Source organism: Leptinotarsa decemlineata, unplaced genomic scaffold, assembly GCF_025532065.1.
Source record: "Leptinotarsa decemlineata unplaced genomic scaffold, Ldec_3_MD MMD2_tig00078422_RagTag_RagTag, whole genome shotgun sequence".
In the NCBI taxonomy this organism is placed as follows: domain Eukaryota; kingdom Metazoa; phylum Arthropoda; class Insecta; order Coleoptera; family Chrysomelidae; genus Leptinotarsa; species Leptinotarsa decemlineata.
In genome coordinates, this window is record NW_027412747.1 from 3439730 (window position 1) to 3511818 (window position 72089).

Below are 72089 nucleotides of genomic sequence, written 5' to 3' on the forward strand. Positions count from 1 at the left end.
TTGAAAATTTTGTGCTATACTGAAACGCATCAAACTTTAATATCTGAAAACTCTCTACACTTGCGTGATTATTATTTGATAAGTAGCTATTGTCGTTCTTCAATGAAGTGTGGTGGAGTAGCTATATGGGCCAAAAATTGTATAAATACCAAATCTCTAAATCTATACCAATATTGTGAAGAAAAACACTTTGAAGTCTGTGCAGTTATGATGACAGAAAATAATATAAATTCAATAATTTTATTATGTTATAGATCTCTCTCCGGGAATATTGAATTATTTTCACAACGAATAGTAGATGTGTTGAATGCAATTAGCCATTATAAAGCAAACATTATTTAACTGAGGATATGAACATAGACTCTTATAACAGATCCAATGATTTTCAAGATCTTTCAAGACTGTTGAAATGTTTCAGTATGAAAAGCCTTGTTAAATGGTCCACAAGAGTTACAGAAACAACCATTAAAACTGTTAACCATATTTTTATCAATTTTGATATAAATGAGATTCCAATTGTCATAGATAATAATATATCTGATCATCGCATTATTTTATACCGATTGGGCATTTAAAACGATTTCAAACCTCCGACAACAACTATCAGGAGGAGTTATGATGATAGATCAATTCAAAATTTTCTGAGTGAACTTTCAAATGAAAACTGGGAAGATGTTTTTTCTGTAAATGATGTAGATGATGCATTTTCGAATTTTCACGTTGTTTTTTCTCACTAATTCAATGTTTTCCCCCTTACGCAGTTATTGCTCAAATAACTCAACAAAAAAACACTAGATAGGTGATAACATCAAATTATCAAATATCATTTAAAACATCTATACTCTTTGCGAGAATTTTTACGTGATTATGACAATATTTATAAAGAAGCCAAGAAGCAACATGTGAATTCATAAATAATACAAAAAAGGCCTATTACCAAAATTCTATAACAAACTCTAACAACAAAACCCGAACAGCATGGAGAATAATATCAGAGGTCACAAATAAGATCAAAGCAAAGACTGATAATATTGAAATTATCAAAAATGATGTTGTTCATGTAGACCTCCAGCAAATCGCGGATATTTTCAACGTCTTTTTCACTTCAGCACCTCTGGAATTGATCAATAAAATCCCTCCTACGAGCTCCCACGAGACAGAAAAGATAATTTTCAATAGATATACACTATACTTGGAGCCCTTTTCACCAGAGGAATTACAAATCCTTCTACATAACAAAATTAAAAATAAAAAATCAGCTGGGTCGGACGATATCACGAAATTTCTAATAAAGTTATCACTACCTCATATTATCCTCCCGATGACTTATTTGGTAAATTTGTCATTCGAAACAGGACGCTTTCCACAAATGTTAAAATTATCCCAATTCACAAAAGGAATGGTATTCGACAGCTCAGTAATTATCGACCAGTTACTGTTCCAAGTAGCTTTTCCAAAATATTAGAATATGTATTGAAGGGGTTATTTTTTTTTTGGGAAAGAAAGTTTTTGGCTTTCTACTACTCCATCTTGAATTCCATTGAATTGAAATATTCCATTAGAATATGCTTTTCTTAATAGATTAGAGAACTTCTTAAACAAATTTAAAATTGTAAGCGAACAACAACATGATTTCCGCCCTGGTATGTCTACCAACATAAGCTATACAGTCTTTTTATTCAGAAATATTGAAATTCATTGAGGCCGGCGAGTGCCCGGTGGGTATTTTTTGTGATCTTCGTTCGACTGTGTCGATCATAAAAATCTACTAGATAAACTGCATTCTTACGGATTAAGGGGTGTTTCTCTAGATTGAATACAATCATTTTTGAGAAATCGTGTGCAATATGTGAGCATAAAGTATAAAAAATCATAATAAAGTAGAAAATGTATCATCTTCAAACTCAAAAGTTAATGTAGGTGTCCCGCAAGGCTCTATTTTAGGCCCTATACTATTTCTTCTCTACATTAATGAAATCGGTACAATATTTCCTAGGATACAATTCACATTATATGCTGGTGAGATATCATTGATTATTTCTAACAAATCCAACAATATCTTACAAAATGAATGCAAATCTATATTAGAGTCTTTGATGAAGTGGTTTGGGTCAAATAAATTATCATTCAATCCAGGCAAAACAACTATCGTAAAATTTCAGACAGCCCAACAACACAATGAGGAGTTCAAAATTAAACTATCTAGTCAAGAAATTGTAACCAGTGATACTGTGAAATTCCTAGGTATTGAACTAGACAAAAATCTCAAGTTCAAGACACATTGCGAATCATTGATATCTAACCTTAACTCAGTAAGAAATTGTACTAGGGAAATAGAATTTAAAAAAAGAACTCAAAATATTTTTATTGGACAAAGTTTTTTATGTTACCGAATTTTTGTGTATGTAATGGGCTCATTACGTACACAATTTAGATTTATATTGAAAATTATATATTATAAAAGTAAATCATCTCCCAAGTATCCCACAAACTTTTCCGGTTTTTATGTCAATTAACAACTGAGCAAAGAGCAATTCAAAATGTGAGATCGCCCGCGATACATTTTGACGTCACACCAACCAACGAGCTTCGAGCGGTGGCAACCGGGCCTGTAGTTGGAGATTATAAATCGCTGCCATCGCCGCCAGCACTCCCTTGTCGCCGAGTCGACTGATGTGACGTCAAGCTTGACCACATTCAACTATTAATTTGAGGGGGAAGATAAAGAGTGAAATTTCAGATTTTTTGCAGATGTACTATTTGAAACATAAACTTTCAAATGATGAAATTAAAAAAAAAGTTAAATGGGCCCATTTACTTATTTGTAATATACACTCATTAGTTTGTAAGTTTTATAGTTATGTAGTATCTGTGCCTATCCCTATACAATGTATGTTGTCAATTATGGGAAATAAATGATTGATTGATTGAAACTCACTATAGCTGCTGCTTCCCATAGTTTATTACGATAATTGCGAACGAAAACTATACAAACTTAAAAAAATCGAAATGTCAACTAATTTCATGTCATAAAACTGTCAGTCGCTGTGATAATCAAAAACTGCATTTATCAAAACCATACCTACCAAGATTTTCATATTTACAATGACAAGAACAATGTGATTCTTCCCGGCCTAGTTCGGAAAAATGCTTTCTCAAAGAAAAAGCATCCGAGAGGTGGATACTTCCTGGACGGTTACCAAAAAAGATATTTTTTCCTAACTAGTTTAGAGAGAAAATCGCTGCTATAAAGAACACTAAATATATCTTTCATATGTCTACAGAGAGTTACAAATAAAAGACTTCCTTCAAATTGTGGAATTTTCAAATATGTTTCACAATATTCATTCACATCGACTATATTTGCACTAAAGGTTTACACAGCGAGCTTCACCTTCATTTTTTCATTTTGATAATGTAGTCTTCCACTTTGTATTTGAGTAGCGGAGTACCATGTAACGGAACGGTAATAGGAACAGTAGGGACTGTATACCGTTATGATACTTAACAAAATGTTAAAGTAAATCCCTCAAAGACGACTTACCTTGAGTGGATTGCGGTTTTCTCATCAGAGCCCTGAGAGTGGTACCAGTTTTTGGAATCGAAGCTAATCCGTATATCAAGAAGCACGATATTAAGCGGTGTGATAAACATAAATATTATTAGCAAAAAACGAATAATTCACAGTTGAACTGGGCAGTCGAGAATGGCGGACAATCAACCACATAGAAAAACAATGCAACAACAACAATGTTCGTCCCTTTTTCTCGCTCCAACACACCACAGAGGGCGCAATCATATTGAAGTCGTTTTGAGGGTACAGGGTGAGGCAAAATTAAGAAAATAAAAATGAGTATGTTAGCCATTCCGCAACAAGCTGCATGAGTCCAGCTCCATCTTGTAACTTCACCAATTTGACAAAATTGTCCTAATCTATCACACCTTTTTGTGCATTGTAAAAAAAAACAGTCGCCGAGAGTATTTCTGGATAGCTTTATCAAATGGTAGGCATCTTGAATTATACAGATTTTTTCATTCGTAACTGAGTGAAAAATGAAGCTTGTTGTTAGGAAAGGAAAACACAGATTTCTCCACTCCAAGGATGCTAGACATGGATATTTTTGATGTGATTGCATCAAACGTCAAGCTTTTGATAATGATTTCTGTGCTTTTCAATTGAAATAGGCATCCTTTAACCAAGTTAACCTTCTCCTTAGGAGATTCCATTATTAATATATCCTGTATGTCTAAAATCTCTTCTTTGAGGAGTATTTCATCCAATACTAGGCCTGCTACAAGTGTGGTTTCCTTTCACATTTTTTTACCTTTGTTATAATTTCTACAGCTCTTATAGCTTCAGCAGTAAAACCAGGAGAAACATCCACCAAACTACACCATTTCAACAAGGTGCTTAAGAGTGGCATAGCATTCTTTCCAAATGTTTTCTAACATACTTATATGCTGAAGAGGAATAAAAAGTTGAAAAATTAACATGATTTGAATAAGAAAACAGTGGAAAATCTTCAAAATTATCAATGTTTCTGCAGAAATTTTGTTTCTTCTCCAAACTGTCAAGATGAGAGGTGACTTAAGTAATTTTTATTATACCCCTTCAGTCTTATATGTTCGTTTGGATTTTTGAACTGTTTGTTGGGAAAAATTCCAATATTGGTGACGTTTTCTTGAACTTCCAAGATTAGTTTCTTTGAAATCTCCGATATATACAGAAACCGTTTTTTTTTTCTATAATTTTCAAAGATTTCATGCTAACCACACTTAATACCTGCCTCTTCCTAATACTGTCACTAGAAATGGATGGAGTAGGTTCTCTAGGGAATACAGTTGATTTTTTCTAAAACTTTACAGAAAGATATACGTACGTTATCAATATTTGATTTCATCATTTTTGTTTATACTGGTAGCACTAATTCCTTTATAACTAGTCCAACGCATTCAGTTGGCCACATCTCTCCAGGCTCATGATTGTCCGATTAAAATTCTTGTAAGTATCATATTGGATTCATGTATATTTATCTCTACTGATGAATCTTGTCATCTTTTGTGTTCCTTCGATTTATTATTTCCAAAGCCAATCACTAAACTTCTTGCAGCTCTGAATTCATGAAGTAAGTGATGCTAGAATGACAATTTCATTGCAAACTTCGATTTTAAATTGTGGGGGTGGAAATTGCCAATGAACTGAATTCAGTTGTTGGCATTCTGTGTGAATTTCTTGATGTCAGAACATTTCTCTCATATAGAAAAATAATTGTTAAAAGGTTTGAAATGAATACCCCCTAGTGCACTTGGACTATAGAGGTGTTGTCATATTTTTCTATTTCAAATCCTCCAAATCCCTTCAAGCATGTTAATTTTTTGGTAAAAAAAAATTGGAATATCTACCAAGATTTTTTGAAATTTATGTGATGTGAGAATTCATAATATTGAATAACGTTCCTTCATTACCAACCAAATCATGTGATAAAAACACTTTGCAGTGTGAAATTCACCATCTGCGTATTATAGATATGTAAATCAACATTAAAGGTGATGAATCTCCCCCTAGGAAAATAGGGATCGACAGAAGACTCAATTCTCGAATATCATAATAAACAAGGTGGTCAGTTGCAAAGCCAAGCTTCGACATCGATCACAAACGAGATTCGTCTTCTGTCTTTTACTGCAATGCAGCTAGATGAACTTGTTATCAAACACCAGGCGTCTTGCGATGTAATTGTAGTTACAGTTTGATTGTCACTTACTCTAGATTTTTTATTTTCTAAATATCCGAGTAAAGGTAAAGATGCCTGTCTCTTATTCATATTTTTCTGAAAGATACGAAATATGCTTATCATTTTCAATTACTAATTATTTTTAGTTTAGGTTATATTAACTTTCAGTACTTTTTCTCACTCTTTACTTCACAAATTCACTTAACTGTTATTTCAACAAAAAAACATAATCCAAGGAAAACACTACTATTTTTGTGTAGTAAAATGTTCGCATCTGAGATGGGATTGGAACTTAATGATTAGTTAAGCAACCTCAATTGATTATTAGCTTGTCCAATCCAGACAGTAGTCTCGACGAGATTCAGATTATATCATCGGTCATCGAGTTGCTACGGGCGCCGCCTTGCACACATCCCGTATCCGGGGGATACGAGATCTGTTGAATACCAAATTCATAACGAGGACCAACTCAGGGACCAATTCAGGGACCACATCCAGAGCCCACTCCAAATCCAAAGACTTGTTTCTCCAGGGTCAAATAGCATGTCCATCTTTGTATTTTCTTCAGTATATCACCTGTTATCAGTCATTCGTACTTTTTCCCACCATCAACCACACCCAACTCATTTCCCACCAGCTCAATCATTCTATATATGATAATAATCATTCAATTTTCACATAATTTTATTTAAGACATGTTTCACTACACGATAGCTTCATCAGTTTTACTGGTACACTAGACACTGTGAAGCGTAAAGCGTCCTAAATGAAATTGTATGATTATTATAATGAAGTGTTATTGCCTAATGTCTACATTTTATTGTGTTAATTTCGATGTGTCTAATCAAAGCAAATTTTCATCTCAATAACTTTTTAATATGCCAAATGCAATACATACAAAATCAACGAGTACAATAAAAAAGTTCAAACAGCAACACAAATCAGACAGCTTTGTACAAAGTATTCACAGTATTCTCCTCCTCCTTAAAACATGTTTCTTCACCACCAATAACTTCCGTGGAATGTGGTTTATCATTTTGCACAACTTCCAAAGTATTCAAATTATTTTTACTTGAAATCTCATCTGCCTCTGGTACAGAATCACTTGTATTCACTTCTGCACCACCATCCTCATTGTATTCAGCTTCAACTGGTTTTGAATTTACTGCAACCTGGATATCAAGTGTTTTCTCACTATCAGGTATGCTATCTTTCACCACATTATCAACTGTGGAGTCAAATCTTGAAGAGGAAGTTTCATTTTCACTCGATTCCAACTTCTCCTGTAGGGTTTCATGTTTTTCAATATCGGGGTTGGTATTTTCTAGCTCCCCAGCAGTTTCAATCATGTTAGCCATGTGAGCCATATCTGTTCCGGTTTCGAGTATTTCTGCTTTAGAAACATCTTCTGAATGTTCAACCGTACCAGGAACTTCTGAAGGTTTCACTAGCTCCATTCCTGAATCCATACTCACTACAGTTTCGACTTCACCCACATCCAATTCTTCCGCCATGCTAGTGTCCATAGCAGTCTCCATGATTTCCACAACACCTTCATCTACGATCACCATATCATTAACATCCACAGTCTCAGTTTTAATGTCGTTGCCAGACACACTTGCTAATGACTCGTTCACCTCAGTGCTAATCTCTACTTCTTCGTTTACTTGGAGGACGTTGATCTCGTCCATAGATTCGTCGCTCTGCATTGCCTTTGCTTCTTCCAGTGCGTACGAGTCCTGCTTGAAGGTGAAGTCATTGGAGGATTCGTTTGGGCTCCTGGTGTACTCTTCGAAGAGCATAGATGGCAGCTTTTCCATCTTGGGTATTTCTGGTGGGATGTCGTAGTGCATGAATTCAGTCTTCACGTTCTCTGAGAGGTGCGAGTAGTTCAAGTGAGCGTCCGAAGTATCTTCGATGTCAGACTCGGAATCTTTCTGAAAAATTAAATAAGGAAGAATCCAGTTAGCTCCGCTAACGCTTTCAATTACCCTTTTCAAATAGAAATTTCCCCAAAATCCTATCTATACATCAGTCTCAAGTAGCTCCGCTAACACTTTCAATTATCCCTATTTTAAATTGAAATTTCTCCAAAAATTCTATCTATCCAACAGTCTCAAGTAGCTTCGTTAACCTTATCAATGACACCTACTTTATATCTATTCAGCAATCAAATAGCCACTAATACTTTCATCTATCTTTTTAATAGAAATTCACCACCAAAATCACAATTTATAACCATTTTTTTAACATTGAAATTATTTTAAATGAAAAATTTTTAATGAATTGAAAATTTCTAATTTTTTTTTAATTTTACATTTTTTGCAAAAAAACTCTATCCAAGTCTCAAGTAGCTCTGCTAACATTTTCAATTATACCTATTTTAAATAAAGATTTCCACACAATTCTATGTATTCAACAATCTCAAATAGCTCCACTAATGCTTTCAATTATCCTCATTTTAAATAGAAATTACCCCAAAATTCTATCTATTCAATAATTTCAAATAGCTCCACTAATGCTTTCAATTATCCTCATTTTAAAAAGAAATTTCCCCAGAATTGTATCCAACAATCTCATATAGCTTCATTGATGCTTTCAGTTATCCCCATTTTAAATATAAATTTCCCTAAAATTATATCTATTCAGCAATCAAATAGCCACTAATACTTTCATCTATCTTTTTAATAGAAATTCACCACCAAAATCACAATTTATAACCATTTTTTTAACATTGAAATTATTTTAAATGAAAAATTTTTAATGAATTGAAAATTTCTATTTTTTTTTAATTTACATTTTTTGCAAAAAAACTCTATCCAAGTCTCAAGTAGCTCTGCTAACATTTTCAATTATACCTATTTTAAATATAGAGATTTCCACACAATTCTATGTATTCAACAATCTCAAATAAGCCCAAAATTATATCTATTCAATAATCTCTTCACTGATGCTTTCAATTATCCCCATTTTAAATACAAATTTTCCCAAAATTCTATCTATTCAACAATCAAATAAGTAGCCAGTAATAATTTCATCTATCTTTTTAATAGAAATTCACCCCCAAAATCCTATTTTATGACCATATTTTTAACCTCGAAATTATTTTAAATGAAAAATTTTCAATAGATTGAAAATTACTAATATTTTTTTAATTTTACATTTTTTGCCCAAAAAAATGTTTGCACAAATTTCGAAACATTTTAGCCCATTACAAAAATTCTATGAAACCATGTCAAATTTTTGCCATTTTTTAAAGGCACGGGGGACTACAAAATTCAGTTTGAGTAGAGCCTTTATGATGATAGCACGACCAGCTGTCGAAAGCGCTCGCATATAATTAAATAGGAGTTATAAAGCTTCAAATCCTTTTTGTAACAGATATTAATATTAAAATACTGAAAATAACGGAAAATTAGTTGCATCATTCATATATGTGTGTGTGTTCGGATAGGTTTCTGCGGTCAGTAATTTGATATACCGCGTCTGTTGAACCGCGTCTGTAATTTTCATCTTTTCGACGTTTCGGCTCCTGCTTTGGAGCCATTTTCAAGAATCATTTGGAATGAATTTTACTTACATGACTAGAGGACGAGGTTGTAATCTCTTTTTTGATTCTACTTTTCATACATTGATTTTTGATGTAACGAATTATAATTAATATATCTCAATGAACTTGTTGGTTTAATACACCAATCTGTTATTAATGAATTGTCATCTTTGCAATTCTTTTTGTATCTAAAAAAAGAATAGTATTGTTATCTTCCAGTTCTTTAGTGAATTGTAATTTGCGGTTATAACTGTTTACTTATTCAAGTATTTCTTGTGATTTATCCTTCGGGATAATACAAATATCAACTTTGAAACTATGTTGAAGAAGTTCTTCAATAAATAATAATGTATCCATAACGTATTGTGCAAGTATTGGTGAAATTATTGCAACCATTGGTGTACCTAATATCTGATGATAATTTCCTTCAAATGAAAAGTAACTTGAATTGAAAATTAATTTAGTTATTTCAAGAAATTTGTTTTGGGTAATTTGACATTTTTTTTTTTCTATATCATTCCATCTTTTTAATATTCCTTCTTAAACCAGTTCTATAGGTGTGTTTGAAAAGAGCTACCACTTCAAGATTTAATAAATTATATCCTATTGGGATAGATTTTTCACTGATGAAAGAAGCAAATTCAAACGAATCTTACAGAGTCAACAACAGAAGCCAGCCCCCAAATTATCATCTACATCGAATATTGGACCCGGATGTCACACATGTAGCTTGTGAAATCTCTAACACGAGATGACCTGACCACAATGTGCGGCTGGTTTCTATTGATGAATTAGCTTACTCTCAAGTATTTCCAAGATTTTTGAACTAAATTTAAAAAATCAATTAATGTCTTTCTTCACAACAAATAACCTTTTTTCAGAAAACCAACACGGTTTCACAAAGAACAAAAGTACAGAAACAGCACTTTATGAGTTCAATGAGCATGTGGTTAATGCACTTGATGGTAAATTCCATATTTGCGGATTGTTCATAGACTTCTCCAGAGCTTTCGATTGCGTTAATCATGACCTGCTATTAGGGAAATTGGAAAGATATGGTGTAAGAGGAGTTGCCCTAGATTTAATGAAATCCTACCTGGAAAATAGAGGGCAACGTGTCAGTGTTGGAAACACTCTCAGTCAGTTGGCAACCATTAGGCAGGGTGTCCCACAGGGATCAATCCTTGGACCTATACTATTTTTGATATATGCAAATGACCTGATGAAATATTTTCAAGGATTGTCAACTATTCACACAGTAGCGTATGCAGATGACACAAATTTCATAGTGAAGGAAATTGATGTAACGACCCTACAGGAAAGAACCCAGGATGTACATAAACAAGTAAACATATGGGCAGAAAAAAACACCTAACACTCAATACATACTGTGATGATGAAGTTCACAATTAGTAAGTGGCCCGAACATTTTGTTATCCATGAAAATGGGGATCTGCCAATTGAATCTTGTACTTCTACAAAAATGTTAGGCGTCACCTTGGACTACAAACTCACATGGACTCCTCATATTGAGACCCTCTGTATTAAATTGAGAAAAAACTGCTATGCTCTGAGATTCATGGCTAATTTTTGTAGTAAAGAGATTTTACTGAGCTTATACTATGCGACCATAAACTGCCACTTAAGATATGGAATTTTGAATTGGGGTACCGGATCTGCTGCTGAAAGAATATTTATTTTGCAAAAATATGCAGTAAGAATCATTGCCGGTATTGGTTGGAGAGAATCATGTAGAAATGCTTTTAAAAATTTCAAGATACTAACTGTTGCTGGTCTCTATATTTATGAATTGTGTATATACGTTTATAGAAACAAGCATAATACACCTTTCCAACAACATAATTATCCAACTCGTTCTAGAGGCAAACTAATGCCCAATATTCATAGAACAACTCTTTATCAGAAAAGTTTTCTTTATCTTGGACCAAATATGTTCAATAAATTAGAAGAATCAATTAAAATATCACCAAATCTTAACATTTTCAAATCAAGACTGAAAAAGGCACTTATTGAAAAAAATTGCTACACACTTGACGAATTTAAAACTGTTTTTTTATATTTTAATGACAAAATATCACAACTATGTGATAAAATTGACTTTCATTTATTTATAGTTATTTTTTTACATAATCTAAGCCAAACAAATAATTATATGTATATACCTATATGTATCATATTTTTAGATTATTGATTACTACAAACATTATACTCTGTAACGTGTCCTACCCTCAGACGTTTTCCTTGTCACTGTACGTATAACAATGTACTTTTTAACAAGGAAATAATAAAAAAATATTATTATTATTATTATGACTCCATGCATTTGTGTTGTTTCTGCAACTAAGTGTTGCCTAACCTTGCACTCGGCTATACCGGCTATGACAGCTAATGAGCTACAAACAGGTGTCTGCGGTTTGCTTATTATTTTTTGAGTGCTTCAGGTGTGCTACTTGCACACTCATTTATGATGAAAGTTATTTTTTTAGTAAAAACTTACAGCTACTTTGAAACAATATGGATACGTTAAAATGATTAAAAAAAAAACTTTATGTCATTTCGCGAATGTATTAATTCCATATTTCCTTTATGTTCTACGTTCAACTTATCAAAATTGAGTAGTGTGCTTTTATTATTGGCAAATGGAATGAAATTTTTTTTTTCAAAAAATATTTTTTGACTGAACCAACTGAATATGATTTTCAGATCCGCTTCTACTTTGTTTTTCAATGTCCCATGTTTGATCTGTATGATAGCAGTGTCGCCGGCGAAGCTGATAATGTTTCCTGTTGACATGTTTGACAATAATAAGTAATTTATATAAATGAAGAAGAGTATCGGTCCTAAAACTGTACCTTGGGGTACGCCGTAGTTGATTACCCCTTCTTCACTTAGTACATTTTTAATTTTCACTACTTGTCTTCCATCAGAAAGGTAACTAGTGAGTAGTCTGTTCGGTTCTCCTCGTAATCCTCTATCGTCCAAAGTTTATAACAACTGCTCATGGCTAACCGTGTCAAAAGCCTTGGCAAAATTCAGGAACACGCACAAATTGGGCTGACTCTTATCTAAGGACGTGGATACTTCTTTGGTTAGGTAGGCAATTGCATCGTTTGTTGACATTTTCTCTCGAAAGCCAAATTGTTCATCAGATATTATTTTATATTTGTTTAAAAAGTCATTTATTCTGTTTTTAAGTGGTTTTTCGAATATTTTTGCAAGAGAGGTAATTACTGATATGGGTCTGTAATTTGATAATAATGTTTCATCTCCCTTTTTGTAGATTGGTGTGATTACGGCTTTCTTGAAACATATAAATATGTTATTTATAAGGTGCATAAGAAGTGACAGAATTTCATTTGAGATTTCTTGCTTATATATAGCACTTTTGTGCTATATATAAGAAAGTTATTACATCTAGCCTACATAAAAGGACAAAACAAAACATTTTGGTTTTTATGTCTTCATTGGGATATATAAGCATTTGTTGAATCTACGTTTAATACACATCAACTTCTACACCCCTTTGTCATACTACAATATCAAAAAATGCTTGCTTATTTACTTTCACTTATCAGAAATCAAGCCAATGTGGCATTACAGAGCAAAACTTACCCTCAGTACACTATACGAACGTAAAGGTGGAATATCTAGATGCAAAGGGCACGTTGAATCGTCGAAAACTGCCGCGATTGGGGTTGGACAGGTCATATCCCCGGTGAGTTTTCCACAAGCTCTAAACAAGACCTGTGTGTGATCCTGCAAACAATTGTTAGTAATTTTTTTATGAAAAATTTGTCGAAGATTCATAGCAATGAGTGTATGCTCAATGTTACATTTTTGTGGTGTTTAATAATAATAATAATAATAATAATACCATTTTTCACACCAGATGCATGTTCAGCATATGCAGTCTTAGCCTATATCCATAGACATAACACGGATCTGAGAGTGTTCTATTACCACCTACGGCACTTCTACAGTATTGACGAGACACGGGTGTTACCTTATATTACGAAAGATATTGAATCCGTTGTGGAGAATGAGAAGAGTAAATTTATTGGAACTATTCATTCCCTATCCTGAGGTGATACAAGTTAATAAGCCTCATGTGGTTTTTCCCAAACATCACAGTAAGACGATAATCGTCTTGGGAGTTTTTAGTTTCGAATGAGACAAGTGTTATCCGAAAAGGGTAAGAAAAACAATGAAATATTGAGATTTTTTCTTCGAACCCCTCAAACTCTATCCAGACTACTCTGTTGAAATAGAAGTTCTTATTGTTGGAGCTGTTAATGAAATTATGCAGAAATTTTAACCGAACAAATGCAATAGTCATTCTTGGCTCATTGCATATCTTAGGGCACACAATTCTCAAATCCAATTATCTTACTTCATTCCTTTGAATTGGGATGGATTCCTGAGAAGCGGTATAATCTCGACGTGAAGATCCGAAATTTACGTCTATAGGAATTTTCTCAAATCATTCATTTAATGATTGTTATACTTCCCTCAACAATAGGGTGTGTTATATATTATATTATTATACTTTTTATGACAACTAGATAGTATTAGCATTAGAAACAGTCATGTTTGTTGTTAGTTACTAAAAGACAGAGTTGAATGATTAGCTGTTGAAGTTATTATTTCTTCAATGAAATGAATAAAAACACTTTTGTGTAATTTCCACTAGTTATTTTATTTTAATGACCGGGTTTTATCCCATTATCAAGTATAAATACTAAATAATTAGTCGATCGTAAAAATAAAATAACTAGTGAAAATTAGGCAAAGTGTTTTCTTTCATTTCATAAAAGTGATCATGAATTTCCACAAAATAAACAAGTCATCAATTACACAAAAAAGTTTAAATTGAAAGGGTATATTTTTAGGAGAGATTAATTTTTGGGAGGATATTTACATTTTAGGACATGAATATTGTGATAACAAATTGTCACTAACCTCTAATATATGTTTCTGGCAAAATTTGGATAGAGGTATACTCCTTTCGGTGCATTTGACCCCTCCTTCACTGAATGAACATTTCGTGTGCATGTGAATTTTAGGGGTAATACCTTCAGAGACCTATAAAAAAATATAAACAATTTTTGAAACTTGTTTTCCAAAAAGGGACAGATATATTCTTATACCCAGATATATTCTTATACCTTCATTCTGAGATCCTTCAGTCTCTTGTTCAATATCGCATCAGTACCATGGCACTTGTGATAACTGTTGAGAGCTTTCAATTTTTTATATAACCTTTGTTCTTTAGGATTATCACGTACTTGATTATAAATATTACCTGAAATAAAGCACAATAATTACGGATAGGAGTGAGAATAATCAGTACACATCATATTCATAAAATGGAAGCTAAATTGACTCTCTGTTTCGCTACTGTTTTCAAACCTACGTATTATGATGTAAGGTAATATTTAAGCAGCATTACGCTGAAACTATCGGTTTGTTCCCATTTCAAAACTGAAGAAGCTATTGCATAGCGAAACGTGTTGCATTTTTGAAAAACTGTTTAGTGAAAATCTAAAAAACCATATCATCACTCCTCACTAGAGAAATGAATCCTAAATTAATGCAGAACATTAAAAAAACACTGTCGAAATTACTCATTGAACTTGAATCATACTGTGTTACGGAATATATACATAATACTCCTAATAAGGAATTGTGAATACAATAACCTAATACTTGCTGAAAATTAATAACACTATAGTATATTTCAAGAATGAGGTAGAGTAAATTCTCACCAATTTCCGAAAACTACGTTAATGTGAATAAATGTTTTTGTAATTTGTTAGTATTTGAAAATATAGAATTATAGGTTTCTACCGTTATTTACAAGTTTTGATATTTCTAAAACAACCTACCTCAAATTTAATATATACGTAAGTTTAATATAGAGTTCAAAAATCCGCACAACTACACTAAAACAAAAAATATCATTTATTTTATTAAAAAACCATATAAACAATATTAATTGGAGAAAATGTAAAATAATCTTCTGAGTTACAGTTTATGCTTCCTCATATTCTGTTTCAGATGGTTCGTCATCAGCTGCAAGAGAGATTATTATAGGATTTATTTTGTTGTCAATATGATGAAGCTTCCATTTATTTTTCTAAATTTCCATAACATGATTAATACATTTTTACCAATTTTCGGTAGTTACTTCAGATATTGATTAATGGAAAAGATTAGTCAGAGCCCATTCAAATCAATCAGATTAAGCTCATAATGATGGAGTGGTAGGCAAAGTATTTCAATTCCTCATTTTTTGACTATCTCCTCAACAACAGATTTTTTATAATTTTGTTTATGAATGTTGACCGTGGATAATAATTCTGCTTTTGTCATTGTATCTTTAGAGATAAATTTCTCGGAAATTAACCAAGTTGCAATTTAATTTTTCTTCCATTGAGTAGTTGATAAACGTTCAACTGATCAGGAGTGATAACTTGTATTTTCCATCACAATAACTACATTTTTGGGTATGAATTCAATCATTTGTCCGAAATATTCTTCAAACACGTGTTCGTTCATCTCTTTGTGACAATCACAGGCTTTTTTGATTCAAACAAAAGTAGACCTTTCTCGATAAATCTATTTACACTACCAATCTGTCGTCGACCCTTACCTGTTGGTTCCTTGAGACCAGTTGAACATACTTGTAGAAACGCTTCTGTTTTTGTCTTAACCAACTCTTTCTTCAGAATTTTCTTAATTAACCCACGTTTTATCTAAATAATAAACGTTCTTGTTTTCTGTCCTATTTCTTTCATTTTTCTTAGATAGTCTCGTCTCCAACATACAATATCTTCGGAAACAACAAGCATTGATTGTCTGCCAAATTTTTCATATTTGAAGTTCAATTTATGTAAAACTTTCCAAATCAGGATCATCATGTTGGTATTTGCTTGGTAAAAAAATGGATGGACTATCCTAAGAACTGCATTTTTGAAAAAACATCCAGCTTCACTTTTGATAATTTTAGTTCCCTTGGTGTCGGTTTGGATGAGGTTATACCAGCCAATTTTTGTTTTTTTTTTAATGTTATACGTAGTTGATTTTCCATATCCCATAACTGTATTTGATATTTCAACTATACTGTCAATAGAATTAGAAAGATTCTGTTGCTTAAAACAATTGTAGACATTATCACAGTATACACTATCACAGAAATCACAATTATGTCAGATTTCTTCACTCGTCCATAATCGACTGTACAAAACTATTCTTATAATACTGAAGGAACCCAAAAAAATAATGTAATTCCAGGAAGTACACCTATAACTGACTAGATACTTGGTAGCCTGAATAATAATAATAATAAATGTCATTTATTGGTGAATACAAAAGGGCCATCGACCGAAGTCCTTCAGCCAGCGTACAATTTTTTAAATATTTGCAGTGATTTTAACATATGCTTACATAATAGATACATAATATATATAATAGATACATAATACATTATATTTTTGACAAAAAAATAATAAATTATGACAGTGATTTGATGTTTTCCCAAATAGTTTTTTCCGGGTATTTGAATTTGGATGTATTTCACTAGTTCGGACTTCCATTGTCTACTATATAAAATGATTTGAAATCCCTTAAACAACTAAAAAAGAAGAATTGAAAATGAATAGCTGAAAATAACAATTATATTAACCAAAATAAACCTGAAATGAAATAATAGTGAAAATAAAATACAAGTAAAAATAGAACAATTGAATAAATAAAAATAAAGAAATGAAAAACGAAAATAAAAATAAAAAGTGGAGAGATTCCAAGTCACGTTAGTTCACGACGTTTCGATTGTTAGTATCTACAATCGTCTTCGGGTGATGACTGGACTGATTCCTCCGAGAGATGACTATTTATAGGTCGTTCGAGTACTTTCACTTATCCCCGCTTTTCATTTTTCCGCTTCACTGGTTCCGTGGGAGATGACCGTTTTGGCGGGAGTTGGCCATTTTTCGCTTGATGATGGGTTTCCATATGTTGCGTATTTCTACGCTGGCTTGGCTGAATACGTTGTTGGACAACATGTATGCGGCTTCTTTGAATTTTCTCCTAAACCAATGTTCCTCTCTGTGCAAGATCTCAGCTTGGGACCACTCGATGTTGTGTTGATGGGTCCAAACATGGTCTGCTATTCTTGATTTGCTGGTTTCCCCTCGCTGTGTGTGTTTCTTGTGCTCGGCAATGCGAACATTCAATGGCCTCTTAGTTTCATCAATATAGGATTTTCCGCACTCACAGGGCATCCGGTAAATGCAATTCTTGGAATGGCATGCAATTCTTGGAATGGCCATTGAAGAAGCCCACAAGAAACCTCGAGTCTGGTTGAGATATGTTGACGACACCTTCATAATATGGAACCATGGGAATACTGAACTAGACGCCTTCCTGAAACACATCAACAGCGTGAGACCTTCCATCAATTTCACAATGGAGAAGGAAATCCACAATGAATTGCCATTCTTAGACGTTTTGGTGAAGAGGACCGACACTAAGTGGGAAACATCTGTATACCGAAAACCCACTCATACGGGACAGTATCTGAACCACGAATCCAACCACCATCAATCGACTAAAAGAGGAATCATCAAGACTCTATTAGACCGTGCTTTTGGGCTTTGTAATACGAAGGAAGGTCTCGAGAAGGAACTAGACATCATCAAAAATGATCTTCAACGGAATGGCTGCTTTAAAGCGATGGTAGAAAAGACTTTTGCTAGAAGACAGCAGGAGCCTCGCAAGGAAGAGAAGCCGTCACAACCAGTGCTTGCACTTCCCTACATCAGAGGATTATCGGAGAAGATAAGAAGAATTCGTTCCAAGTACAACATCAGAACCTGCTTCAGATCCGGTAACACTATCCGTAGCAGCCTCACGAAAACCAGTCCACCAAACGCGGACTGCGATTCCAAGAATTGCATTTACCGGATACCCTGTGAGTGCGGAAAATCCTATATTGGTGAAACTAAGAGGCCATTGAATGTTCGCATTGCCGAGCACAAGAAACACACACAGCGAGGGGAAACCAGCAAATCAGGAATAGCAGACCATGTTTGGACCCATCAACACAACATCGAGTGGTCCCAAGCTGAGATCTTGCACAGAGAGGAACAGTGGTTTAGGAGAAAATTCAAAGAAGCCGCATACATGTTGTCCAACAACGTATTCAGCCAAGCCAGCGTAGAAATACGCAACATATGGAAACCCATCATCAAGCGAAAAATGGCCAACTCCCGCCAAAACGGTCATCTCCCACGGAACCAGTGAAGCGGAAAAATGAAAAGCGGGGATAAGTGAAAGTACTCGAACGACCTATAAATAGTCATCTCTCGGAGGAATCAGTCCAGTCATCACCCGAAGACGATTGTAGATACTAACAATCGAAACGTCGTGAACTAACGTGACTTGGAATCTCTCCACTTTTTATTTTTATTTTCGTTTTTCATTTCTTTATTTTTATTTATTCAATTGTTCTATTTTTACTTGTATTTTATTTTCAGTTATTTCATTTCAGGTTTATTTTGCTTAATATAATTGTTATTTTCAGCTATTCATTTTCAATTCTTCTTTTTTAGTTGTTTCAAGGATTTCAAATCATTTTATATAATAAACAATGGAAGTCCGAACTAGTGAAATTCATCATGAAACATTGTCAATCACCTTCAAACAAACGTTGAATTTGGATGGTTGTCCTTCAGTTCTTTCCCTACATAATGCCTGTAGAGTCTCCAAGTTAGTTTCATTTTTGGCAAAGCGGTTTCCTAGGTCTGATAGTCTCTCCTTCATAGGTTTCACTTTTGTAGTTCTATAAAGCAGTGCGTTTGAGAGATTGTGTAATATGTTCTGAGGGTGACACATTTTGGTAATACTCCTTAGTGTAGATGTTTCAGCTGTTTGGAGATTTTTTAATGCAGGATTACGACAACTTGAATAGATTACATGTGCATATTCGAGAAGTGGACGACAGATAATTTTATATATTTTAGCTGCAGTTTCAGTGTTGATTCCTCGTTTTTTAAATGTCACACTTCGAAAGTGCTATTGATGCATTTCTTTTTAATCATTTTTGTATGGCTGTTCAAGTTGATTTTGTGGTCAATGTTAACTCCCAAGTATTTTACTGATTGCCTGCTCCTTACTTTATTGATGGTAGCATCTCTGAAGGGTTGTAATGAAAAATGATGAATTGTGATTTTTCCGGGTTTGGTCTCAGTCTCCATTTATTGAACCAGAGCGTTGTCCTGTCGACGAGATTTTGCAGTTTCTCTATTGTGAGTGCTAGCATGCGGTTGTGTGAAACTAAGGCAGTGTCATCTGCATACTGTAAGATGTGAAGGTTTTCATTAAATTCATTCTTGTCTTCCAAGTTGTAATTGTATATATCATGGCAGTATATATTATAGAGAATTGGAGATAACGGAGAGCTTTGCGGAACTCCTTGTTGGATGACTTTCTGACTCTGACGGTTCTATTCTCAAAATATTGTTTTATTATACAGAGAAGATAGGGGTGTCTTGGTAGCCTATTTTTCTAACAATATCAAGTAAATACATTTCATGATAATCTGGGTGATGTACAAAATGTTATGTCTCAATAGTGGAAAACAATGTAAATCAAGCTGAAATATTGCGATAAGCACGCATACCAGAATATGCACAACAAATTAGTTTGTTTTCTGAGAATTAACTCTACGTTATTCTTGAAATATACCATATCCATGATAATAATTGGATAGGTGAAGTCCAACTGATGAATATTACTGGAGTTTTTTCCCAACACCAAACCGTTATTTTAACACCTCGACACGTGTTTCGATCACAAGTGATCATGTTCAAAAGGAAGATTAAACTAAATATACTTACAACGTTATACTTATTTATACCATAGATACCTCTTCTAGGTACCTACGTCTTAATCGTCTTAAATTAATTTCACAATATTGCCTCATCTACTAGTCTTAAATAAATTTTACAATGTATCCTTATGAAATAGTCAGGTGAAGCTAATAATTAAAATATTATTTTAAAAAGCTACTGAGTATAGTATTAGGTATTGGTCCACCATCGTTATTCATTATATTATTATGTTTACTTATTTCTACACTCTCATAGGCATCTAGATGCCTGTTTTTGTTAACTTGTCTAATCTTAATGAATTCTATGGAACGGTTTTGTTGCAAAATATGATGGGCGACTGCTAATTTTTCTGGTCTTTCATATTTTAGGTGTGCTAAGTGTTCCTTATATCTTATTTTAATATATCTTTTTGTCTGTCCATGATATTTTGCATCGTAGTCCTTACATTTAATTTCGTAAATTCCAGACTTTACAGAATTCTCGATTTCGAAAATAGTATACTATATAGCTTTTTAAAATAATATTTTAATCATTAGATTCACCCGACTATTTCATAAGGACACATTGTAAAATCAATTTAAGACTAGTAGATAAGGCAATATTGTGAAATTAACTTAAGACGCAGGTACCTAGAAGAGGTATCTATGGTATAAATAAGGATAACATTGTAAGTATATTTAATTTAATCTTCCTATTGGAGATGAACACTTGGTGATCGAAATACGTGTCGAGGTGTTAAAATAACGGTTTGATATTGGGAGAAAACTCCAGTAATATTCATTACTACACCAAAGGTTACAGACAGTGCATCACAAGTCCAACTGATGAAGCTATCGTGAGACGCGTATTAGGAACAGAAAGTCAATGGGATTCCAAAATAACCAATTATCAAATTGAATTTCGATCCCAACCTCTACCAGATATTTTTTTCAAAAAAATTCATCTAGTTGAAATTGAGATGATTCTGCAACGTTTCATGGCTGACGGGCTACGGAAATATGATTTAAAATGAAACCAGATAGCCTTTAAAATCCTTCGCTAAATCAATTATCGAACCTTGTGGATTTTTGGGAATATAGACATTCAGTATAACTCGTTTACAGTCACAGAATCGGTTCTATGAAAACTTTGGCTATCTGCAAGTGCCCAAGAAACAGAAGGAAATAGAAATTTCAATTTTTTCTGGATATTGTCTGTACTATTGAAATATCGGAAAAATTGATGTGACTGTTCTGTATATATGTACGTTCTATATCATTTTTTGATAAGTGCAGTAGTTTTGGATTTATGTTCTTTCGAATTTTGTTAATATTTGAGGTTAGGAAACCAAACTTGTTCAGGTTTTGACTTTTGGGTTCTGGCTCATGTAAATACCGTAAAAGCTGAAAGATTGTCTAAATATAGTATAGCTTCTGATATATAACTTCTTTTTGGGAGATTGTGTCGAAAATTCGATTTTTTACCTAATTATTGATAACTACAAAACTATATGAGAGATACATTCATAATTCATTTTGGTTGTATTTCCATGGGCCTGTTCTCTGTGACAAAATTCGCGTCTGTGTCCAATTTAAATCCAAAAAGTTGTTTCGTTCGGTTTTTATTAAAGACAAAAATGTGACAGACAGAAACTGATAACCTTAGAATTACAACACTGAAGTCGTTTTAATAATAAGTAACACTTACAGCATGTTTCTTTTTCTCTTTTCAGCGAATGAAGGTATTTCCTCCTCTTTTCTTTTAACAAATACTGCAAATGACGATACTGCTCGATGTACAATGCATGCAACCTTACCAATTTGTCTCTAGTCATCCTAGTAATCTCCTCAGCCGTGTACACATTGGCATGCCTGAAATTCATTCCGAAAACGGTAGTTTTTTAGCTATTGCTATCTTCAAAACAATAAGGCCTAAATTAGACAAAAGTTGCATTTCATTAGTTCGGAATTCCATTGTCTAATCCCTACTAATATTATAAATGCGAATATAAGTTTGTTTGTTACGGTTTCACGCGAAAACTACTCAACCGATCATCATGAAATTTTGTACAAATGTTCTTGGAGGTATTAGAAGTAACATTATTTTTAAATATATTTCTCATATTGATTCATTTCTATTGTACTGACACTTATTTAATGGCATAAATGCGAGCGAAGCCGCGGGTAAAAGCTAGTATGATATAAATTGATTTGAAATCCCTGAAAGAATCTATAAAAAAATCAAAAAGATTAGCTGAAAAAATAACGATTATATTAAGCAATAAATTTAAATTACAATGAAATAAAATACAAGCAACAACCAAAAAATAAAAAAATTGAAATATTAACGCGAGATGAAAATTAAAAAAATTACTAACTAGAAATCAAAATTAAAAGATTTCAAGCCAAGTTACTTCATGACGTTTCGATTGTTAGTATCCACAATCGTCTTTGGGTGATAACGATGACGATTGTGGATACTAACAATCGAAACGTCGTGAAGTAACTTGGCTTGGAATCTTTCAATTTTTATAATTTTCATTTCTTGTTAATAAGTTTTTTGATTTTCATCTCGCTTAATATTTAAATTTTTTAAATTTTTGGTTGTTGCTTGTAATTATTTCATTGTAATTTCAGGTCCTTTGCTTGATATAATTGTTATTTTTCAGCTAATCTTTTTAATTTTTTACAGATTCTTTCAGGGATTTCAAATCAATTTATATCATATTAGACAGTGGAAGTCCAAACTAATGAAATACACCACGAAACATTGACAACCAACTTCAAATAGACAAAAGTTCCCTATTTTGGGGAACTAGAATAATCTCTTTTCAGGTGGAAAATATCAGATTTCATCATCAACTTATTTTTTTTAATACAGAACTCTAGTTTTTTCATCGATTTTTGTAGCCACTATAAAAACAAATTCAGCTATGTATTATAATACAACATGTGTTTCCGACGTTTGTCTCTGAAAAAACATCATCAATATTTGTGTAGTCTCAAAAAGATAGAAACCAATATATTAGATCTGTTCAAAAGAACACATTTATGGAACATAAATGTGTTCTTCTGTTTTTTGGCAAATAAAAAAAGTAGAGAAAAATGTATGAGAGTACTGAAATGAATGGATTTGTTTAATGTGAGCCATGAATTAACAGAATATGTATAATTGTCAAATTTACTGTCAAGTACGTAAATAATAATTAGATTCGTGTGAATTTGTGAGGGGAAAACCATGAATTTTTCTAATGACGAGAAAGTTGATAAGCTTTTTGTATATAAGATCTGCAGCTTTGTATGGGGAATTGTACCCTGAGAGACGTCAGTCATACAAAATATATTTTCAATGCATTGAGAGGAATTTACGATATCATGGTTCATTTGAAAAATCCTTACGTAAGAGTTGTACAGTAACTAAAAGAGGGTACGATACTGAAATTGGCGTTTTGGGTAAGTTCAGAAGGCATTATCAGTAATAATAAAATGATATTTATTTGATTCAAGACTTGTGTAATGCCGAAAAATTGAAAACAAAGAAGTATCATTGAGAAAGATTGCACATTATAGCATATTGCACATAGACCTTAGTTCGAAACATTTTGGGAAGAAATAAATTTAGACCTTACAAAGTCAAAAATCCACCTTCTGCGTTTATTGGACTATGATAGGAGAAACATTTGCAAATGGCTTCTCAGACAACATCGTCAGGATAATGAAATCTGTAATAAAATAACGGATGGTGTATCAGAAATATTTATTACCATTGGCGACAAGAAAATTCCTTCCTACATAGAGAGAGATTTCGAGTTAATGTTTGATTTGGTGTGCTAGATATCAAGATTATAGGTCCCTACTTTTTTGAGACATCTTCGACTGGGGAATTTGGAATTATTTTCGGAGACCCTGGGTGAGTTGTTGGAAGATTTGCCATTTTATATTCTGAGAAAATATAAGTATTTCCAAAATGATGGAGCTCCGCCATATCGCAGAACTATTTTCAGATTTTCTATATATCTATACCAGGACGATGGATAGGACACAATGGTCCTATAAAATGGCCAACACGTTCACCAGACCTGACCTGACCCTTCTGAACTTTTCATTGTGGGGCTTCATTAAAGACAAGATATTCGACTCAACTTTTGGCAATATTGACGAATTTGAAGAAACGATAAGGGGGCTTGACGAATTTGAAGAAACAATAAGGGGGCTTGTATGGTTATAACTCCACGAATGCTGGAAAATCATCATAAAATACTATTGAAAGAGCGAATTTGTGATACAGGAACGATGGCCGGCAATACGAACATTAAATGAGTGAACGTGAACTACATAGATGGTTAGAAGTATTTTTTTTGTTTGTTATTTGATATATTACATGTTCTTTCGATATGTGGAGTTTATGTATAGCTTTGAGTTCTAGACCCATAAAAATATTTTGGTTCCTACTTTTTTGAGGTAGCTTTGACCTGGAATTGTATGACCATACAGTGATGATGAGAAAAACGCCAGGAAACACATGTATTGTAATACAAAGCTGAATTTGCAATAACAATGGCTACAAAAATCGAAAAAAAAAACTAGAGGACTGTATTAGAAAAAATAAAGTGATGAAATCCATTGAATTTGCCGCATTGCAATTTGGTTTAAATCAGATTGTAACAAACACGAAACAGTATTGAAAGTTCCTCTAATTTTTTGTATATTAGGAAATGGAGGCGGTAGATTTTTGCCACTTTTTTCAGAAGTAAATGTAACTAATTCTTGCTTTCTTGGTCATGAATTTGTGAACCAGTAGTATTGTTATTGATACTCTTCTGGGTAAGTAATATAACTGTCCATTATATAGTTAGAAGCAATTGTTAGTATTCCCATTTCAATGGGAATACAATAGCTGGTTTTCTACAGATTTCTATTTGGTGTATCATCTGCATAGAGAAACAGGTTTGATAGATTCCCGAATTCCTTTGAATCCTTTGATTTCTCAGAGAAAATTAAAAAACAGCACAAGCTAAACTTAGCCTTTCATCGAACGTTTTATTGTGTTTAATTCGATTAATATAGCCGATTATTATTATTAGGTGAATTTGAAAAAATATGAAAGCATTAATAATGATGAAATCATTATTATCAGGTCACTAAAAGAGTTCATAAGGGATCAATACAATACTGGGAATCGCACGTTGAGGTAAGACCCCGTTAATCCTTAGCTCGCACAAGTTTCTACTTCTGAGAGTTTTCATTCGTAAAGGGCCGACAACTGATTAACGGAAAAAACGGATTTTTACTGCCAAAAGCTTTGAAAAGTCCGTAAAGTATTTCGTGTAGAAACAAATCAGCATCTCTATTCTCTACTATTTCGTGAACAATTTGTTATGACTAAATTAGTAAATCCTAAAGTCTTACAACCATATTAGGGATCATCTAGATCTAGACATTTTGAATTTTCTTAGAAACTGAATTCAATAAATTGAAAGGGTATATTTTTAGGAGATATTAATTTTTGGGAAAGAAAATATTTGGCCTTCTACTTTTCCATCTTGATACAAAAAATGTGGGAATCTTCAAATGAAAGGAATTTAAAAAAAACAACTCTATACAAAGATGTGTAGATCATGCAAAGAAGTAACTTTCAGACACAAACTGGAAGAAAAAGAAAAAACACTCTCGAAAAAAAGTCCTAATTTTGAACGAATTGAGTGTTTTTCTGATGTTATCCGTATTTGCTACTGAGGAGCCGATAAGGCAAGTGTTTTACGGCGAAACATTGGATGTCTAGCCGTGAGGAGGACAGTGTTCCATCAAGTGAAATTGTACTTCTTTTATCAATTATATTGTGAATAATATCTGATTTGATTCCATTACGAATGTTTGGAATACAAATGGAATAGAGAAAAGTGTTTTTTGTACAACTGTCATTAAAAGTGACATTTTTAATGGTTGTTAAGAGTATTGAAAGGTGATGTTTACAAAGTAGCGCGTTAAAAATATTTTTAACACTAGTGTTAAAGTATTTTTAACACGATTTTTTTCGACCAAATAGCAATAAACAAAATGTAATGATTCAATTTTCAAGAAAGTTTTATTATGAACAATAGATATAGATACAATTAAATTCTGTTACAAATATATTATGTACATTAATTACATTATTATTTATGAACATTAATATGAAAAGTACAATTAAAACTGCTGGTATTGATACCTTGCAATGTTGAAGAGCCGTGTAGTATATTTGAACTGAGTTGACAATTTCATGAGCATAAACATTTAATTCTTGAAGTGAAGAGACTTTTTATAAGAAATTGATCGATGTAACCCTCAGCTACTGTTGTAGACTTCCATACTCCGTGCTTCTTAATATCCGTTATATTTGCTCCTGATTCTGATAGCAAAGAAGCAGAAGACCTTCTGAAACAGTGACCTGTATATTCCTTTGGTCCGGGAGGTTCAGAAACTCAGCAACTGGGTTAGCACTGCATATATAATTTGAGTATTTCAGAAAAAATATTTGATGATTGATAACAGAAGAGCGTAATGCAACATATTTATTAAAATGCAAAAAGAACGACCTATTTTCGTTTTTGTATTTGGAATTTGAACAATCAATGATTTATCCATTAATTCGATGTCTTCTATTAATAAATGGCACAGCTCTTCGCGCTGGCAGGCTCCATATATTCCGAAAATAGTAGCAAATTTTATCATCAAATATTTTTCATCTGGCGCCTTATTTATAAACCTCTGGACTTGTTCAAACGTAAGACTTTTTGATTTTTTGGGCCTATAACTTTCATTTTTCCGCTTTAAGAATGCTATTACCTTGAAATATTTGCTTGTATTAACACCATTTTTAACGAACGCACTCGACTTTATTATTGAAAACTTGCTCCACAAAGTTGACGAGTTCCATATTCTTTATTTCTCTTCTAGATAAGCTAAGAAGACGGTTTTAGGTCTACACCAGCTAAGAAAATTAGAATATGTGATGTCGTACTGCTGAGCCGATTTTTTTTTGGTATCAATTCAATTGAAGCTCTTTTTGCAGCCTCTTCAATATCGTCAGGAACACACAATTTCTCACTATTGTTCTTCACTATGCAAGACATTAAACACCAGCAAGAACTTTGAATGTGACTTTAAATAAAACGCGTGAGCTGTAAACAATACTGTTTGGTGGTAACCAGGTGATTCGGCGTCACCTGACACGGCCACTTCACAGCAAATGTAATAACATGAAAATAGTTAACTGACAAGAGATGTCAAAATGTGTTTTCATAGAAATATTAAATTTATCTATTTTATTATGGAAACAGAACAGTTATACAAAAAACTGTATGATATTTGTGTTGAAAGTAAGTTTTATTTTGTTCGTGAAATTGCTCAACTCGCTATCTTCGTTTTGCAAACTTTTTCACTCACAAAATTAAACCTTACTTTTAACACTCATATCATAAATACCTATTTCGTATAATTCGGCATTCATATAAAAATATTTCTTTCGAAATTATTTTTCTTTCAGGTAATTCATTGTATATATGAAAATACCTGTTTCGAGAGGGTTTCTTCTTCAAGTTGGTGTTGAAAGTTACTTCTTTGCATGATCTACACATCTTTGTATAGAGTTAATTTTTTAAATTGATTTCTTTGGAAGATTCACACATTTTTGTATCAAGATGGAGAAGTGGGAAGCCCAAAAACCTTTCTTTCCCCAAAAAAATATAGACTATTTACAAAATTATTTTTTCGTTAGTTTTGAATACATTTTTCCTAGAAATTATATTTGATATTTGCAGATAGGTACTTTAAACGTATATGAATCTGCTAATTACTCAGGAACAGCTGATCCAATTTCAAAAAAAGAAACTGTTGAATAAAGAATTGAAATACCTCTTGAACGAGGTATCACAAGACCCCCTCTCCATTTGAAAAAATTAAATTATAAAGAAATTATTTTTAATATTTGCAGATACTTTAAACGTATATAAATCTGCTAATCACTCAAGGATAATTGATCCGATTGAAAAAATAAAATTTTTGAATGATGAATTAAAATATCTCTTAAACGAAGTATCAGAAGACCCTCCGTCTCCATTTGAAAAAATTAAGTTGGTAGGGCACTCTCGGCGACGAGAGATGCATCACTACTGCCTTCATCATCAAAAAGTACTAAAAATGGCACTTTTTCATGTAAATTCTGTCCGACCTTTATATTTTGTCCTATTCTACACTGTATATGTTGATCAATGACATTTCTGTCATTTGTATTATGATACTTTGGTGATTTCAAATGTGTTCTTACTGTTTCAGCTTGACGACATAAGTGTGTTCATCATTATTATTTATTTGCATGAGCAGCTCAATTGGAAAACTCTAGTAGAGTTGACTGCATCTCCATTTCTATATAAAGTGTACATATAGTATAGTATAGTGAAAGCAATTGATAATCACCGACGGATCGAAGGGGGGGGGCAAAGGGGGCAAGTGCCCCCCCGAGAAAAAAATTCCCTCAGGGATGTGTGCTTAAGAATTGCAAACTTTTTTTGAAGCGTCAACCTTTCAAAAAAAATTAATTAATTTGATGTACGTTCTAATTTTATTTTAATTTTGGCGGTGGTAGTGGCAGCAGAAATTTGCAACCTTGTGACAAAACCATTTCGATAATCGCCATTGCAATTTTTTATTGTTGCTTTCTCGTGTAATCGCTTTTTATTTATTTTTCGCCATTGTTTTTGTTTGCCCAGCAAAACTTGAAGCTGTAATGGATAACGGATAGATTATATTAGAATGTGTGTGCCACAGTGTACACAAACCATCAAACCAAAACACAGGCACCCCGTGCACGAGCCGTACTCTTATTGACGAACACATTCCCGCGCTTGTCGATTGTTCTGGAACCTATGCTTCGCTTATGGACCGAATCTTCCAGAACGTTACCGTGCGTTCTAGTGCATTAGCGAGTATGCCAGTAATTTCTAATTTATAAATTATATTTATAATTTATAAATTGATAAGTTATAAATTAAAACCAAACAAAATAGCTAAACATGTAAAAACATTATGCCTCCGCTGTTACGCTAAATTGTAAGCTTAACAGAAATACATTTTTCTGTGGATATTTTTGTATATTTTGGTCAACCAGTGATCCACTGAAAGTGGTTTAGTTTCTCTCAATTGTAAATTCTACTATAAGTAAAAACTTTTCTTTGGCTATTCTCTTTTGTTTGAATGTTTCTTCTTGTTCAACGTATGAATGTGTATATGTATTGTAAATTGGTCATACTTCTCCTTCTCCTATAATTATGTGTGTTGAAAATGTATTTAAATATGCATATAATTCATTTTAATTTTTGTATTTATTGTATTTATTTGTGTACAATAGTTATTCATGTGTGTTATGTATTTTATGTTTTGTGTACATCAAACAATTTTCTTTGAGAAGTCCAACAAACTCGTATACATTTTTTATATTTGTATAGGGGCTTTCAGTGACGAATAAATTGTTTTTGACTTTGACAAGTAAATAAATAAACTTCCCATACTACATGGTAGAATATAATAAAACATATTTTCCTATATGAATCAAAACGTAGGGTAGACCTACAGGTAAGGTATTTATCTATAACTTGGTGGTTTTAGGGGTGAACTAAGAAATCTCGATTGCCCCCCCCCCCCCGAAATCATGGTCTGGATCCGTCACTGTTGATAATTATTCAATATTAATTATTATAATTACCATGAGCAAATATATTTGGAGAGCACTATTTGTACTTAAATTATTTAATCCTGAAAAAGCTATTGATTTTATTTTTTTCAATATTAAACTATCTAAAATATGTTTTTTAAGCATTCATGTCCAATGACACAAAAATAAATAAATATAATTTTCACAAGGATTTCAATTATATTGGATCTAATTCAGAAAAATAATCTTTACAAATGAAAAGGAACCTACTTCAAAACATCCTCTTGTTCAGAGTCGATGCTCTCATCTCCTGAGCTATCAGCCTGGGCATCATGCCATACTGAGGAGTACGTGGAGGCTTCTATATCACTTTCAGATTCGCTGCAGAAATCCAAGATCTGGCTGCAGCGATCATTGTATATGCTGCAAGCATCTAAGTCAACTGTAAAATCAAACTTATTTACTAGCTATTCACTATCAAGATTGATATGGTCGATTGGCAAAATATGTTATTCGATTAGTCACGATGAAAAATGAAATATGACAAATACTGAACAGTTTTTTGGGAAGTGCATAAATTTCTCTGCTTTTTATTATAGAATGGTGAGCAGTTATAACCACAAAGAGTATTGCATTTCATTTTATAAATACAACTGCCTCCAAAATGGCACAATTTTTACATATGAAACATTTAAAATTTATCACTCTTGAATTAAAGTTATTTGCATAAAAAAAAAGATTGTATAAAATGTACGTAATTTACAAATTAAAGGATTACATAAAAACATTTATCAAAGAAACTTTACTTTATGTTTATAATATTCATAAAACAATTTTTTTTGTTTTTTTTTTAATAATAAAGATATCTCACAGCAGGTGCATTGCCATATTCAATTTACGTAATCAATAATAATAAAAATAATGTTAATTTGCCCCTTTCAGAATACAGATTTGGCAATTCATAAAAAATTATCTAATTTGTAAACAAACATAAAAACCCATAGAAACTCGTGGTTGTTCATGGGGTTAAAACAGCGGTAAGTATACATACATTGATTTAATAAAGCAAAGGAATACGTGTTATACGTTATAAGAAAAAAAAGGTTAAAAATGAAAGTTACTTGCGCAATATTACAAGGAAGGGACAATTATAATATGTTATTATATGTTACGTAGTAAGATACATGTGTATACAAAATAATGAGTAATGGTAATTGGTATCATGCATTTAAAAAACAATAGATATCATTTTTGTGCATGGTATGGACCCAAAATCGTATTTTCTTTCTTATGAGACTGACTGAGTTAGTAATTATTATTTCTCTTTTTAGTTTCTCTGGTACTTTATTGAAAAGTTTCTTACATAAGTAAATATGATTTCTCTGTCCAATATTTTTGGTGCATTTATTTTTGTATAAAGTATGTTATTGAATTCTTGTTTCAACAAGAGTAAAGGACAAGATCCTCAGATGATTCATTCTTGAAATATCAGAAAAATATCTTAATCAGATGATTCATTCTCGAAATATCAGAAAAATATCTGAAACTGAGGGTATTGTCTGCATTTCTTATATGTTCATACCACTTGAGGTGTCAATTGTTGCACCTAAATATTTTATTTTAAAAATCTCTTAATCATTTGTGTATTAAACGAACAAGGTGTCAAAATCAGGAAGTTTTTTTATAGCAAGTAGAAGGCATAAAATTAGTTTTATTAAAGTTAATTGTTAGTTCCAGTGAGCTGAACCAGTTTATAATTTGAATAAAATATTTTGAGATATAGCTATCGAGTTTTCCGATTAGAAGCTCTATAAAATACGGCAGTATCATCCGCAAAGCTTGTAATTTTTCCATTTGAGATGTTCGTTCAAATATATTGTAAATAAGATTGTACCGAGTACTGTATCATAAGAAATTCCATCCAGAAATTCCTTCTCATTACTATATGGTTCACAGACTTGTACAATATGTTTTCTGTTTGAAAAATAGCTTGAGAGGAGTCTTTGAGAAGCTCTCTCCAAGGAATCCAAGTGAAGAATATAGTCCACCTTGTCGAAGGCCTTGGAGAGATCAAGAAAAATGGACAGTACTGAAATCCTCTCATCAATTGCTTCATAAATATTATTTATTTGGTGGCTAAAAGCTTCAGTGTTGATCTCCCATGTTTGTTTATAGGAATGTAACTTTGATTTGGTTAAGTATAAATCTAATGAGCATTACATTTTCGAATATTTTTGTTGGACTTAAGATCAAAGAATATAACTGATAGGTTAAATTTTATAACTTGTTTGTAAAGAGCTTTGACTACTGCTAATTTGAATTTCCAAGGAATGCATTTTATTTCTTTTGCATATAAATTTACCTTCCCAAAATATTTCGTATATTAAAAAATACACATTTTTCATTAGTTTCAAGTACACTAAATGTAATACGAGTTGAAAAATTGACCCTATACAGTTACAAGAAAATCAGACAGTCTCAAAGAAACTTGATATTAAACAGATAGTTCTCATACGCCTTGTAATTGTTATATAATATATGGTGGGCTGTTGAAGCTTCCACCCACTCCGGAAGCCAGTCGACTGCTTCTCATACAACATCAATACCATCTGTTCGACACCCAAAACCACCTAGGATAGAAAGTGACTCTGCAAGTGAATGGAAAATGTGGTTACATTTTGAATGGTTTGAACTTGCAATCAATCTTTCATTGAAAATTAATACATGATTATTATCACAAATTGGTTTTAGTTGAATAATAATATAATTAATCTCCAGAGAAGAAGTCAACACTGGTGGAGTTCAAAACATCTTTTGCAGGGTATTTTACTCATGAAATCATCTCAGCCTGATACTTGATATTAAAAATTTAGTTCTTAGTATGTCTTGTACTTATTATATAATATATCTATATATTACAAAAAGCATATGGAATCACATGACACACAAAATCAAACTATTTTGACAATCGCCCATATGAGGATTGAAAATGAGTGAGTGGTCAGTTTTTAGAAGAAAATCAGTTTGCTTTCTACTTCCTTATCATTACTTATATAAAAAATGGAAAATGTATGAAGAAAGGAAAACAATTAAATGCGTCAATAAAAACTCTTCACAAAGATGTGTACATAGATCATGCACAGAAGTTTCTTTCACATGCAAACTGAAAGAAAATATCCATCCAAAACAAATACTTTTAATTAGAAACATTTAATTACATCGAAATCATGTTTTCATTCATTTGGATACCAAACATTTGTAGTAGAATAGGAACCTTGAAAACACTTTTTCCACACCAGAACAAGGTAGTGCAACATAAATTCGATGAATTCCGATAATAGAAATTTCGTTTACACGGTTGGTTACCTCGTTCACAGGCAGATGGGGCGATGACAAACATGTTGTTTGTTGTTCGCTTCAGTCTAGTTCGAGGAATAATACTCTGAAGGAATTCAATTTTCGATTATCGGAAGTCATCGAATTTATGTTGATGATAGACACTACCTTGCACTGAAGAGTGGCCAAACAGCCCGAAACCAGTTTGCAAGTGTGTTCCAATAATTGAAAATTGATTGCGGCAGTTGTATCGCCAACAGCATATGCAGGAATAACTTCAGTGAAGAATTCTGCACTGACACCAGTAGGATATAATCCAACGCCCTTCGTGGTATTAGCTAGGGGAGTAGTTGTTTTCTGATAGGTGTCAGTCCATTAACCTACAGTGTAGGTAATTTGAGACTGGCCAGAACGAATCGTTCTTTTAGATAATTACATTTTTAGTTTTTGTGTAACTACTTTATGTGACATATGCATAAACACTTCTGTATCTATCTATCTTTTTTTTTTAAGGAGGAGTGGAAATCTTCATAGACTCTGTGCCGGATTCCTACCGACTAAAACCCCTCCCCCGTTGCTCAGCAATACGTACCGGAAACCGCTCTCGCTTTACTTTGATACGTATGCCCTAGGCAGTGTTTGTGCGAAACACTAAAAGTAAATCAGTTATTATCACGAACTTTTGGCATCACATTTTGTCATCGATTTGTGCTCCGACTGATCTCAAGTTTCCTTGAGCTTATTTCTCGTCACCTGCTCTTCGCCACGTAAGAGACTTTCCATCATATTTTCGGCATTGAATATGGTGTTTGTTTCACGTGCATACAGTAGTCTCGCATTTTCCCATCTTATACAAACAAAAAGGGTGTGTTCTACGACGTAGTCTGCATTGCAGTAAAGACAATCTGGAGATTCTGCTCTTCTACGGTTATATAGGTACCTACGGAAACAACCGTGCCCCGATAGTGCCTGGGTGAGGTAATAGTCCACCTCTCCGTAGGTTCGATTCAACCAACTCTCTATCGCAAGTACTAATCGGTGTGTCCACCGATAATCTATCTATCTATCTACATATATCTATCAACAGGAAATGACTAAAAATAAATCTTATGAAGAGCTTTTATATACGTTAGGGTTAACCTTCATCTTTGATAATAAGGGTCATCAAATGAAAGTGATAAGATGAGTGTCATTAATAAATGCTCAGTATTAGTAATTGTAATATTTTGTTATTGAATTCTAATTCCTATTTATGTGATAATGACTACCTATTATGATTCCTAATATTCGCCTGATTTCTATCTGTAATTATTATGTAAAAGAGTAAATAAAATGCTGTTTGCAATGTAATCTTTGTCATTGTTCATAGATGTCATTTCATATTTTTCGAATTCACATCTTTGGAAGACATCTGAAAACTTATTGCCAACTCTTCAAGTTCCATCATTCCTCACTTATTCTGCGGTCGTTTTTCAAAACATGTTGAGCAACACTAAACTTTTCAGGCATATGAAACGGAATATGTGAAAAATGTTCCTTGTAGCTTGCTATTATAGTCCACTCAGTTTGATCAGAATTCTTTTAATAACGATCCTCACAGCTCATTTCATAAATTCCAGATTTTTATGGGAACACCTTTCACATATTCGGTTTCACAGACCAGAGGAGTCTAGTATCGCTCAACAGGTCTTGAAGGACGGCCACAGTATAATGGGAAATGCTTGAAATTGTTGATACTGGTACATGACACCATGTTTTTAGATGCCTTTGAAAGTTTATGAATCAAAAAAATCAGCTAAACTTCATGTATCATAACAGGTAGTCATTATTATGTGAATAGGTCGTAAAATTCAATGACAAAATAACAATACTAAGAATTCATTAATGACACTCATGTGATTACCTTCGTTTTTCACCCTCGTTATGAAAAGTGCTGGTTCAACCAGATGTATATGGATACACTGACTTAGTTGTAAGATTCAGTTTTAGTCATCACCTGATGATGTTAACTTGGTTAGCGAAACACGCGTTGAGTGACAGTATTTTTATTCTGATGTGGAAAATTTTTTTTTAAGATCACACCATGTGAAAAAGTACTGATATAAAATTTCCCTTACATGGGTAACTCTCAATATCCAGGTGTACTTATAGACATTTCTGTGAAATACTGGTCGATATCCTAAAAAAAAATTCTGATAGAGAGTTGAAAACTGGCGTTTTCACCCGAAACTTCAAGAAGTACACCTGAAGATACAACGTTTAAGATGTGTGTGAATTATATTACGTTGTATTTCTGTGTATGATATCTGTCCATCCAACTGAAAATCTTTGGAGCAAAAACTGAACAAGAATAAATGAATTGCAAAAAAACATTTCCAAGTGCAAGCTTTTATTTTTTAACTCTAAAAAGAAGAAAATAAACTTCAAATTAAATCAAACTCATCCATTTATTACTTTACACAACTTATGTGACATAAATAAGTAATGAAGACAGGAGAATTGAAACTTTCTATGTTTTTTACCACTTTTATTTGTAACTAACTTTACTGCAGTTTCGTCCTATATGGACATTTTCAAACTTATACATAAAACTCATAAATTTGAAAATGTTCTTATAAGACGAAACTGCAGTAACGTTAGTTACAAATAAAACTGGTGAAAAACATTCTCTTTTCCTTTATTATGATTTCCTACCATGTAGTAATGGCTACATCCATCAATTTATACCTAAATAAGTAAATCTCGCATGTCGCGAGATTTACTATTTACTATTTACTTTTTACTATTTACTATTAGTAAATCTCGCATGTCGCGAGATTTACTAATCTGAAAAAATATATAATTTTTTGTTCATAATTACTTAGGTCAAGATCAAGTTAGATATTATATTCCTGTTTCTATATAGTTGAATCTCGCAACAAACTTTTATATCAAATAAATTGTGTAATGTAATCGGTTGATGGGATTGATTTAATTCAAAGTATATATATATATATATATATATATATATATATATATACTAATCACTTTTTTTTTGTTATGCTGTTCATTTCATTTAATGTGTCTTTATTGCATAGTCGGACACTACAATATTAATTCGAGCACCACAAAAATATTCCTAATCTTTGGTGTGGCGGTCATCTTGATTTACGCCATTTTTATTTTTTCCCTGAACTTGAACATTTGATACCCCTACATACAAAACTAATCCGCCATCTTGGAAGATCCGCCATATTCTATTTAGATTGTTTGTTTTCGTGTCAGCAAACCTTTTCGTTTGAAACCCATATTATGGGGATGCTTAAAAAAATTAGTCCACCCTGTAATTTTTGTATTCTTTTCAGAAAACATTTGATACTCAAATCATAGAGACTATTTGGCCAGTCCACCATAATATATGTTGACTTGCGTCACATGCATTGTTATCCAAACTAAAAGTGTATGAATGTCACTAAAAGTGTATGCTAAATTTCAGTTCAATCGGTTGATAACTGCTTCAAATTCAGTTGCACGATTTAACCTGAACTAACAAGTTAAATAGAAGCTTGTAAAAAGTGATTTCCGTATAATTCAATGATCATATTTGAAAGTAGTTTCTTTATGGATTTTTTTTCAGTTTGTACCTGAAAAAAACTTCCGCGTGTGATCTGCACATCTATATAAAGATTTTTTTACTGTTGTATTCAATGTTGTCTTCATTCCTATGAAAATTTTTCATTTTCTTTATATTGATATTGAAGTAGTAAGGCAAAAGTTTTTTCTCAAAGAGATATGATTCAATTCAAAAGTTCTAACCAAATGGATCTTGAGACCTGGACACCTTTAGGTCGCCTTCATCTGCCGAAAATCTCTCCCCATCATCCGAATGTTGGGTACTTGATGAATTGCTTCTTTTTCGAGGTTTTTTGACATAGTGCGATAGTGATAATAAGAGTGCTTCTGCAGATTTAGGAGGAGGATACTTCGAACCATGCTTATTCCTAGTCAAAGTATTTTTCAAGGCATGCTCACTGCAATATCTAAAATATAATAATATTGGACTTCATTGATAAAAATGAAAAAATAACAAAACAATAATAGAAGGGTTCTTGTTTTCAAGATATTTGTTGTTCATATTCTTTGAGTTCATTAAGATTGAGTTCTATAATAATTACCCGCTTATATGACGTATTCTAAAAACACTTTATTGTGTGATTTTCACTAGACAGTTTTACAAAAACACGCGTTTAGTTAAGTTTAAATAACTTGATATTTTGCCTTAATTAGGTTATTGAGGATGTTTTGACGAATTGTGGAAAATATTTATTAAATGGTCCTTCAACTCCGAATATCAGATTTTTGGAGACATGAGTTTCATTTGGAGAAGCAAGAGATCCACCTAAGGCAATCCACCGAGAAGATATGTAGACAAAAGCGCTGCACTTCTGCAGACTACTTGGATTGATGTTGGTGATGATGCCACAAATCACGTAAGTAATGCATTGCAAATCACGTAAGTAATGCATTGTCCCATATTTCTCATTAAAAGTTACTCGGAAATGACATCAAGCTCACGAAGACGACATATAGAAATTGAGCTTGAAGCAGAAAACCGAAATTAGCCGGAGACAGCTGAAGGTTCGAACATTCTGAAAATTTAAAGGATGTAACTTGTTCGATTGATGATCTATTAACTTTGTAGAAATTCATTTTGAATTTAGGATGAAGAAAATACTTTTGTCCAATTTCTGATGAGTTTATTATTTGTGACGACCGGTTACCTGTTACCTGAATTATCAATACCAATACTACAACAACAACTAATTATCTTCTATAATATATCACGATTACCAACTATTGATCCCCAAAAACTTACTCGTGGATTTTTCCAGCTACTGATGAATCCCAAACTAGTTGTCAAAGGATGTCATTGAAAGAAAAGATTTATAGCTTGGAATTATTTGAATAAGGTGTGTTTCACAATAGTTTTATCAAAATGAATGAATACCCAAAAGTTCTGTAAAAGATTCTAGAACATTTGCATATAATTTACACAATTCTGGCAGGGAGAAATCAAAGTAACTTTTTTACAACTAAAATTAATCGTCTCATAAACTCTGATAACCGTGTATGCCTTCAAAGGTGTCTGGGGTGAAGCAAATGATGCTGTTTATCAACGTTCAATTTCTGCCAATAACTTAAAAAAATTAGTGAAACTTTGAAGTTCACTTCCGTTCACTCCTCATTTGTGAAGTGATACGAAAACTTTTTCCATATCTGGTAGCCAGGCGGTTAGACATGGGTGCTTTGTTCACTCTGTCAATTGTCTGTCTGTCGATGGTTCAAGCCGCAGGCTGAACGATCGATTTTCACTCGATTTCCAACCCGTGTTAGAAATCACACGTTAAAAGGTAAGACCTCGTTAATCCTTAGATCACAAAAGTTTCGACTTCTGAGGGTTGTCGTTCGTAGGGGTGCGATGATTTGCCTACCAATGGCCACCCTGGCATTGACAATGAATGCATGAGCTAAGGAATAGCCTTATGCATTGCTACGTGAGTAGTGAGGCCGCGCGAAAAGTGTGGCGGGTCTATATAGATTCTCCCCAATCTTCTATGCGTGGTCCGCGACCATGACAGAGCAGAAGTTGGAGCATTTCTCTTTAAGGCAGCTGCTCGAGCAGCTGGTGAACTTGGTTCAGTTTTCGACACTGAACGAAGGGATCATAACTCTGTTAACGAGTTGGAACCTGTCCAGCAAAAGGCCTATATAAAACCCGCAGAGATCACTTCACTCCTGCATCCACACAAGGATAAAACAATGCATGGGGTCTTCTTCCACAACATTGAAGAACTCGGCTTATCAATAATGATAATAAATTTATAATTCCCGAGAAACATTACATGTTTATAGTAGGGACAATGTAACACACTTATTTAAAAAAACATACTGAGAATGATACAACAAATAAAAATACTCAAAACTACAAAACTGTCAATCTACTTCAAAATATATTGTTTCAGTTGTGTCTTCAATTCAGTTGTGTCTGCGTGTAATTCAATTTTTTATATTGTTAGGGATATTTCATCTGTTCGGACTTCCATTGTTTAATATGATATAAATTGATTTGAAATCCCTGAAAGCAAGCAAAAAATTTAAAACGAAGAAGCTACAGATGCAAATATCTTCCAAAGTTGCTTAGTTCCTCTACAACTAGTTTGTTATAGGGCAAGAACCATCTGGACCCCGTCATCACCCCGATTTTGCCGTCCCATAAGAATAATATTTGTCAAAGAATCAACAGATATAACAAATCAGGAAATTAATTATACATCATCAACATATATAACATCAAAAACTGATAATTTACAAAACACCCAATTCACACAGGAAGTTCTGATAGCACACAATGAAACTAACTGTGGTAGATGCTAAGGTGTGCAATGCTGCTACTCAAACTTATATATGTGGGGCAACCTCAACGCACTTCAATGACTTAAATGGATGTTGATGAAAATGCGTTGACTTTTAGTCTGTCTGTTTAGCATGCCAGAATTCGTATATTCCAAAGTGTTTTGCACCTTTCCTATAAATTGCCCATTAGGAAGTGGGAGTTAGGTCCGAAGCAAACAAAACTATTGTCAAAGAAAGGAAAGAGTACATACAACAAAAATTCAGGATGGAAACTGGGTTAATAGTAGATGTTCCAAAAGCCGGGTTCGGAAACACTTATGATGGCAACACAAGCAGATTTTTTGCAGATCCACAAAAAGCTAGTGAAATAACAGGTGTGGACTTTGATCTCATCTATAGATTGAAAATTATTTTAGAAGTGATTTCAAGTGGCCATAAAGTCGATGTAAACAATTTTGGAAATTACTGTTCAGAAACAGCTAAACTCTATATTTCGTTATATCCTTGGCATCCCATGACACCAACAATGCATACGATTTTGATCCATGGCGCAACAGTCATAGATAAAGCAGTATTACCAATTGACTTGCTTTCAGAATAAGCTGCTGAAGCCAGGAATAAAAATTTTAGAATGTTTCGCTATAATTTTGCGAGAAAGTTTTCCAGGACAAACTGCAACTTTGATGTTCTGTATCGGTTATTGTTTTCTTCTGATCCGTTGTTATCGAGTCTTATGCCAAAACCTACCAAAAAATCGCAGCCAAGCAGAAGAACATGAAGAATCCAATGAAGAACCCTGGCACTTGTCATCATTTGATTAATGCAAGTTATACTATCAGATATAATATAACACTTAAAAGATAAAGACAAGTGTAGATAATATATAAACTGATATAAGATAATTGAAATGAATCTAGGGTACAACAAAAGTACGAATTACGAAGAATTATGAAGTGCGATTGGATTTACGTAAAAATAGAACATATTCAAACAAGTCATACACTACAGAGCCTTTTAGGAAATCTAAAGGACAATGTACGAGAATTTGGAGAAGTCTCGAATTTACTAAATTAAATGCTAGGACTGCGATGCAAAATATTATGGACAGACAAAAAGATCTATTTAAATAAGATATATGAAAAACTTAGCACACCTAAAATATAGAAGACCAGCAAAATCAGCAGTTGCCCATATAAATAAAGTCCAATCCATGACTCTTCTATGGAACCGTAGGGTTCCACGTAACACCATTTAGGAATCTAGGTTAACTACAGAATTTTGAAGCACACTTCAATTCACAGAGATAAAGAATTTTGGCCCAGTATGCCAGCTTGACACTACTTCATCTTTGAATATTGCTGCGCCTCTAAAAGGAGTAATGGGAAATGAAGACATAAATATTTGAAAGCTGGCAAGTTCCTCATGGCTCTCACTGGGGGAGATTGCTATTGATATATTTGCTTGTTTATGTTTTTTAGTTGATTCAGATTGAGTTTTATAATCATTATTAGCTATAAGGAGGATCACTAAAAGTTTAGCCTTATATCAGTATCCCGCTTTAAAAACCATATTCTTCACTTAATCATCTAATACTCTCTGCTTGTGTTGTATTGTGTCTAGTGTTACTTGCCTGTAAGAATTATATTAGTTCATTTTGTTATACATTTTAATTTTTTCTTAATAATTTATTTGCTATATTACTTTGAAATTGTATCATTATTATAACTTACTTTTAATCCACTGTATTGTATCAAGTACTACATAGCACTGTACTACATCTGAATTGGGCTTGCCCATGTATATATATAAATAAATAAGGTTATTGAAGTATTGACAAAAACTGTGGAAAATATTCATTACAGTCCTATTACATAGCAAATTATCTATTGAAGCCCTTCATTAACATTTATCATCTCTTACCCGTAATCCTTTCGATCACCTCTCGGCGCAGGCAAATGGCACCTTTTGCCGTTGCTATTGTAAATAAAAGAACATTGTTTGAAAGGGGCATTTTTGTCCTGCAGAATATGCTTGGAACAATACTTGAATCCATCCAAGCACAGTTGAGTGCATTCATAAGATTGGTAGGTGCATTGTTTTTTGTTTTTTAGCTCTAATTCGAGCTCGGCTCTCAATGCTGCTGCTGCTGCCGCTGCATCTAATTGTTTAGTTGCGGGAAATTGTGGGTTCAAACTCGACTGTTTTTCATGTTGCATTTTTGAATTCACAAAATAATGGAAAGATTATTTTATGTGTTTGAATGTTTTCCTTTTATTTAAAAAGAAGAGAGGTTAATGTTTGACAATTGACACCTACAGTCACAGAATATTACGTAGCATTCTCTCTCTCTCTATGATAATGGCTTTTGCTACCATTGCCATTGAGGTGCATTAAGCCATGTCGATCGTGGGACTACAACGTTGTCTGGTATGCACCATGCTGTAATCCGAGTTATTTTTCCATCTATTTGCGTTTGTCTTCTTTATCTAGTAACAGTATATTGTGCTATAATTAGTTAGTAGGTAAAAGTTTAGCATGCAAGAGGTAGGGTTGTGAATGATATAGGAATATGTATAGGGGTATTAAAGAAGATACTAGTTATATCAGGTCATCTCTGCGTTAGTTTTAATTACAATTTAAGACTGTTGTAATCAATGTATTTAATAAGTAATTTTAGAATTTTTATATTAAGATTGCTTAGAACAATTTGAATGGTTAGTGGAGCTTGGACTCTATTTTTCCACATTCACAATATGGATTATCGATACAGTTGAGTTTGTATAGATGTTCTCTCGTGGTACAATGTCCTGTTTTTATTGTAATTATTGTAGTAATATGTCGTCTATCCATTTTTGGAAATTTTAAATACCATACTTCATTAGGATATTCAGAGTGAATTTTTTGGTAATTTTTTCCTTTAAGTACAATGTCTTTTGCCCATTGTTTTCTAAATGAATTCCAGATATTATTTTTAAAAATGGGTAATAGAGAATGTTTATCTAATTTGATATTCAGGGGAACATTAAGAATCGTGCCAACTTTAGCCAACTTATCAGCTTTCTCATTTTCGTCAATGTTTGAATGCCCTGGAATCCACGCAAACTCGAATTCAGTGTCATTCAATCCGGCCAACTGCCTAGTTTGTTTAATTTTAATTGTGATGTAATCTGTTTTTGCACTTAGTTTCATGTTACCGATTCTTTCCAGTGCACTTTTAGAGTCACTTAAGATAAGGTTTTTTTTTAAATCATTTTCTAGACACATCATCATTCCTGTATGTATTGCAATAAGTTCTGCGTCACATATAGTAGCTTGATCAGCTACTCTCGCTGAGAAGTTAAAGTTTGTCGGGCAATATATGCCAATACCAGCTTTTCCGTTTTGCTTAGAAGCGTCTGTATAAATGAAGTTATATTCGTTACTGTATTTTTCTGTGGACGACATGAAATTTTGTCTTGTAATTGGGTCTTGTTTTCTCAAATTAAGGTCCTGAATTTTGATGTCTTGAGTATATACTTCGAAATCATGTTTAAAACATGAGATAATATCCGTTTTGTGTAATTGCCCATTATATATTGAAACGTTTTCCAAAGCTTCTACTAAGTAAGGAGTTTTCCTAGTTTTCCAGTATCCTTGTTTATTCCTGCAAATTTCGCTTAATTTTTCAAGTATATCTAATACTGGGGGTTCATAGTCAATCCTATTTATTATGAATTTGGAAGCTAACCATTGTCGTCTTTATTCAAGTTTCATTTCTCCGGTTTCAGCCAAAATAGCATTAATTGGAGTTGATTATATACTCCCGAATTCTAGATGAGACTTTACAATTCCATTGAATGCCATAAGCATACTTTTAGGATCTGCACCCCACCAGGTTTTGCAGAAACTTTTATTGATGTTTAGTCCTTCTTGTGCTCTCTTGATGATGTAATCAATGTGTAAATCCCATTTTAGATTCTGTGCGAGTATTATTCCCAGATATTTTATTACATTTTTGTTTATTAGTTTTTCTCCTGCGATAGTTACATTCAAAGAAGCTTCCGTTTTTTTATTTGGGTGAAATAGAATAGTTTCGCATTTGGATATTGCTAGTTCAAGTCCATGTACTTCCATCCACTCTTTTACTTTGCCCAGGATGTGGTTAATTTTATTTTCAATGTCTTTAGTGTATTGCCCTTTAACTAAAATCACTATATCGTCGGCATATGTTAGAATTTGGCTATTAAGGGGTAGTGTGATGTCGAATATAGATTTAGTATATATATTAAATAAAGTAGGACTAAGTGGAGATCCCTGTGGTAATCCTTTAGTAGCCATCATAGGTCCATTTATTTGTTCATTATTATCCGATACATAGTTATTCCTGTTATTCAGTATACCAAAAATAAAGTTAGCTAGATGTATTGGGATTCTATATTGTAATAGGTATTTATATAGTTTATATATGTTTACGTTATCGTAAGCTCCTTTAATATCCAGAAATACTGCCCCGACAATTTCTTTCATACCGAATGCAACCTGTATGTAGGATACAAGGTAGGTTATACTATCCATTATCCCTTTTCCCTTTCTGAATCCAAACTGAAACATTGATAATATGTTATGGTGTTCTATATGCCATTCTATTCTGTTCTTTACCATTTTTTCTAGTATCTTTAACAAACATGAAGGTTTAGCAATTGGTCTATAGTTCATATGATTATCCATGTTTTTGTTTTTTTTAAGAAATCCTAATATTAAATAATTCCTCCATGCGTTTGGTATTGTTTCACCTTCTAGAATTCTATTATATATATTTAGTAATTTTATTTTAAGGGAATCTGGTAGATTCATTAACATGCTATAGTGTTGATAAATACTCAATACGGGAGAAGTTTTTTCGATTAAAAGAAACACGTTATTCATCTACGAATGTCGCCATACAACTGCTTTATTTTTCCATCAGCAGGGTTACAACATACAATACTTAAAATGTTACTAGAATGCAGTGTTGCTACCTTCATGAACATAAATTAAATTGATTGATATGAACAACACCCCCACTTATCAAAATAATTTAATTTATTTTTATAATACCCAGCAGGCTTATTAATTCAAAGTGTTTATTGCATACAAGTGGTTTTGTGAGGACATCTGCTGGCATATCTGAACTTGGCAAATAGTCTATGCTAACTATCTTATTAGCTACAGTTTCTCTAATGAAGTGATGACGTACATCAATGTGTTTACTCCTTTTATGATACATAGGATTATTAGTTAAGTTGATAGCACTTTGATTGTCATTGAACATTTTGATGCAGAATACATTTCCTGTACATTCCTTCAATAGACCTCTCAAATATATAGCTTCTTTCGCAGCTTGTGATAGTGACATGTATTCTGCTTCAGTGCTACTTAAAGCTACCGTTTTTTGCTTGGAGCTTTCCCAGGATATTGCCGAGCCACAAAGTTTAAATACATACCCTGTATATGACCTTCGATCTTTACTGTTACTTGCCCAATCAGCATCTGCAAAACCTTGTAACTCAGTTTCATCCTCTTTTCTAAATCTTAGACAATAATCTAAAGTTCCCTTAATATGCGTTTAGCACATTGCCAATGTCTCTCAATATACAAGTTATTATATTGACTTAGAAAGCTTACACAAAATGATATGTCTGGTCGGGTTAAAACAGACAAATACATTAACGATCCTATCAGCTTTTGATATGGGTATTTAGACATTATACTTTCATCTGTATTATCCGAATCAAAATTTAATTTGCACTCCATGGGCGTTTTAACTGTTTTGGCATCTAACATATTAAATTTACTCAATAATTCTAAAATATAATTTCTCTGATTTAAAGTAATAATACCCTTTTCTTCATCATATTCTACTTGCATCCCCAAGCATTCTTTAATTTTTCCCAAATCTTTTATTTTAAATTTTTCACCTAATTCCCTTTTTATCTTTTCTGTTTCTTGTTTATCATTTGAAAAAATAAAAAAATCATCCACATACAGTGTTACAACAGTGAGTAGATCGCTTTCTCTTTTTGTGTACAAACAGGGTTCATGCTTAGATCTAGTGTAACTTAAATCTAACAAAACATCATTTACACGATCATTCCAACCCCTGGAGGCTTGTTTAAGTCCGTAAATGGCCTTCTTTAATCTTAAACATTTACCGTTTGAAGTTTCAGGTAACACAAAACCTTCAGGTATCTCCATATAAATTTCTTCATTAAGAAAACCATTTAAGAACGCTGTTTTAACATCAAGATGAGTGATACTTAAACCTAATTTAACTGATAATGCGAACAATAGCCTTAAACTAGAATGGCGTACAACTGGTGCGAAGGTTTCATTGTAATCTATACCTGGCTGTTGTGAGAAACCTTTAGCTACAAGCCTAGCTCGATGACGCACTTCACTTTCACAGTTTACCTTTTTTTTGAACACCCATTTACACTTTATTACGTTTGCGTTCTCAGGTTGATCTACTATATCCCAGGCTTCATTTTCAGCAAAGGATTGGAATTCCTCTTCCATCGCCTGCCGCCACATATCTCTTTCATCACCGGACAATGCCTGATCTATAAGGGTATTATCGTAATCTTTGGTGGTTTCAGAACATAGATACGTTACATAATCTTCATATTGCTTTGGCTTAGGTATACGTTTTGACTTTCTAATCATTTCATCCACAGGCTGTATTTCATTTTTCACCTCATTACTTACAGGACTATCATTTTTTCTGGCTGGATTCCCCACTTGATCATGATTTATAGAAATTTTTACTTCTTCTTGGTCCTCTAGAATATTAACGTCTCTACTTGTAGTGACACTGTTTTTGTGTGGATTGAATAGTCTGTAACCTTCGGTATTCTCACCAAAACCCACCAAAATCATTTTTTGAGACTTCTTGCTCCATTTTTTTCCTGTTAACCTTCGGAACGTGAACCATTGCAGTACTACCGAAAATTCTAATATTCTCAACATTGGGCTTTTTGTCATACCATACCTCAAATGGTGTTCTATCATTTAGTCCAGCAGTAAAAGATCTGTTTTTTAAATAGACAGCTGTATTTACAGCTTCTGCCCACAGTTTCACTTCAAGATTAGCATCAAACAAAAGACACTTGGCCTTTTCCACTATAGAACGGTTCATTCTTTCCAAAACTCCATTTTGTTCAGGTGTATGAGGGTTCGTCTTCTGATGAATAATTCCATTTTTTTTTTAGAAACTGTTCCATCTCATTATTGCAAAACTCGCCACCATTATCTGATCTCAAAATTTTTATCTTTTTGCCTTTTTGATTTTCAACTAGGGCTTTAAACTCCTTGAAACATTCCAGTGCCTCCGATTTGTTTTTCAAAAAATAAACAAATGCCATTTTACTGAAGTCATCTTCAAAAAGCAAAAAATATTTTGAGCCCCCAATAGACTTGTTTTCCATGGGCCCACAGATATCAGTGTGTATTAATTCTAATAATGAAGTTGCCCTCGTACCTTCGTGTTTGAAAGGCAGTCTGGTTTGCTTGCCTTCGCAGCAAGTGACACATGTCTTTGTACAGTCTGTGTTCATATTGAACTGCATACCTTCAACAATTCCTGTCTGCATTTTACATAGATCTTTGTAATTAATGTGTCCAAAACGTCTGTGCCATATTTCACTGCTTACAACTTTTTATGCCAATAATGACAAACCTTGGAGGGTAAATTTTCGTTATGTGGACACCCGGCGATTTTGAAAAAAATTTTGACTGTACTTACGTATTTTGATGCGTAGATTACGAATCCGAAAGAAAAAAGCGGCGCTCTCCCTTATTTAAAAAGTTACGGCCCTTCAAAGTTCAGAAAAGGGCAACTTTTCAGCCTTCTTTTTCACTAAATAAACTATTTAAAAACACAAGCATTTATTCGCTGGGTCACCTTTACACCTTATTCCTCCTTCTTTAACACTTTTCACTTCGGCGCTCTCCCTTATTTAAAAAGTTACGGCCCTTCAAAGTTCAGAAAAGGGCAACTTTTCAGCCTTCTTTTTCACTAAATAAACTATTTAAAAACACAAGCATTTATTCACTAGGTCACCTTTACACCTTATTCCTCCTTCTTTAACACTTTTCACTTCAATAATCAACATTTTTCTTATAAAAATGTTAAAAAATGTACGGAGCTGCTTTTTGGTTACATATCACTGTATTTTACGTTTTTAAGGTTAATGATATGGTTGGTACGACTGATGCAGTCCATATTCCTGAAGTAATTCAAATGTTTTTTACCTTCATTCTTTAGATCGTATATTGGTTTTTGGTGGTGTATTACGAATTTGAAATAGTAGGCGACGGCAAATACCAACCGTTTTTTTCTGAAATGTCACTAGTAACTAACCTAAAAATAGAATAATGTCACCAGGAGAAGCATTCGTTTTTAAATTAAGTTTTTCATAAGAAAAATGTTGATTATTGAAGTGAAAAGTGTTAAAGAAGGAGGAATAAGGTGTAAAGGTGACCTAGCGAATAAATGCTTGTGTTTTTAAATAGTTTATTTAGTGAAAAAGAAGGCTGAAAAGTTGCCCTTTTCTGAACTTTGAAGGGCCGTAACTTTTTAAATAAGGGAGAGCGCCGCTTTTTTCTTTCGGATTCGTAATCTACGCATCAAAATACGTAAGTACAGTCAAAAATTTTTTCAAAATCGCCGGGTGTCCACATAACGAAAATTTACCCAAATTTGTTGTTAAACCAGGAACACACATGGCATTCTGTATAGTTACTTGATAATAATTTTCTTCGACTGCTGTAGTCATGTTTATATCACCAACACATTTAACGGGAAGCTTTTCATTGTTAGCTGCTACAATGTCTTTTACTAAAACATTCCTAGAAACATTTTCTAGCCATTTGCTATGTACTGTGAAATGTTCACTAGCACCTGAATCAACGTACCAGTCCTGCTTGCTAAATTCTCCAGTCAAAAATATTGTATTAAACGCTCCTTTTGTTTCAACATTGTTCGGACATTTGTTTTTGTAATGTCCCATCTGTTTGCATTTAAAACATTTTATATTTTTTAGGTAAGAATTTGAACTACCACTGACAGCTCCATTCGGTGCATTTGAACTACCAACGTTGACATGTTTCTTGTTGTGTCGGTTGCCTAACCTGACATTACTGTTCGCTCCAAAAGCACTGCCGCTACCTGTATTATCGGCAGGTTCCATATCCAACAATTTCGTTTTAATGGCGTCTATTGTAATCTGAATTCCAGAATGTTCGATTGCCATTATCATTGGAGCATATTTATCCGGTAACCCCGCCAATAATAATGATCCAATCCAGTTATCATCAAGACTGAAACCGGTTACTTTCAATTTCTGGGCGGTTTCTATCAACTGGGTAACATACTCTTGCATGGATTCGCAGCTTTCTAGCCTTATTGAAATCATTGATCGTAATAAACCAATTTTCCGACAAAAACCTTTGTCTTCAAATAATTTTTGCAGCTGATCCCACAATTCCTTGGTCGTCACCGTTTCTCTAACGTGTACATACAACGATGAATCGATCGTCAGTATTAATTTTGCTCTTGCCTTTCCATCTTTCCCTGCGTCCGTTAACGAGCAGTGTGAAACTGGCTGCTAAAGTTAGCTGCCAAAATTTCCGAATACTTCCGAACGTTCAGTAGCGTACGGAGTAAAAGTTATAATTGATATATTTATGTCTTAATGTCATGAATAAACTTGCAGAAACTTCACAGATACAGCAGAGGGTGAAACTTCACTCTCCTAAATGATATCAAATGATAATCATTTTGTAAACTAGAGATTGAATATATGTAGACTCGTCCAAATAAACACTTGGAAGGAGAAATGATTATTACTGATAATGTTTACCATGTTAACTCATTTCTTCAGTATATAATTCAGTTTATGTATAATCTGCATAAAATTTAGCAACAAAAATATACTGCGAATCATGAAATAACAATAGTAGAAAGCAACCACTCTGAAATAATCGCTTGGAAAATAGGTTTACAAGGTGAATGAAATTAATTGAGTTGACTGCTTTCTTACATATAATTCAATTTTTTATATACTCTGCACAAAATTTAGTGACGGAAATCGACAGAATTTCATGAAGTAACGATTGAAGAAAGCAACCATTGCGAAATAATCGCTTGCAAAATTGGTTCACAGGGTGGAAAAAAATAATGAAGTTGATTAAATTTTTTCGTATATAATTCAGTTTTTCATATACTCCGCACAAAATTTAGTAACGGAAATGTATAGAGAATCATGAATTAACAATAGTAGACAGTAATTAGTCTGAAATAATCGCTTGCAAAATTGGTTCACAGGGTGGAAAAAAATAACAAAGTTGACTAAGTTTTTCCGTATATAATTCATTTTTCATATACTCTGCACAAAATTTAGTATCAGATATCGATAGAAAATCATGGAATAACAATTGATGAAAGCAACCACTCTGAAAAACTCGCTTGCAAAATATGTTTACAGGGTGGAAAAAATAATGAAGTCGACTAAATTTTTTTTTGTATATAATTCACTTTTTCGTATACTCTGCACAAAATTTTGTAACGGAAATGTATAGAGAATCATGAATTAACAATGGTAGAAAGTAATTGATCTGAAATAATCGCTTGCAAAATTGGTTCACAGGGTGGAAAAAAATAATGAAATTGACTAATTTTTTCCGTATATAATTCAGTTTTTCATATACTCTGCACAAAATTTAGTAACGGATATCAATAGAAAATCATGAGGTAACAATTGAAGAAAGCAACCAATGCGAAATAATCGCTTGCAAAATAGGTTTACAGGGTGATAAAAATTATTGAATTCAAATCATTTTTCCACATAATATTCACTTTTTCATATGCTCCGCACGAAATTAAACGACGAAATTGCATAGGAAATTATGAAATAACAATGGTAGAAAATAACCATTGAGAAATAATCGCTTGAAAAAACTGTTTGTTCGATGGAAAAAATTTATTTAGTTGGCTGCTTTTACTGCTTTGTTACATATAATTCAATTTTTCATATACTCTGCACAAAATTTAGTAACAAAAATCGATCGGAAATCATGAAGTAACAATTGAAGAAAGTAACTACTGCGAAATAATCGCTTGCAAAATTGGGTTACAGGGTGAAAGAAAATAATGAAGTTGCCTCATTTTTTTACTTAAATAATTCAGGTTTGTATATACTCTGCACAATATTTAGTAACGGATATCAATAGAAAATCATGAGGTAACAATTGAAGAAAGCAACCAATGCGAAATAATCGCTTGCAAAATAGGTTTACAGGGTGATAAAAATTATTGAATTCAAATCATTTTTCCACATAATATTCACTTTTTCATATGCTCCGCACGAAATTAAACGACGAAATTGCATAGGAAATTATGAAATAACAATGGTAGAAAATAACAATTGAGAAATAATCGCTTGAAAAAACTGTTTGTTCGATGGAAAAAATTTATTAAGTTGGCTGCTTTTACTGCTTTGTTACATATAATTCAATTTTTCATATACTCTGCACAAAATTTAGTAACAGAAATCGATCGGAAATCATGAAGTAACAATTGAAGAAAGTAACTTCTGCGAAATAATCGCTTGCAAAATTGGTTTACAGGGTGAAAGAAAATAATGAAGTTGCCTCATTTTTTTACTTAAATAATTCAGGTTTGTATATACTCTGCACAAAATTTAGTAACGGATATCAATAGAAAATCATGAGGTAACAATTGAAGAAAGCAACCAATGCGAAATAATCGCTTGCAAAATAGGTTTACAGGGTGATAAAAATTATTGAATTCAAATCATTTTTCCACATAATATTCACTTTTTCATATGCTCCGCACGAAATTAAACGACGAAATTGCATAGGAAATTATGAAATAACAATGGTAGAAAATAACAATTGAGAAATAATCGCTTGAAAAAACTGTTTGTTCGATGGAAAAAATTTATTAAGTTGGCTGCTTTTACTGCTTTGTTACATATAATTCAATTTTTCATATACTCTGCACAAAATTTAGTAACAGAAATCGATCGGAAATCATGAAGTAACAATTGAAGAAAGTAACTACTGCGAAATAATCGCTTGCAAAATTGGTTTACAGGGTGAAAGAAAATAATGAAGTTGCCTCATTTTTTTACTTAAATAATTCAGGTTTGTATATACTCTGCACAAAAATTAGTAACGGATATCAATAGAAAATCATGAGGTAACAATTGAAGAAAGCAACCAATGCGAAATAATCGCTTGCAAAATAGGTTTACAGGGTGATAAAAATTATTGAATTCAAATCATTTTTCCACATAATATTCACTTTTTCATATGCTCCGCACGAAATTAAACGACGAAATTGCATAGGAAATTATGAAATAACAATGGTAGAAAATAACCATTGAGAAATAATCGCTTGAAAAAACTGTTTGTTCGATGGAAAAAATTTATTAAGTTGGCTGCTTTTACTGCTTTGTTACATATAATTCAATTTTTCATATACTCTGCACAAAATTTAGTAACAGAAATCGATCGGAAATCATGAAGTAACAATTGAAGAAAGTAACTACTGCGAAATAATCGCTTGCAAAATTGGTTTACAGGGTGAAAGAAAATAATGAAGTTGCCTCATTTTTTTACTTAAATAATTCAGGTTTGTATATACTCTGCACAAAATTTAGTAACGGATATCAATAGAAAATCATGAGGTAACAATTGAAGAAAGCAACCAATGCGAAATAATCGCTTGCAAAATAGGTTTACAGGGTGATAAAAATTATTGAATTCAAATCATTTTTCCACATAATATTCACTTTTTCATATGCTCCGCACGAAATTAAACGACGAAATTGCATAGGAAATTATGAAATAACAATGGTAGAAAATAACCATTGAGAAATAATCGCTTGAAAAAACTGTTTGTTCGATGGAAAAAATTTATTTAGTTGGCTGCTTTTACTGCTTTGTTACATATAATTCACTTTTTCGTATATTCCGCACAAAATATTGTAACGGATTGATCTGAAATTATCGCATGCAAAATTGCTTCACAGGGTGAAAATGAATTATTGAATTGACTAATTTTTGTCGTATATAATCAAGTTTTTTAATAGTCCGCACATAATTCAGTAACGGAATTGTATAGAGTATCATGAAATAACCATAGTCAAAAGCAACCACTCTGAAATTATCACTTGCAAAATAAGTTTACAGGGTGGGAAAGATTAATAAATTTGAATAATTTTTTCAATCAATATAATATTTTTTCATATACTCTGCACAAAATATAGTACCGGAAATATATGGACAAGCAAGAAATAATAATAGTTAAAACACTGTGAAACCATCGCTTGGAAAATAGATTCATAAAGTGAACAAAATTATTTAAATTTAGCAGATATTTTCACATTCCTATTACTCAATATAAAGTCAGATCAACCCATTTACTGCCAGAGCAAATTTCCACACCACCCAAGAGGTATTGCTAGACCAGATTCGCATTAATAATTTATTCTGGTCATGGCGCGTTACTTTTTTTTTAAGTGGGTGTTCGCCAGTAGCCCTATCGTCCCACATATATCACGTATAATAGAAATTCTTCATAAAAAAACAACGAACAAAACTGCTAATCAGAAAGCCAATCATTAACATATCATTGTTTTGCATTTATTCAAAATTAATATAAATATTCCGCTCTTCTAATGAGGTGACAGAGACTTGCCAAAAATATATTTTTTGCCAAGCCTTTGCTAAAAGGCCTCCTCCTCCCTCACAGCCTTACCCTAGCCACACATATTATACCCTTACAATATATAATATTCCAAAACCGCAAATCCGCAAACTGATCACTATCAAACCGCCGCGCCATGTGACATTTATTCAAAGTTAATATTGATTTCGTCTATCAAATGAGTAGACAAAGACTTGCCAAAATATGTACTTTTTGCCAAGCCTTTGCTATAAGGCCTCCTCCTCCCCTCACAGCCTTACCCTAGCCACACATATTTTACTTTTTCACTGAGGAGTGTTACATAATCGGTAATCCGCAAACCAGGTCCATCAAGCCGCTATTCTGCATTTGTTTACAATTAAATTAGTTCTTTTTCAATAGTTTTAAGTCGTATCTTATTTGCATAACTATTAACGGATTGAAACCTTTTATAAATATAATTTTCAATAACGAGAACATAACTGACATATATTATTATTATTTATGAAATTCCCTTTTTTATTAGACACGCATTTTTTATGAATAAATCTCTTACAGTAGTCGCAACTGAATTCAATATTTTCGTCGATATTACGTGAGCATATCAAGCAACACTTCCTAATATCATCCGATTTAGCCAGTATCATTGTTTTCAAATCATTCCTGTAAATTGCCATGCATGTTAAAGACGTTAATTTAATATTATTGACTATGCACTCAAAAAATTTAATACAGAAAGCTCCACAATTATCTGAATCATTTTGTCTATCATGATCGTAAATACTTATTGAAAGATTGTCATTAACATGTTTTTCTGCATTCTGTTCATTGTAAAACTTCAAAAATTTAAGAAATATATTCCGGTATACTGTAGTCTTTTCTACGTTACTTCCTAATGGATCGAGATAAGCAAATGTTAAATTTTTAAAATCTACTATAGCAAGGTAATGATGATTTCTGTCCTTGTTTATTGGTAAAGCGATAAAATTTTTATTGAAATGTATTTTGGTCACTAGGTTTTCATTAATTTCTGGTTGAAATATATAAGTCGCAGTTTCTTCAGGAATTATTTGAAATTTGTTACCTACATTTAATAAATTGAGACAAACGTCTATTACGAAATTTGTAAGCCAGTTATTCCCAGAAAGCGTGGCAAAATCTGATGAGTATAAAACATTGAAACAGGGTAGATTTTTGAAAACGGCTACAACATAATCGCGATCAGACTCTTCATAGTAATTTATATCATTTATTAATCCGTTAGCTAGAAACTTCAAGTCATTAATTGGTCTCCATTTTCGTGCCGCATCTTCAATGTTTTCGAACTCAAGTAAAGTTGGTAAATAAAAATAATAAAAAAATTCTTTCAATTTTGGCAACATTACATTTTTGAAAAAAAGTTTATCTCTTTCGATCTTCTCCGACAATTGAATTCCTTGAAAATTATAAATTATAAATTCGCACCATGCCCTATCAGATATTTCCAAAAGACCTTGAATTTGATAGTAATAATCCGAATTTTTTTTCAATTTTTTATCTTTACCGATGTATTGAAGTTTCTCTAATGTTTCACTGGTGTTACAGTCGCGCACCTTGAAGGGACATTTAATCTCTATAATGCCATCTTTACTCAGAAGTCCATCTGGAGACCCACCTAAATACGAAAATATTTTATGTATAATTAAGCCACTTTTTTCATATTTGAAACCTGTCCGATGTAGAAATTCTTTTAGTGCTAATTTTTCACAATCAATACCATGCCTCATAGCTGCATTTGTAGTATTCTTCGATGATATCAATGATAGTGCGATATTCTTTTTTGATGCTGATGTTTTTGATTTACATATTTTACCGAAATTTGATGCCGTTAATCTTTTTTTCCTTTCTTCAAACCACAATGGAGACTCTCTCTGATCTCTGGTTTTGCGTTCAATTAAACACCGATTGGAACTCTCTTCTTCTAATTTCTCAAGTGCTTTCTGACACATGAATTTCAAATTCTCAGATGAACAATTCTTACAGTAAAAACTACCACTATATGATTCATTTTGTTCATCACAGATCTGATGAATCCACATATCACATAGATCGCATTGTACCCATTCTACAGAATACTCCAAATCTCCTAGACCACAGTAAAGACATTTATATGACGCGTCATTTAAAAATGATTTTTCCGGAATACAAAAGTCGCACACGAAAGATCCGCTATACGTTCTATTTCCGAAGGAAGGATCACATTTGATGTGTATCCAACGATTGCAACTATCACAAGCTACCCATTCCTCTGTAGTGTCAAGTCTACCAAATCCGCAATACAAACATTTTTCCATAACACTATCATCCGTAAAAATATGTGCACATTCATAATTAATATGTTTCGTAGTGTCCGAATTCGATTCGACCTTTTCGATACGCGACGCGTTGAGTAAAACCATTTTTTTTAAATAATTTCCCGAAAAGTGCGTACTAGGAGCTTTATTGTTTTTTTTTGTTCCACGATTCTTGCACTACATGATCTGAAATGGGGTCTACCCGCTTTCGCTGTTTTGTTAATTTAGATTTTGGAATTTTAAAAATGAATTCTTTATGTAGGGCCAAAACATTTTCCCTGCTTTTCCTCAGATACCTGGAACATTTCAAATTTTTGTTACCTTCCAAAATATTTTTCTTTAGATTTCCGAAGTAATTTTCAACATAGGTATTACTAATATGGCGTACCATATTCTTCTTTTTCAGAATGATTCCCGTCCATAGTGAACAAAATGGTAAATATCTCGAAAGTATGATGTGGAGAAATTTCTCACTTGAATATTTATTAGAATTTACAATTTCAACGGACGAAGACAATTTATTAGTTTCAATTATTTCTGGTAATATATTATTGAAATGTTTATAGAAAATACTTCTTTTGTGCAAACCGACATATTTTTCATCAAGTCCTTCTAAATTATTTTCGATATGATTATTACTATCCTGGATTTTATTGTCTAAATCAGCTGAACGGATTCCACAATCTTTAATTTTCAATAATTTGTTAAAATTATACTTTGTATTATCGTTTAAACGTTGGACTTAGTAATACCACGACCATGGAGCGAAACCAATCTTCAATTTCGTAAAAGTATTCCATATTTATCACGCTAGCCAATATGTCTTTGAAAAATCCACGCACTTCATTATCAGCATAACATTCATTTATATCTTTACTGAAATTTTTAATGATATGGGCGCAACACAAATGCAAAGTTACGAAATTATTGTTGAAGTCAGCTTTTCCCAACGCAATATCGTAAGTGATTCTCAAATAATCTATTAATTCTAATCTATTGCAAGCCTGCAAGATGGCATGAATATTAGCAAAACTATTGTCTGTAACGACCGATCCAAAACTAGGCCATTTATCATGTTTTTCACAAAATACTCGAAATTCATTAAATAGAGAGAAAATAGATTTGGTAAAATGGGTACCTGAGATCATTTCAAAAACAGGAAAAATTCTTCCAGTGACTATTGGTAAAACTGCACTGTATAAATAAACTCTCTTTGTTTTAGGGGTTGGTTTTCTCACTATGCCATCTGTAGCGTCAAAAAAAATCACTGGTAATTTATCCACCCCGCTCTTATCTAAAACGTGGAATTGTTCTTCGCTAAACATTTTTATATTGAACGGCATGCAAACTTGCTGCAAGTATTCAGAATGTTCTTCTTGCATTTTCAAAACATCAATGAGGTCATTTTTATCCCTATCCCAATGTGATTCAGCTTCAGATTTAATTTTTCTAATAACACAATCGGATTTTATGTCTTGGAGATTTCCTTGTTCCAAAATTCCTTCTTTTGCGAGCAAAATAGTTTTTCTCTTATATAGCGAGGGTTTTTTGTGCAATACCTAATTTTTTCAAGACTTCGCGTTCAATTCCCTTTACACAGGAAGTAATTTTATTCGGATGACAAAAATGAAGAGAATTACTGAAAACATGGACGGAGTGACCTCTGATGACAATCACAAACTTTTTACATCTGGAGTTATTGTTTTTACATAACGCAAATATTTTGATAGAACCGTCTTTCATATATTTAGGATATTTCATTACTACAGTACAAATATTATTGACATATTTATTGAGCCTGTTCCGAAAATAAAAAGGGTAAAATTTAGTTACTAATTTATTATCACGAATAAGATACTGCATAACGTCACTTTCAATTTCAAATTTTCCCTCCAATAGATTGCACATCTTGAATGAATTTTGCGGTATATTTTCAACGTTATGTGAGTTTACTGGAAGTACATCATTGTTACTGGATGGAGATAAATTTAAAAAACATTTAGGTATATCAAATGTTTCAGGGGTAACTTCATGTTTTTTATTCATTGAGGCCGATGATAACTCGTATTGTTCCGACTTAACAATCCTTTCATTTGAAATATATTTTTCAATTTTTTCATCGCTAATTCTACTCATATCCGATATATTTAGAGAGGCGATTTTAATATTGAGAGGAGTGGAACAGACAATATTGGCACTTTTTTTACTCTCGTTGATTAAATGTTCTTGCGAGCCGGAAGTAAGCGGTTCAAATGGCACCAAAGCATCTTCAATAGGAAGATTATCTAATTTTGTCACATTTGAATTTGTTATTGGTTTATTGTCTAGAAAACAAAATGCACCGATATTATTGTTATTATTACTATTATTATCATCATTATTCGCAACATCACTTCTGTAGTCGCCACTTTTTGTATCCGATTTTAATAACTTCTCAAGTTCATTTCTTTGATAATGAATTCGCCTATATACTTGACTCGGGTATTTAAGTTTTCTAATTCTAATTTTTGAACAAACGAAAACGAAAATTGGATGACTTGGCTTCAAACTGAAAACAGAATTGGATATATCCAAATCAAGTGCTAAAAGAGCCTGCGCTATCCTTTTCAAAACAGAAACATTTGTATTTCTGCCTGCCATGATTGGAAATGTGAAATTGAATATTCATAAAAATATTTTTGAGAGTCCCTGTCTCTGTATGAGTACTAAAAAGTACTGAAACAAAAGTAGTTTTGGAAATCGATGTCTATGAGCACTGAAAAGTACTCAAACAATGGTATTCAGATAAATAAACTGGTACAGCTCACCCAGTGAAATGCTTTTTAGAATCAAATTCTAGAGTAAATCACAATGCACAATTCACTATCTGAAAAGTTTTGAAAAACTGATTTCTTAGGTTGATGACATCGAGTCGTCTACACATTTAAAGAGAAGGGGTATTCTCAGTAAAACAGTGAAAACAACATGCGTGAAAAAAAGTCATATATTGTATTCAGGGGGAGATAGGCGCCTCATTGGAATTACTTGTGGTTGAAGACATTGACAATTGCTTCGATGAGGAAACAAGGGTAGTATCTATCAATAATACCTTTTTTATTAATAGCATCATTTCATTTCATCAATGTTTTTACTGTTTTCATATAAATCCACTTTTCATTATTCTCACGATAGTAAGTGTGAGATGTTATGATGTAAACTGTTTTCTCGGGTTTCGCTCCGTGTTCTGTGTATTTTATCCCCTTAAGGATTATTTTCACAACGTTTCGGCAAAGTCTCATTTGCCATCTTCTGGTGATGTCTGGTTTTTTTCAATCAGACTGGTCTGGAAACCTTATAGGAATAAAATACACAGAACACGGAGCTCATCATATATATATATATATATATATATATATATATATATATATATATATATATATGATATGATATATGCAATATCTTGCAACCTGTCAAAATTGACATTTAAAAAAAGAAACATCGAAAAATGACATTATTCTTCAAAATATCCAAAAATATCAAAGGATAAAAACATTTTCTTTTGTAATTTTATACCCACACACCAAGTTTCAAACCCATAATAAGTATTTTATATTTTCACTATTTTTCCGCATTCCTGCTTTTTCTACTCATCAAAATTTAAGCACACCTGTACTAAATCATTTATTTTAACTAAACTCGTCACCGAATTTCTTTTTTTGTAATATAATAATATTTTAAGAGCCTCTTTGATGTTAAAAACAAATTTTGAAAAATAAAAGTTGTCAAACTTGATGCAAAGTTCATCTAGTTTCAACGGGGCTTTCCAAACTATACAGTACTTGAGTTTTTTAATGAGCAAATGGCCTCACAATATGAATTAGAACAAAACGGAACATTAGGAAACAATATCTTAGAGTATTTATTGTTTTTTTAACAAAAATACAGTGGAATTCAATCTTAATTAAAAGGAACTGAAAATAAACATGTACCTATACCTAATAGCAAAAAAACACGAAAAAAAGACTCACGACATTAAATACACTACATTTCTGTATGTCTTCCATCGCGTTCTATGCAGATAATTGTCCTTCTTGATACATCTTTTATTGAGTTGCTGATACTCACAGGGTTTATGTTTAAAATAGAGTTTCTAATAACAGTTTCTAGGTGATTCACGTCACGAAAAGGTCTTTGTTTATAAACGATTTGTTTTAAGTAACCCCACAAGAAAAAATCTAGTGGGGTTAAATCTGGCGACCTAGGCGGCCATATTTGCTCCATATTTCGCCCAATAACTTTGCCCCAAAACATTTCTAATAGTTTCTCTTTGACTTGTCTTGAACTATGAATAGGAGCCCCGTCACATTGATACCACAGACTGTGTCTTATTTCAACCGGCATATTGTCCACTATATCACTGATCTCAGTATTTAGAAATTGCAAATAATCCTGAGAAGTTAAATTGTGTCTAAAAAAGAATGGTCCCATTACCTGATTATTTAAAACACCGCACCACACATTTGTTTTAAATGAATATTGGTCCCGACATTCTATCACAAAATGAGGATTTTCCTGAGCCCACCACCTACAATTCTGGGAACTGACTACGCCGTTCGATGTGAAGGTAGCTTCGTCGGTCCATAGGATTTTGTAAGGAAATTTTCTGTTTAATTCTACTTCTCCTTGGTACCAGAAAGAGAAATCTAGTCGAACATCGAAATCTCTTTCCTTTAAGGTATTTATAAATTTGGGTTTGTAGGGTTTGAATTTATTTTTATGTGAAATTGCTCTTACGCTTTCTCTTTTAACGCCAGTTCTATCTACAATATTGGTAATACTTGATTTTCCCTGTTCGATAACATCCAGGCAGACAGCCAACTGAACCTCATCATTATTGCGTGATGGATTATGACGTTTTTTAAAAGTATTTTCAACTGAACCAGTCAGTTTAAATTTTTTTTAAATCCTACTTGCAGTGGATTGCTGTACATGTCTACCAGGATGTCTTGCGTTAAAAATATCAGCCACTTGTCGATGCAATGTGTTTTCACCACAAATTAGCACAATTTCAATTTTTTCTTGTAAAGATAACATATTATTTTAATTTTCATAGATTACATTGAACTAACGGGCATTAATTTATTCAGTGACAGTGACGTTTTCTAAAACATATTATGTAGTTTCATATTTTTTCACAGCCTACCCAGTTTTTTTAAATTAGTGTTGTTAGCGGAGTAGGTAAATGTAAATACTATGAGTTTTTTTCTTTTATTGAATGGGCTTCAAGAATCACGAAATGATGTTTCCTAATGTTCCGTTTTGTTCTAATTCATATTGTGAGGCCATTTGCTCATTAAAAAACTCAAGTACTGTATAGTTTTGAAAGCCCCGTTGAAACTAGATGAACTTTGCATCAAGTTTGACAACTTTTATTTTTCAAAATTTGTTTTTAACATCAAAGAGGCTCTTAAAATATTATTATATTACAAAAAAAGAAATTCGGTGACGAGTTCAGTTAAAATAAATGATTTAGTACAGGTGTGCTTAAATTTTGATAAGTAGAAAAAGCAGGAGTGCGGAAAAATAGTGAAAATATAAAATACTCATTATGGGTTTGAAACTTGGTGTGTGGGTATAAAATTACAAAAGAAAATGTTTTTATCCTCTGATATTTTTGGATATTTTGAAGAATAATGTCATTTTTCGATGTTTCTTTTTTTATATGTCAATTTTGACAGGTTAAGGAAATCACGTGACCTATTTTGTAGACGCCATTTGACATCATTTCTTAAGCAAAATCTACTGCCAAAATCAAATTTCACATAAAACGATAAATAAAAAAGTTTCCCATTTGATGCGGACTTTATCGGTGACACTGTATGTAACAAAGCAGTCAACACAATTAATTTTATTCAACCTGTAAACCTATTTTTGAAGCTATTATTTCAGGTTGTTTCATATTATTGTTATTTCATATTTTTCTATACAATTCCGTTGTTTAGTTTTGTGGGGAGTACATGAAAAACTGGATAATAATGGAAAATTATTTGAATTCAATAGTTTTCAACCCCCGGTAAACCTATTTTGCAAACGATTATTTTCTAATGGTTGTTTCAAATTATTGTCAATTCAAAATTTTCTATGAATTTCGTCGTTTAATTTCGTGCGGAGTATATGAAACACTGAATATTATGTGGAAAAAATGATTTGAATTCAATAATTTTTATCACCCTGTAAATCTATTTTGCAAGCGATTATTTCGCATTGGTTACTTTCTTCAATTGTTACCTCATGATTTTCTATTGATATCCGTTATTAAATTTTGTGCAGAGTATATACAAACCTGAATTATTTAAGTAAAAAAATGAGTCAACTTCATTATTTTCTTTCACCCTGTAAAACAATTTTGCAAGCGATTATTTCGCAATAGTTACTTTCTTCAATTGTTACTTCATGATTTCCGATCGATTTTTGTTACTAAATTTTGTGCAGAGTATATGAAAAATTGAATTATATGTAACAAAGCAGTAAAAGCAGCCAACTAAATAAATTTTTTCCATCGAACAAACAGTTTTTTCAAGCGATTATTTCTCAATGGTTATTTTCTACCATTGTTATTTCATAATTTCATATGCAATTTCGTCGTTTAATTTCGTGCGGAGCATATGAAAAAGTGAATATTGTGTGGAAAAATGATTTGAATTGAATAATTTTTTCCACCCTGTAAACATATTTTGCAAGCGAGTTTTTCAGAGTGGTTGCTTTCATCAATTGTTATTCCATGATTTTCTATCGATATCTGATACTAAATTTTGTGCAGAGTATATGAAAAATGAATTATATACGGAAAAAATTAGTCAACTTTGTTATTTTTTTCCACCCTGTGAACCAATTTTGCAAGCGATTATTTCAGACTAATTACTGTCTACTATTGTTAATTCATGATTCTCTATACATTTCCGTTACTAAATTTTGTGCGGAGTATATGAAAAACTGAATTATATACGAAAAAATTTAATCAACTTCATTATTTTTTTCCACCCTGTGAACCAATTTTGCAAGCGATTATTTCAGATCAATTACTTTCTACCATTGTTAATTCATGATTCTCTATACATTTCCGTTACAAAATTTTGTGCAGAGTATACGAAAAAGTGAATTATATACAAAAAAAATTTAGTCGACTTCATTATTTTTTCCACCCTGTAAACATATTTTGCAAGCGAGTTTTTCAGAGTGGTTGCTTTCATCAATTGTTAATCCATGATTTTCTATCGATATCTGATACTAAATTTTGTGCAGAGTATATGAAAAATGAATTATATACGGAAAAGATTAGTCAACTTTGTTATTTTTTTCCACCCTGTGAACCAATTTTGCAAGCGATTATTACAGACTAATTACTGTCTACTATTGTTAATTCATGATTCTCTATACATTTCCGTTAATAAATTTTGTGCGGAGTATATGAAAAACTGAATTATATACGAAAAAATTTAATCAACTTCATTATTTTTTTCCACCCTGTGAACCAATTTTGCAAGCGATTATTTCAGATCAATTACTTTCTACCATTGTTAATTCATGATTCTCTATACATTTCCGTTACAAAATTTTGTGCAGAGTATACGAAAAAGTGAATTATATACAAAAAAAATTTAGTCGACTTCATTATTTTTTCCACCCTGTAAACATATTTTGCAAGCGAGTTTTTCAGAGTGGTTGCTTTCATCAATTGTTAATCCATGATTTTCTATCGATATCTGATACTAAATTTTGTGCAGAGTATATGAAAAATGAATTATATACGGAAAAGATTAGTCAACTTTGTTATTTTTTTCCACCCTGTGAACCAATTTTGCAAGCGATTATTACAGACTAATTACTGTCTACTATTGTTAATTCATGATTCTCTATACATTTCCGTTAATAAATTTTGTGCGGAGTATATGAAAAACTGAATTATATACGAAAAAATTTAATCAACTTCATTATTTTCTTTCACCCTGTAAACCAATTTTGCAAGCGATTATTTCGCAGTAGTTACTTTCTTCAATTGTTACTTCATGATTTCCGATCGATTTCTGTTACTCAATTTTGTGCAGAGTATATTAAAAATTGAATTATATGTTACAAAGCAGTAAAAGCAGCCAACTAAATAAATTTTTTCCATCGAACAAACAGTTTTTTCAAGCGATTATTTCTCAATGGTTATTTTCTACCATTGTTATTTCATAATTTCCTATACAATTTCGTTGTTTAATTTCGTGCGGAGCATATGAAAAAGTGAATATTATGTGGAAAAATGATTTGAATTCAATAATTTTTATCACCCTGTAAACCTATTTTGCAAGCGATTATTTCGCATTGGTTGCTTTCTTCAATTGTTACCTCATGATTTTCTATTGATATCCGTTACTAAATTTTGTGCAGAGTATATACAAACCTGAATTATTTAAGTAAAAAAATGAGTCAACTTCATTATTTTCTTTCACCCTGTAAACCAATTTTGCAAGCGATTATTTCGCAGTAGTTACTATTTTCAATTGTTACTTCATGATTTCCGATCGATTTCTGTTACTAAATTTTGTGCAGAGTATATGAAAAATTGAATTATATGTAACGAAGCAGTAAAAGCAGCCAACTAAATAAATTTTTTCCATCGAACAAACAGTTTTTTCAAGCGATTATTTCTCAATGGTTATTTTCTACCATTGTTATTTCATAATTTCCTATGCAATTTCGTCGTTTAATTTCGTGCGGAGCATATGAAAAAGTGAATATTATGTGGAAAAATGATTTGAATTCAATAATTTTTATCACCCTGTAAACCTATTTTGCAAGCGATTATTTCGCATTGGTTGCTTTCTTCAATTGTTACCTCATGATTTTCTATTGATATCCGTTACTAAATTTTGTGCAGAGTATATGAAAAACTGAATTATATACGGAAAAAATTAGTCAACTTCATTATTTTTTTCCACCCTGTGAACCAATTTTGCAAGCGATTATTTCAGATCAATTACTTTCTACCATTGTTAATTCATGATTCTCTATACATTTCCGTTACAAAATTTTGTGCAGAGTATACGAAAAAGTGAATTATATTCAAAAAAAAATTTAGTCGACTTCATTATTTTTTCCACCCTGTAAACATATTTTGCAAGCGAGTTTTTCAGAGTGGTTGCTTTCATCAATTGTTATTCCATGATTTTCTATCGATATCTGATACTAAATTTTGTGCAGAGTATATGAAAAATGAATTATATACGGAAAAACTTAGTCAACTTTGTTATTTTTTTCCACCCTGTGAACCAATTTTGCAAGCGATTATTTCAGACTAATTACTGTCTACTATTGTTAATTCATGATTCTCTATACATTTCCGTTACTAAATTTTGTGCGGAGTATATGAAAAACTGAATAATATACGAAAAAATTTAATCAACTTCATTATTTTTTTCCACCCTGTGAACCAATTTTGCAAGCGATTATTTCGCAATGGTTGCTTTCTTCAATCGTTACTTCATGAAATTCTGTCGATTTCCGTCACTAAATTTTGTGCAGAGTATATAAAAAATTGAATTATATGTAAGAAAGCAGTCAACTCAATTAATTTCATTCACCTTGTAAACCTATTTTCCAAGCGATTATTTCAGAGTGGTTGCTTTCTACTATTGTTATTTCATGATTCTCAGTATATTTTTGTTGCTAAATTTTATGCAGATTATACATAAACTGAATTATAAACTGAAGAAATGAGTTAACATGGTAAACATTATCAGTAATAATAATTTCTCCTTCCAAGTGTTTATTTGGACGAGTCTACATATATTCAATCTCTAGTTTACAAAATGATTATCATTTGATATCATTTAGGAGAGTGAAGTTTCACCCTCTGCTGTATCTGTGAAGTTTCTGCAAGTTAATTCATTCCATTAAGACATAAATATATCAATTATAACTTTTACTCCGAACGCTACTGAACGTTCGGAAGTATTCGGAAATTTTGGCAGCTAACTTTAGCAGCCAGTTTCACACTGCTCCGTTTCCGTGCCATCCAAACATTGGCTCAGGTCGTCTAAGACCAACATGTTTTGCACCGCAAAGGCCCAATCACTATAGTTTTCTCGGCCTTTAAGCTTTGGAACACTAGATAGAAAATTTACTGCCATTATTAAGCAAATACTTTACTCAAATTTTAAAACTTCAAAAAAAAACACATGAGCTTCGCGTCGACCTGGGCCCATAACCTGTTGATAAATACTCAATACGGGAGAAGTTTTTTCGAGTAAAAGAAACACGTTATTCATCTACGAATGTCGCCATACAACTGCTTTATTTTTTCCATCAGCAGGGTTACAACATACAATACTTAAAATGTTACTAGAATGCAGTGTTGCTACCTTCATGAACATAAATTAAATTGATTGATATGAACAACATATAGTTTATTTCGTCCATTCCGGGGGAAGTTATTTTCTGATGATTTAGACTTATGTAGAGTTCATTCATTTTGAAATGATCGAACTCTATAGTGGGTTCCAATAGATGAAACTCTGGGTTAATATCATTAGCGGATAGATGCTGTAGTAATGCAATGGCTATATTTTTATTTGGTAGTTGTTTAGTATTTTTAGTTTTGTTATTTGAAAACTGTTTAATCATGCCCCATATATATGATGAGTTTGTGTCCCTGTTGAGAGTCGAACAAAAATCTCAAAATCCCTTACGTTTTTTCTTTTTTAGAAAGCGTCTAGTTATAGCTGTTATTTTTTTAGCTTCTAAATAATTATCTAGTGTAGGTTCTATTTTGAATATGGCAAGTATCCTTTTCCTTTTTTGAATATATAGATCACATTCCTGATCCCACCAGGGGCATTTCGGATCGGTTGTAATTTCTAATGGGTATAGCTATATCCGCAGCCTCATTCATCAATTCTGTTAAAGTACAGTATGAAGATATATTCTCATTATGAACCTTGTCACTGAGATATTTATGATATAACTCCCAGTTCGCTTTGCGGAATATTCTCGTTTTCTTTTTGGATGAAACTTCATCCCAGAATCCATTGGATTCACTGTATCTACAAATTATTGGGAAGTGGTCACTGTTTGCACAATCACCTAAAACTTCCCAGTTGCATTTAAGGGCAATTTCGTTAGATACTAAAGTAATATCTACAGAACTAGGATTGCACATTGGATTACTCATACGGGTAGGAGTTCCATCATTAAGTATTACTAAATTTTCATTTTCCAGTATTTTAATTAAGATATTACCGTTTCTATTTCTATAGGTACTTCCCCAAAGCTGATGGTGTGCGTTCAGATCACCCATTAAAATTATTTTGCCTTCAAGGTTTTCAATCATTTTACTGAATTCATTAGCTGATATTGAATTATTGGATGTACAATAAATGTTAATAAAGTTTATATCTTTAATTTTTATGATTAAACATTGACATTGTTCACTTTCGAAAAATTGGTCGGATTGAATGACACTGTGGGTAAGGTTGTTTTTGATAAGTGTGGCTATACCACCATATCCATCTGATCTATCTTTCCGATATATATATCAAAATGTTTAACCTTGCATTGGTATTCAGGTTTTAACCAAGTCTCATTTAATAATATTATTTCTGGAGAATGTTCATTAATTAAATGTATTAAATTGTGTTTGTTGGCGTTTAGACTTCTAATGTTCCACTGAATAACCTTAATTATTCTGGTCTGATTTGAATTCATGTTTTTGGAGTTGTTAATTAAACTCGGAAGCCCTACCTTCAGCTTGCAGCTGACTGCAGTTCCCCAGAGTGTTAAGTAATTTATGTTTAGCTTTCCTAGTAATTTCAGAGTATAGTTTTAGGATTTGATTAATTATGGTTTCGTCAGTTTTATTATTATTATTTGGTATGGCACTAATAGCCGAGGACATTGTATTTGTTGCGTTATTCTTATTTTTATTTTGATTTATTAGGTAGTTCATAACCGTGCCTTTTGGTGGCTGATGTATTCTCCCATCTGGTTTAAGCAATACTTCCTTCAAGACTGTCATATCCCCTTCCCGTACGTTGTATTTTGAATTCTTATTTGCATTTTGATTTACTAATTGTGAATATGTTCGTTTGTTTGGATTATGTATTTGATGTACTCCCCTTCTTTGGCTAATAGATATATGATTTAGATGTTCTAAATTGTCTTTATTCAATGTAGGATATTCTCTGGGATTATTATAATTGCCTATATCTTTTGGATAAAGTTGTTCTGCTTCATGAAATGAAATATTATCAAAACACATCCTGTCTCTTATCTGTTTTTGTCTCTCATATTCCCTACATTCCCTGCTGCTTGTTTTATGTTCAGTACTATTACAATTCAAACATTTGGTTTTACAACACATTTCATAAGTTTCATCATTTTCATGATGTTCCCCGCAATGGAAACACCGTTTTTTCCCTTTACAATTTTTTTTTGTATGGCCGTACCTCAGACATGAATAGCATTGGATAACTGGGCAAGACCACCCCCTCAAAAGTAATTAAAATTGTAGCTGTTGGTTTATACCATCTTCTTTTGTTCTTCTATTCATTCGTTTAACATTAATTACTTTAAAGGGACTTTTAATTACATATTGTATATCTTCCTCCCTTAGAGAAATATCAACGCCCCTAACAACACCTTTAGACGTGACGTTATTATTATTATTTGTTATGATTAAATAAATGTTTCACTGGTAAACTGAATTTTATTTACAACTGATTACATTAGCATACATGTGCAAGTCATCATATATACAACCATTTCTTATCTACAACTAGGTTAGTCTTCTTCTTCTCTTATCTTAATAATAATGACAAATAAGCTTTTGGCTATAGGTTAATAGTATCAATGGACAATATTCTCAACACTCCTCCTCGATTTGAGGTCTCACATCAAAATCGCTTTACTACATTGCAAAATAACAGAGTCATAAAACTAGTATATTATCCCTATGCTTCACAAATATTTCTTTGCCTAACGACTTTGTTAAAATGTCAGCTAAATTTTCATTGGATGAAACATATTCAATAGATATTTCTTTTTTACTTACTAGATCTTTCAAGTAATGTGCCTTTATATCTATATGCTTCGCCCTTTTGGAATTTTCATGACTTTTTGACATCAGGATTGAACTTCTATTGTCACAATATAGCTTTGCATTCACGCTTAATTTCAAATCACCCATGACTCCCTTTAGATTAATAAGATCTTGAGCACAAAAACCTGCTGCTACATATTCCGCCTCTGCGGTGGAGAGAGCAACGCATCCTTGCTTTTTAGAGAACCACGATATAGGATTATTTCCATGTAAGATAATACAACCACTTACACTTTTTCTGTCAATTTTGTCAGATGCCCAATCTGAGTCAGAATATGCATTTAATGTATTACACTCTTGTTTGCATAATGTATAGGTTAATCCTTTACTTTTTGAACCCTTTAGGTATCGAAGTATTCTTTTGCCTGCATTCCAAATCTCTTTTGTTGGTTTGTCCAAAAATCTACTTAGATATGAGACTGAGAATGTAATGTCAGGTCTTGTTGTGGTGGATAAGTACATTAATCCTCCAATTAATTGCCTATATGGAATTTCGATAACTTCACTATTTGGACTATATTGAAAGCCTTTTTCCATTGGTGTATATTTTGGATTTGATTGTTCCATATTGAAAGTTTCCAAGAGTTTACCTATAAATTTCTCCTGATTTATTTTTAACTTATCCTTCTCTCTACTGATATGCATTCCCAAAAAATTACTAACTTCTCGTAAATCTTTTGCTTCAAATTCCTCTTTTAATAACAACGTTACCTTTTCAATGTCTCTTTTGCTTCCTATTAATAAAATGTCATCAACATAAAGTACTATGTATATAAGTTCTCCACAATATAGACAGCAGTCATATCTTGACCTTTTAAAGTTATTCTTTTGAGCAAAATTACTAAAGGTTTCATTCCAAACTTTTGGTGATTCTTTTAACCCGTATAAAGCACGATTCAATTTAAGTACTGCAGACTTTGTCTTTAAACCTTATGGTAGACAATCTAGCAACCGGTGCATATACTGGTTCTAAAAAATTCTCCTCCTGTGACTGGAATCCTTTTGCCACTATCCTGGCTTTCTTTGTACCATCTTCCTTAGTACGAAACACCCATTTGGTTTGTATAGCTGTCTTTTCTTCAGGTAAATTTGTCTCTGTCCAAGTATTCATTCTTTTGTGTGCGTTTATCTCTTTTTGCATAGCTTCATTCCATAAATTTGTTTCAATTGCATCATCATAACAAACTGGGTCATTTTGGGAAGCGAATAAGCAATATGCTGAATATATTTCGTATTCATTCAAATATTTGGGTACATTTATTTTTCTTCCTCTATTCGTGACCTCTGTTCTTCGTACATTCTCTTCATCACTATCTGAACTTTCTATGTTTGTACTTTCTTCATCCTCAATTATGTCACTTTCACTCTGTTCTGAGTCATTGTTTTGTTGATATTTAATAATTTCTTCTACTTTTCCTTTTTCTTCGTCTTCTCTATTTCTTTCTAATATATTTGGCTTTTCCAGAATCTCTTTGCATTTGCTCATTATGTCATAATTAATTTGATTTTCATCAAATACTACATCTCGAGAACATATTACCTTTTGACTTTCTACATTCCATAAACGATAACCTACTTCATTATATCCTACCATTAAATTTAATTCTGCTCTCTTTTCAAGCTTATTTTTCCTTGGTAAAATAACTGACCATGCTCGGCTTCCAAATACTCTCAATTTGGATAGGTCATTTTTACCATACCATAACTCTGATGGAGTTGTTCCACTATTGGCTGTGGTTGGGCTTCTATTTAACTCATAAGCTGAGCACATAATGGCTTCACCCCATAATTCTTTTGGTAAATTGGTGTCTGAGAATTTGGTCCTTACTTTATCCATTAACGTTCTGTTCATCCTTTCTGATTTACCATTTTGTTGAGGACTATATGGTATTGTGTACTCTATTTTAATACCCCTGTGTTTACAAAAATCCTGAAAAGATTTTGAAGAAAATTCGCCCCCATTATCACAACGAATTTTTTTTTGTTTTACAGCCATGCTGTGTTTTTATTAACTTGATAAAATCAATTAAATTGTTACTTGCTTCACTTTTGGATTTCAAAAGTCTCACTACTAAAAAATGTGAAAAATCATCTATGATCACTTGAAAGTATCTATATCCTTCTACAGTAGGTGTCACTACTGGACCTGAGATATCTGTATGAATAAGTTCCCCAATGTTGTTACTTTTATTTTTACATTGATTAAAAGGTTTTCTGGTACTTTTACCTTCAATGCAACTACTACATGGATTTTTATCGAATGGTAACCTAAGTTGTTTCAAACCATATCTACTTAAATGTCCTAGCCTTCTGTGCCACAAGTTAATGTTTTCAACTTCAACTGCATTATTGCACAATTCTTGATTACAATCAATTTTTAGTACAAACAAATTACTAAATGATTCACAATGAAATGTAGAGTTTTTTAAACTTATTTCTGTCTGTTTTACATTATCATTATTCTCAAATGTAATTTTAAAGCCCTTGTTTAACAATTTTGAAACTGATATAAGGTTTTGTGACATACCTTGTACAATTAGAGCTTCTAGTGTAATATTTCTGCCTTGACATTGTCCTTTTAATACACCTTTCTTGTTAGCTGCTAATATCTGTCCAGATTTTGCTGTTCCTATTTTGACTTGTGCTTCCAAATCTGTGACGTCTGTCATATATTTCTCCAGCTCAGTTGTGACTAGATGTTCTGTGGCTCCTGAGTCTAGAATAAACCAGCCTTCGTTTGGCACTAAGTTGGTACAGTTAAGTGCTATGAACGCAACTGAGCTTTCATCTCTCTTTGTTTCTTGTTGACTTGATTGTCCATGTGCTCCTCTGAGTGTGCCTCGACTTTGAAAATAACTGCCTCTCTTTCTCCTTCTGCCTCTAAATGCTTCTCTTGCTGTATTTTCTCTGCAGTCTAATATTTTATGGCCTGCCTTTCCACATTTGTAGCATACAAATTGGTTAGTATGCCCTTTAAATGCTACCTCGTTGCCTGCACCTGCATTATTTTTATACTTTGTTTTCAATTTTAATTCCTCATCGAGTAACCTTGCCTTAACAAACTCCATCGTTATATTTGTATTTAAGGTTTCTATCGCTGTAATTACTGGATCATACTCCTCACTGAGACTTAAAAGAAGGTGACAAACTTTATCTGATTCTTCATACTTGCTTCCTGCACTTTCTAGCTCTCTAATTAGGCTATCGAACTTTTGAAAATGATCTTCTAATCTGTCTGTTGTGCACTTGAGAGTTAATAGCTTTTTCTTTAACGTAAGCTTTGTAAAAACACTTTTTCTCTCGAAAACTTCTTCTAA

At 32.5% G+C, this 72089-nt stretch overlaps 1 protein-coding gene and 1 long non-coding RNA gene across 2 annotated transcripts; one reads left to right on the plus strand and one right to left on the minus strand.

Annotated features, from left to right (window-relative positions):
* Nucleotides 1–6586: 6586 nt before the first annotated feature.
* On the minus strand, nucleotides 6587–41918 carry dgt1 (KAT8 regulatory NSL complex subunit dim gamma-tubulin 1). Its single transcript, XM_074186506.1, has 8 exons — nucleotides 41511–41918; nucleotides 36993–37216; nucleotides 30132–30303; nucleotides 21882–22045; nucleotides 14469–14605; nucleotides 14263–14385; nucleotides 12916–13059; nucleotides 6587–7669 (listed from the first exon to the last, which is right to left on the minus strand). Exons 1-8 carry the CDS (start codon nucleotides 41804–41806, stop codon nucleotides 6674–6676), a joined length of 2256 nt encoding a protein of 751 aa, XP_074042607.1. The 5' UTR covers nucleotides 41807–41918; the 3' UTR covers nucleotides 6587–6673.
* LOC141487375 (uncharacterized) lies at nucleotides 23328–24568 on the plus strand. Its single transcript, XR_012468351.1, has 2 exons — nucleotides 23328–23626; nucleotides 23681–24568. It is a non-coding gene; the product is annotated as an uncharacterized lncRNA (long non-coding RNA).
* Nucleotides 41919–72089: the final 30171 nt, after the last annotated feature.

Bases quoted from the DNA above. Each gene is read 5' to 3' on its own strand.
- dgt1 (XM_074186506.1), bottom strand. From the start codon at position 41,806: ATGCAACATGAAAAACAGTCGAGTTTGAACCCACAATTTCCCGCAACT. The intron at 13,060-14,262 runs GTTAGTGACAAT...AATTGTTTGCAG, and splicing joins GCCAGAAACATATATTAGAG to GATCACACACAGGTCTTGTT. The intron at 7,670-12,915 runs GTAAGTTTTGCT...TTAATTTTTCAG, and splicing joins GTTCGTATAGTGTACTGAGG to AAAGATTCCGAGTCTGACAT.